Raw genomic sequence first — 72,089 nt, forward strand, 5'->3', positions numbered from 1 at the left:
TTACCAGCATTAAGGTCTAACTGCCCTTTTAAAGCCCTCATCCACTGCCAGGAGGGCTAGAACGCTAGACATACCCTACTTATTTTATAAAACCTTTTGGCTCTTTTAAAGAAGGCAGAGGGCAGTTTTTTGAGGGGCAGATTTTAAGGAACTCTACTATCTCAAATGGCTTGGTAATTTGTGCAAATTGGAACTGTAAATGGAGAAAATAAAAAAAAAAAAAATGCAGCCACCCCTCCCCTCCCCAGGTTTGGGCTGAGCCCCTGAGAATATGTTTGTCAAACTACTGTTCCAAAGGTCAAAAACAAACGGTCACACTCATATTAACCCTTTTCTTGGGCTAAAAGTAGCAAATTGTGAGAATACTCAGTCTAAAAAATCCTGGAGTGAGCATTTTAAATTCTCACTTTTTGTTTTAAACTGCCCCCAGGTTGCTAACACCCCTGAATCCCGGCAGAAAATACAGAGGACGTGACCTCACCTATCCTCAATGCTAGCTTATCTGAGACGAGATACAATCAGCTGATACTATCGGCCGTGCCTCTGTATCATCAGGTTCTACTCAGCGGTGGATTGTATCCTTTGTAACCGTGTGTCCTTCAGTTGCGTCCAATAAAGAGCTCTTTAAAATCTCTTTCTGTGTCACTTTCTCACTGCATCTCACACTCTCTAATAATAAAAATCCAGGCTGCTGCTACCGCTCATGTTCATGATCAATGTCTGTCACTAAACCAAAAGATATTTAGTTTATCAGCCTAAAAAGAGAATGTCAGGAAAGCCAGGAAATATTCATATTTTAGAAGGTGAAACCACAGAATTAGACCTAAAATATTATTTTAAAAAGTACATTTTCTGTCCGGTGATTATGATATAAATGTAATAGGTACTCATGTAGCACTTATCAAAATCAGCTGATACGAGATGCTTCATGAAATAATGACATAAATACGCAACAAAAACACTGACATTTTAAGTTAAACACAGTAAAAAAAAAAGGTTGGAGAAGATTTAAAAAAAAAAAACAAATACACTACATAGGAAGCACTACATTATGTAATTGATATAGATAATCAAATTATCTATAGCAATGATATAATGTAGTGCTTTAAAAGTACAATATTTCCCTTTGAAATGTAGCAGAGTAGATGTATAAATTAGTATAAAATGATACAGTAGTTGAGTAAATGTACTTAGTTACTTTTCACCACTGATAATCAAAACGACTGACAATCAAGATACCTTTATTAATATATCTACACATAATATGACCTATAAAAATGTCTGAATAATCTCTCCCTCCCTCTCTCTCTCTCTCTCTCTCCTGACACAGAGCTTCCTCCCTCTCTCACCCTCTGAGGTGCTTTCATAAAGGCCCTCTGCTGGGTCATAATGCCCGAGGGTTTCCTCTGTAGAGAGGCTGACAGGCTAACTACAGTCCATTATTCTCTGACACAGACTAATGAATGAAGCCTGGAGAGCGGAGCACTTTCAGCATCACGGACAGCTCCCTGACCCGAGCACAGCTCCAAAAACTCTCACCAGACGTCATGTTTTAAATATCTGATCGTAGCTTCATGAAGGGCTGATGGATACAAACGCAGCAGGGACCCGAGGACGAGGAAGTATTCAGATCCTTTACTCACAATAAAGTACCACCAAACAGTGGAAATACAAGTAAAAGCTCTTCAAACTCTAAAACTCTTTAAAGTCCCCACTAAGAACAGAACAACGGGACATTGTTCTCTTTGCATTTTTTTTGTCTTTGGGGCCACAATAACAAAAGGTCAATGTTTATTTTTTCACAGACCACATTGCTTTTTAAATATAGGCCTCTGCCAAATGGTTGAGATGGCCCTTTATGGTAATGGTAAAATGTAAAGAAAAAAAAACTTTCACTTTCATAATACTAAATAATATATTATTATATGCTGCTATAATGCTTAAGATGCCAGCATATTTCAATTTGTAACCACGGAATAAGTAGTATTTCCAGTGCTAGTATTATTTCCATATTTCCATGTATTGTGTGTGTATATATATATATATATATATATATATATATATATATATATATATAGATAGATAGATAGATAGATAGATAGATAGATAGATAGATAGATAGATAGGTAGAGAAGATGCATTTATTTAGTAGTGAGTAGTCTATTTTTAATTCATTAGCTTAGCTGCATTATCACAAAAGGCCAAACTAACTGTTCGTGGAGCATGTTTTCAAAAAATAACTGACACTTATTAGGCTTTTTTTAACATATAAAGTTACATAAATCTGTTCGGTAAAACCTCTGAAACTATAACATAATGGAAAAACATGCTTTCATTTGCAATTCTTGCTCTACCAAATGATTAAGCAAGACATTAATCTTACTTTTTGTGTATTTTGTGTCTCTCCATCCATCTCAGCTGCATCCTTCCATTTACACAGTACATGCAGGACACTTGCACAACAGTATTTTTACATGCAGTTTCAATACTTTTATTAATCAGCAAATATTCTAAGCACTTCTCCCACCACTGCCATTTGCTTTACCTCTATTCAGGGCCCTATAGATGCCGGGAAACACCTTACCGTTTCTTTTCTGTCTCAAACAATATTTATATTTGGGGTGAATCAACAGTCTGCCAAGTAAATATTTGCCATGCACTGAGGAAGCTGTGATGCATGAAGATGGAGAGTCTCTCCATTTTCAAAGCAATTCAAAACCGAAGGCTGCCGAGCTTCGAGAGCGCGTTGCCGAACCCGGTGACCCCAATTCATCACAGCTATGAAGCTGCACACCTGTGCTGCTGTAACTCATCATGTGTTTATTCAGACATAAACCGAGATGCACAAAGCTTCGTTTAGTCAGACAGGAAGTGCAGCAGCCAACATCTCCACCGACATCAGCGTCAAGTATTTATATAACACCTTTCTTAACAAGGTTAAAATGAGCAGCGCAGAGTGAAAACAAACATTACAAGTGTGAGGAAGATATCAGACAGCACAGTCGGCAATAAAAATCACAGCGGAGAATACATAAAACACATCACAGCCCTTGAGAAAAGTCAGCTAAAGCATCTACATGAGCAGTCATGGTCCCCAGAGGATGAATCCTACTGACTCTCAGTAACTGTCGAGTGTCATATCTTTACAACTATTCAATTCATTGGCATGAAGTTTGGTATAAATATTCATGTTCTCATTTTAACTCTAGTGTACTCAGTCCAATTGAAGAATCACTGCAGGAGCTTTTTGCACTGTCTCCCTGTATGTATATGTGTGTGTGTGTATGTGTGTGTGTGTGTGTGTGTGTGTTATTATTTCTCTATGTAACAATTTTACATTTAAAATTATTCTAATTATAAATATAGTTTTCTAGACATTTTCCCCCTTTTTGATCATTTCTAATTAAACTAATCTTGCCAGGCTGGTCATTGCTTTTTTTTCTCCCTATCTTTTCAAAAGAAATCAAACGAATTTGCTCAGGTTTCAAGGGGTCAGTTAATTTGTGAACGCAGTAAAAGAAAACTAATGTCGATCCAGGTTTCCAAAGGTAAGATACTCTCCCATTTTGTTCTACAAAATGAAATATGTCAGTAAATACTCCACTCATAAATTTTGAAGCTTTAAAAAAGCTTAAAAAATGTGGTTGCCAACAAGTGGCTAAATGAGACTACAGAGGTTGTCAGGGACATTAAATGTCATCACACCAAACATAGAGACTCAGGGCATTTTTATATTAAGTATGATTGATATGTACAGAGCCCGACTGCTCCGACTCTCAAGTTTCACATTAATAATGTTCTGTACCTGAGTACACTTGCGTCATCATGTAATCTATTTTTGTTGTGCTACAGTATACAAAAGGCCGTCACAGACGGACACTGCTGCCCTGGGGACCGTCATAAGCGGGGATCAGCTGAGCAGCGAGGGGAGGCTGTGCTCCTGAACGGAGGAGGAGCCACTGCAGTCAATGCAGAGCTCTCTGCCTCCTGCCAAAGCTCTAACTGCAGGTCGAAGGTGGCAGCAAATCCAGATCTGGGTCTGTCTGTGGCAGACTGTGTTCCCATCTGATATCGAGAAATCATTAACTTGAGACTCTTTCACAACTGATTACAACACTCGAGAAGCAGCAAATAGCAGTCCACGTCTGTTTTTGGTACACTTTTGATGATGAAAGCCCCCTCAGTTAGTGGTGGTGACATTGTCTACGTTTACATGCACTTCATTATGACCCTGTTATTCCAAATATGACAACATTTGATGACAATCATGTCAATGGCATATTTTAAACCTAAAAGACTCAGATATGAACAGGTTTTTGGATATGCACAAATATCGCAGCACCGATTATTTCAAGAAGGTGAAGGAATGAAAGAGAGAAGTCTGCCAACAATTCTGCCACTCTACGAAACTATGAAAAAAAATCCTGCTTTGAAGCAAAGAAGCAAAATGAAAAGCGGCTCTAGCTGTTCTACTTTTCAATATTTTGACTTGATAAACGACATGTTCGGGGACGTTAGTTGGAGTATGAAGAGCTGCAAATCAACGGGGCTATTAGTTCATTAGACATGTAAACAGCTTAGTAGGAGTATTGTCTTTTGGGGAATAAGAGTAAAAACCAGACTTTTTTGTGCATGTAAACATACTCATGTATTCAAGTCATGGGACCATGGTGCAGTTCAGTTTGTAGCTAATGTTAGCTTTTTACTTCTGGTGATTGCATTCACGCTTCAAAAATCCTATAAGTGTTGTTCATTTGTGAAGATTATCTTGCTGAACAAAACTAGTATCATAAACGATTGTTTACCACAGAGCTTATTTTCGGCAATAATTCAAAATTTCATCGGCTTTTTTATGAGGAAACTACGGGAATGCAAACTTGCCTCAGGCTATATTGACCTTTATGGAGGCCAAGGAGCCAGAGAGCCCAAAACAGAAAATCTAAATTTTAAATTACTGAGTATAAAATTCTCCGTAAAGGAGATGCGGTTTGCAGACAGTTATAAGACAGGAGATAATGATAAAAATACATCTTTTGAATGAATAAAATATTGAATAAATAAATAAGCTTCATTTTCCATCTTTAACAATTCATATATTAAATAAACGAACAAAGTTGCCAAGGAAAAGCAAACAGAACAGTAGAGAGAAGCTCCAGGAGTTCCTGTTTCTGAGCTAACGATAACCTGGCCAGGTACAGAAGCCAACTTCAGCTCTGCAAATACTCATAGTTACCAAGCTCCTGGCCTCCACAAATGCTACATAACACGCCAAACTAATATGGTGAACATGATAAACAAACTATCACTGGTCTTTGGCTGCAGCATCCCCCTATCTCCGACACTGTGCAAACTAGGAGACCAGAATAAAACTGACACATCACAAAAACTAATTTCAACACCCTTACTGCCGAACCCTAACTATCACCAAGAAAATTCTTCTGCCAAACTTGGAAAACAAAAAACAACTCAACAGCTCACTAACTTAAAGTATAAAGTATACAGAACTTCTTGAATCTCTTCAATTGCCAGTAAGCTAATGCCAACAAGTTCATGTTTGAATCCGAGTGGACGTTTGTGCCAAATTTGAGGAAACATCCTTAAGGCCATCTTCAGATATTGTGTTCAAGAAAATGAGACAGATACAAGGTCACAGTGACCTTGACCTTTTGTTTGTGTCAAATTTGAATAAATAACTTCCAAGTGTTGTTTATATATTGCTTTCACAAGAATGAGATAAATGCATGGTCACTGTGACCTTTAACCTTTGACCACCAAAATCTAATCAGCTCATCCTTGAGTCTGCGCAAACATTTGTGTCACATTTTAAGGAATTCCTTCAACGTGTTCTTGAGATATCATGTACACAAAAATGAGACAGGTGAGGGCACAGTAACCTCGAACTTTGACCTATGACCACAAACATCTAATCAGTGGGACGCTTTGAGGAGGAGCTGCATTGTCTGTAACCTTTGGTTTGCTTTCATTTAAAACTGAAGAACTTCTGGCAACTCGTAATTTAGTTGAAAAATCAGTTGGAAATTACTTTTCTCTCTGCAAACAATATTCACTTTCAGGGTCTATAGCGGCATAAAGTACAATCAAAGTGAGATTTAATGCAGAAATCATTTATCACGCTTCATTTCACCCTCTCAGCATCCACACCCCACATAACATCCATATTGTGCAGCTCTGGCGAGCATCGTATTGATCATGGTGCTGAGTCACAAAGCAAAGCTCCCCGTCCTCCAGTGGAGCTCCTCCTGACCTTCACCTGTGTGATGCCTGCAGGCGCTGCACTGACTGAGGGAATCACATCATGTACACTCTCGGCTGAAATGAGATTCCTCGGGAAAGTGGCTGTGAGAGGGCGAGGGGCTCAGTGATCCAGCAGGACCTTCGCATCGAGCTGCTGCTTCTCCAAATGAAGAAGAGCTGGTCGGGGACACCTTGAAATACTTTGCTCAACAAAAAGATATGTCTTACAGAAGCCTCACTGCAGTCCATCTGCAACTGATACAGTGGTTTATAGAGATGCTGACTTCCACAGCACTCACTATATAGAGATGCACACAACACCCCTACTTGGTTAAAATGAACCCTTTCAGACTTGAATATACATCAGTTTTCTTGTGCTGTATTCAGACGCCTTTTACAAGCTGTTTAAACCCTTTGAAACCTGAGCAAATTCGGTCTTCCGAAAACATGGGGTAAAGGAAGTGAGCAACTTGCCAAGAAATGTTTCAGTAATTGCACAAAATCGTAAAAGGTGATAAGAGAAAGACCTGTTTAGAGGGGAATATTTTTTAAAAAAAAAAAGGAAAAATGTCCAGAAAAACAATATTCATTATTATCATAATAATATATTTAAAATTATGTCAGAAAAAAATATACCTATATACATTTTCAGCTCTTTTTGGGGTTAGGTTATTTTATTTTATTTTATTTATTTATTTCATTTTATCCAATTTTTACTGCTTCTTTTCAGGTAATTTTACTGTAACTTCTTTACTAATGTCTTGCTAATTTTTGAGACATATCTCGATGAGTTGCTCATTGCCATCATGTCATGTTTTTGCAAGAAACAAAACCAATTGGGTCAGCTTTCAAAGGGCTAATCCAATTGGAGAAAAAAAATATAGGAGATGTACTAGAAGAACTGGAAAACTATTCATACAACAGATGTGGAGATAATATGAAGGAAGTTAAATATTAAAATCACATCATTAACTTGAATCTTTAAGTCATAAATGTGTAAAAATGTGTTCAGATATTTTCGCTGAGTAAAAATAGTGTAGTAAGGCTTAATATGTAAAATTAATCGGTGTTGGTTGGTTGGAACTGAGATAATGTTTTTATTTTTATGTTAACTTAAAACAATGTTGACTTTAAGTGCCCCCCTCCCACTACCACTTAAAACAGGTCAAATCCCATTTCATTGGAGAGTTGTGTGCAACATATTGATTCACTCAGCCACCCCCCTCTGTTAATCATGACATTATTGCTGCAGCACCAGAGCTTACCAGTAGCATCACACAGCTAACGTTATCCAACGATTATTCACAGGTTTAACAACAGTTAAGTTGTTCCGGTGTCATCGTGAAACTACAGTTTTTCTCAATTTCTAAGACACAACAAATAAAACTGGGACCCGCTATCAGCTTCTTAGCACAACAGAAGTCTTGCAAATGTGTTGACACGTTTTCATTGGTTTTACACATTTTCATCTTTTTTCACAACAGTTAACACAGATCTCACAGAGAGACCCCAAAACACTCTTGGATTTCTTGTGTTTAACAAAAGGAAAACATCAGCTCACAGTTAGAAATTATCTACACAATTATGAATCTCTAAAGCACCTGCGTAACACTGTTATCAGCACTCATCCTCCAGCTCAGTCCTCATCCATCTGTAAAAGATGACACCTCTGTGTTGCTGTTTTGCGAGCATGGATCAAAGAGGTGTATGAACTAACTAATTAAATATATGCAAAAAAAAACTTTCTCTTTTGTTATTCTATTCAATTGGGGCATCTCAAAAGGGTGTAAAAAAATTGCAGGTGCAGATTGCAGTAGGAGGCGAAATTTGCCAATTTTTGAAATGTGTATATGAATATTTCTGCATCCCGGGGTCCCTTAACTGTGTCTGAATTACATTAATTAACACATTTTAAACCCTGGATTTGGAAATGATGATAGATGAAGAGTAAATGTATTTCTTAACAATCTGATGCATTGCAGTTAGTCAGTCAGTGATTTTATTTTTCTCCAATCATTCATTTTCTGTCCTTGCTTTGTTTTAAGGTAAAAAGAAGAATATAGCTAGCACAGCATTATCTGAAATTAAATTTATCTCTGTATTTTGAAATAACTGACTTTGCCTTTTGTGCTTTGTAATCATATTGAGAGTATGCAAAACAGAGCATGGCCTGGATGAGTCTATTACACTGGATTTGGAAATGGTTGTCAGAGACTCCCTCTCTGTGGCTAATGGCCAAGAGTTTATCTGAAATTGCCCGTGTATTAGAGCTAAGGATGGGTGGGTGGTGGCGCTGGAGTGGGTGTGCTGGAGGGACTTGATATGGAAACTTTTGTCTCCCTGTACAGAATTCCTCATAGCTGTCCAGAGTTAAAATTGAGTACCACAATATTGTAAATAAGCACAAAACTTGAGTAGATGTTTAAAACTTCATTTAAGTGACCCTTGAAAAGCCTGAACACCCACATCTGGGATTTGAATATAAAAAAAATTAAACCAGAATTTAACCTGTAGTCCAAAACTGATTGCTGCACTAAAAAAAAAACTAAAAACTACAAACACACAAAGAGTTGCCTGAGATCAGATCCAGAAGAGGGCTGCCTGTTGCTGCAGATAATGAGCTGGTGCTTGTTGAAACAGTCGGACACATTTCGACAACAACGCTCTTACATACATCGAGGACACTTGAAAATGTCATTCAGGAAACATTCCAAAGGTTAACAATCACTGAATGCAAATTTTGACAATTTGCAGTGAGTTAGACGACTATTAGTATAAGAGAAAAACAAATGACTTTTTATTACTACACATAACAGCTAAAACCTACCTGAGGGAAAAAAATCATGATATGTATATTTTAATGTGGCTGATCTAAGAGGGATTATAAAGAGTTTATTTATTTAAGAAGGAGGAGAATTTTCTAAGCGCATTAAGAAACACTTCATCCTTCAATTTATCACAAAGATTTAATATCAAGTGGATACACTGTTTTCACTGGACAGAAAGGGGATGAAAAACTGTATCTGAAAAGTAACTAAGTAACTGAAGATCACTGTATGCTAGTCTGATGCAGTTTTCTGCTCTTTTGATTCCTAATCAAGACAATCTGTACGGATTGCTTTACCGTGACAATACAGACTTCAAAACTGTTTTGAAATGCAAACCAATGGAACTTAAAGCATGTGATTACAAAAATTAAATTACTTGTGATTAACTACCTGAATGCTGCGATTAATCACAGTTTTTAAAATGAATCATTTGACAGCCCTAATAAAGGGCCAGATAGAGCCAACGGTGTGGGACACACCACAAAACCAGGATGACAGAAGCTCTCCATCAGCCCAACCTTGACCAACGCCCAATAGCTGGCTTGGTGCATCAGGGCACTAAAGTAGCATTAAAATTTAAGCACTCAAATAAAGTACTAAGACCTCAAATTAGTACTTAAGTGCAGCATTTGAGTAAATGTACTTAGAAACAATCCAACACTGCAACAAAACCCACTCATAAAAAAACCCTGCTCCACGGCGCTACTAGTGGTCAAGAACTTCTCGTGTCTCATACACTGCTTAGAACACAGTCTCAGAGAAAAGCTTTCTTTACGTATATTTATAAAATACCTAGTTTTATGTAAACATGTAAAACGAGCTGCCACACCAGCGCCCACATATTGTGATTTGCGTCATTATCCCCTCTCCGGCCATCAGTGCACGTCAGCTGCCACAGACGAGCCTCCCACAGTGAGCAGTGGAGGAGGTCTGATGATGAGGCGCGATCTGTCTGAAGAGCAAGCGCGGCCCTGTCAGAGCTGCAGAGTGTCAAAACCTCAGCTCCAATTAGATCTCTCATCCCATCCACATCTGAACTCCGCCTATAGGAAGGCCTCAGAGAGACACGAGGAAACACCAGGAGGAGTTTTCACTCCAAAAACACGATGCCACACATGATGGAGCGCACGTGAACACAGGTGAACCACTTATGAATCAACGCCATTAAAGAGGAGACAAAGACGCACGGTGGTCCTGCAGGAGAGGGTGTTTTTGTTTCATATGTCTCACTTTTACAGATCAGAGAAGACTAAAAAAAAAAAAAAAAAGATTGTGCAAATAATAAAAAGGCTTTTGATGCATAAATCAGAGGGATTTAACGGGAGCTCAGAGGGAACACAAAGTACAACAGCAAAAATAGTAAGAAAACAGACTGAGATCAAACTGATGACAGAATTAACTGCATCATCTTTCTTCTCAGCTCGTTTTGATTTGGAACTTTCTGTTTCCTCAGCGGGCTCTATGAAATACTTTTGATTTTCAGGAAGAAGAGAAAAAAGACTTTATGTTTTCATTTCTCATTTTTCCAGATGGTGAGTTGTAACAGAAGACTCAAAGTCATCACGAAAACACACACTACAGATAATAACTGAATATCGTTATAAACAGTATTGGCACATTAGTGAGGATGAAATCAGTGACTTTTTTATTTCCATTCTGTCTGCATGGCTCACCAAGATACATTTAATTTTTGATGACCTTTCTAACATCACATAGAATTAAATTTAATACCCGTTTCATGTGACTCACATCACTGAAAGAAATACATTCATCTATAATTCACTCTGACCTCCATTAATGCGTTGCCTAGGACCCAGACAAATCTTGAATCTCGTATTTTACTTGCTCTGGCAGATGTGTCTGGTCCCCTTCCACTTTGGACAGATTTCCAGCGGCCTGACATGTGCCGGATCACTCTCAACCGTTTATTTAATATGGAGTGTGTTTGAGATGAAGTCAAAGTGCTGTTGAGGCATTTTCAGAAACACACCAAGAAAGCTCTCTGATGAAGCCACTAGATCTGAACTGGATGGCATATTTTCACTACAAGAATAATACAATCAATTTCTCGTCCAAATATAGCACTTCTGGCTCTAAAAAAACTAAGTTGGTGCAGCCAAAATGCTGAACTTGAGGCTTCAAAATGGAAGTCGACAATCCAATGGATAAAGTCCATGGATGTATTATGGGAAGTCTGGATACAGCCATGGGGGCGGGGCCCCATTCATTCTTATGAGAGCTGCTCATTGGTGCATGAAGCAAAAAAAAAGCTTTTATTCTGAGCGTAGAATCAGTGTAGAATACGCAGATCTACTGGTCCAACCCAATATGCTATCATCCACTAAAACCAAGGACAATGCAGCATAAATAAGTCAACTGTTTCTTTCATCTTTGCCGCACTTTTGACATTAAGGCAGGAGGGATAATTCTTCAGCAGCGCCGTGTTCCACCTGCAACTCGGTTTTGTTCCACATGTTTTAGTCATTAAGAGGATATTCATCGGCATATATACTTTGTATCTATGTTTTACATACAGTGCATGTTAGCAGGAGAAACTAATGTACTCCATGCAGTGCACCATGGCTATGTCAGAAATAGACAAGGCGTGTATTTTTATTAGCTTCTGGGACACTTGTGAAACATGCTACAACATGTCTGCTGGAATTACAAGATAATGGTCGCAATCAGCCCAGGCAGCACCCAGGGGGAGCTGCACTCAACCCTGACCTAGTCTGACTTTACGATTTGTTCTGACAAGGTCAGGCCATTAATGCCATCACCGTAACTCTCAAGTACAAATAGTGCTGAAAATCAAATTGCTGATCACGTTTTGAGCTGTAGGTTGTAACAATGACAATTATCAGTGTCACCTGTCCATTGAAGAAGAAAGTTATCTTTGAAATGAAATGCAGAGTTGTGTTTGTCTGTGTGAGGGAAGAACAAAACATTAATAATATGGATCTTTGGCAATTTGGGCAAAACAGCAGAATACATTTACATATCCAAAATAAACACAACCGCAGCTCTACCTGGCAGTTTTAAACGCAGGGACTAAATATAGTTTTTTGTTTCCTGTCCCATCTGCTTTAATCTGCTTTAAATGACTGCAGCATTTAGGTGTGCATTTTAAATAAAGTTTGATGTACTTAATTTGCAACAAAGAGCCAGTAAACCAAGCTTGGTGCTGGTAACGGGCACGTAATTAGGACTTAAGGACTTAAAAATAAGGGGTCTGAATACTAAAATCAGATTAAGCGTGAGCTGAAATGAGCTACAGACATGACATAGTATAGGGCCTTTTGGGACTGAGAAACACAGTCTCTGAAGAAACACAGTGCTTGTTCCTTTAATTTTGGCAATTGAGCTGCTCTGTCTGTGAGTCCAGAAAGGACTTGAACCTGGGATTGCGTTTTCCGACTCTATTTTCTTATGTATGTGCATTTAACCCAACAATAGAACCAAACAAATCAGATGTTTACCATTAGATTTCATGCTGATTCAGAGCTGATTGTAGACTTTGCAAACAGCGGTTGAGAAAATAATCCCCCCACTAGCTCCGTTTAGTAGTTGCTCTTAAGCCTTCAATCAGATCATGTGATCTTCAACTGCAAAAAAAAACAAGAAAAGAAACTACACATCTGCTGACAAAGATCATTTTAGGTCACTGAGTAACCTTTTCTCATCCAATGGATGTGTGATTTACCAGCACCGGGTCCACTCCCCCGAACCACTGCTCACTCTCTGGAAATATCTTGCGCAATCCCTGCAAATGATTTAAGTTGCACTCCAGGAAATATACTTTCTCTGCATTCCTAAATCATTTACAGTATATTGTTTGTAAAAATGGTGTGCAAAATAAACCTCATCTACATCCGCTGGCATGTTGCTTGATAAACTTTTCTGCTCAGGGAGCAGAAAAGGACACTTCCATATTTAAGAAAAGTTTGCCTTGCTTTAACCATATGTTGATGACATAAATTTAGCATCAAAAAATGTATCTATTACATAATACTTGAGTCCATAACAGACTGCTCAGCTCTCAGGATTGCCTAAAAAGGCCATAGGTCATCTGCAACATGTACAAAAAAAAAAAAAAAAAAAAAAACTCTAACCAGATTTGACTGGAGTGAAAAAGCAGTGATTGCATATTTCCCCAGAGTGACTGACTCTTTCCTGATACTGAAGTCTCGAGTTATTTAAAGGTTGTAGATCCAGATTAGTTCCTCAACTTCCTGCTTCCTTTGGACCCAACTGCATGGCGATCAAATTTATAGATATATGTTTCTAACATCAGTGCTGCTTTGGAACAAGAACCTGAAAGAGTCTCCCCAGGAATTGGGGAGGACTTCAGGAAAAAGATTTAAAGCAGATGCTTCACAAACTTATTGGTGATGTAAGCGTACTGCTGTATGAGGATTCATTCATCTGGCGAAGTATGCTCCAGTGATTCAGAGTAAACACGCAGCTGGAGTATCAGTGTTGCTGATGTGCCCCACAGGAACCAAAGTATTCCAAACAAAGGGGAGTTGGTGATGGAACGAAGTGCTTACACCTTCAGCTGTTTTAGAAATATCACACATAAGTTCCCAATGTGCAGTACGAAACTTTGCACACACACAGACACCATAAACTTTTTAAAAATATGAGGGAAATAGTGTAAAAAAAAGTGTATATTTTCTGTCTTGCCAAGAGTTTGATGAAAAAACTGATACCACTCTATCTGGACAAGTAATATGAAGCTACAGCCAGCAGCTGGTTAGCTTAGCATAGCATAGAGACTGGAAATAGGGAAATGGGGGGAAAAAAAAAAACAAGAAAAAGAATCTAATTACTTTTTTAAATGTTACACTGACTCTGTTACTGCATTGCCTGTTTCTCGCCTCAAATGTTTTCAGAAGCATGTTTTAGTGTGCTGTTTAGCTGAAAAATAAAACAGTTGATCCAGTTGGCGGGCAGCGCTTGGTACTTTCGGTGACTATTTCCATCATGGCACCAGGGCCAAGAAGTACTATGAAGTTTAATGAATTACTGTTGGCAGGGAGAAGTAGGTATAGTAATAACATTACAACTTTTCATGAGTGTAAGGCATGCTATATATACAGTATGTCTTGAGTAACAGGCTAAACACTAGTCCCAGCTGACTCTTTATGAACTTTTTTGGATGGATGGATGGATGGATGGATGGATGGATGGATGGATGGATGGATTGCAATGTTTTGCTGTGTATGTGAATGACATCAGCTAACAGGAAATGATCAAGGACCCTGTCAATGCAGTTCCAGTGAAATAGTCTATAGTTCCTCTGTTCGTCCAAGACAACAGCAGACAATAGTTGCTTTATGGTGGACTGAGCTGAACTAAGAATTAGACGCCCCTCCTTCATTTTTTATCTGTCTCTCAGCTCCCTTTGAGAACTCTGTTCTCCCTATGATCTGTCTGCAGATTTCCTAAAAAGCTCGTCCAAACTGATCCTTTTCTGGAAAAATACACTTATGTGTCTCAGGTAAATGGCAGAAAAAGCCATTTACAATATATGAATCATAGTGTTTTATAACCACAGTAATGTTGTTCAACGCATTACTAACAACCTCTGAATTTGACTTCTGACGGCTCTTCTGCCAGCTTTACACCTCTATTAAAGCTTTCCACTGTGGACAGAATCGCGCAAAACACATTTAAGCACCAGCCCGAACGGGAACATGTACCCGTCAGATTTCAGATGTGAACTCTTCACAACATTGTGACTTCAAACAAACATCACAGAAAGGACTGAGGTGTAAAGACACTGAGGAGCTGATCCAAGACTACAGACCAAAGCCGAGGATAAGTAGTAATGGTAGGAAGTGAAAATATATTTTTAAGGAATCAGTGCTTTTCAAGTCTGAAGACTACTTCTATTTATGTTTCATGCACCATCTTTCTTTTGACCACAATGCTGACGGAGCAAAAACCCAGAACAAACAGCAGCTTCCAGCGACAACACATGACGAAATAGACTACACTTCTACCAAAATCTAAAAAAGAGAAAAGTCACATGATGAAGTTCTTGCTGTGCTTCTTGAAAAATACTGAGATCTATGTTTTTAAAAGCCCATTTTTTAACCTTCAAAAGCACATTGAAGCACATACTTTTTTGAAAATGTATATTAGCTCACCAACATTAACAACCGGTATGTTCATTTGTCATGTGTAATGATAATCTTTGATGTCATCATCAGGGGCGGATTATCCCCTTCCTTACAAAGGAGCAAGATACACACAGTTAATAGTTGTTTTGCCTTTTCGTTGTTGTTGTTGTTGTTGTTTTGAATCTCCTTGCCATTTTTTGATTTTGGGTCTCTGGTGTAATTTTTATAATATATTAAAGGTAATTTTATGTCTTCTTTGGTCATTTGGCGTCTATATGTAATTGTTTTACCTCTTTTTCTGTGATTGTTTTGCATTTTTTGTAGTTGTTGGGAATCTTTTTGTTATTTTATAGTTGTTTTGTTGTTTTTCAACAATAACAACAATAACTCATCTTGTAGCTATAGTGCCCCTTTAAATTCATTAATCCACATTGAAAGGGGTTAGGTATTCAATTCATTTTAAAAGTTTTTATCAACAAGTATTGCTTTTCATTTTTCTGTACTGTCCTGCACACCCTAATAATGATTAAAACGGAAAGTAATTTGTACTGAGTAATTTATCTACCCAGTACTTGTTTTACTTCTACTTAAGTAGGTTTGTGAAACAGTAATGTTCACTTTAACTTTAGTCAAAGTTATTGTACTCGGAATATAATTTTCCTTAGTACTCTGCTGACTGATGTAAAATCAAAGTGGAAGAAGAAGGAAAAAATGAGTGTGTTTCACAACCGATTCTGAAGAACTGACGAACAATTCTTTATAGCATTTCCCCAAAACGACTTTCATTATTCCCACCTCTTCTCCAGTTACACCCACGCACAGCCCCTCCAGATAGGGAGCGCCTGTCATAAGGACGTCCTCCAACTCTTCGCAAACGCACAAACACGCAGGAACTGACAGCGGCTCCAAGTGAACTTTCTCTGCGGGATTCCCTGCGCAGCGCTGGACCTCTGTGAGCCTCTGCAAACACTTCACACTGCATCGCTGCTGCTGATCGCGACCTAAATCACAACACGATGGGAAAAGCGAACGTGTGTCTGAAACGGAGTTACATCACCGTCACAAGTCTGATATTGGTAAGTGCTGTTGTTTTGCTGCTGTCCGACACAGAAACGGGGGGGGGGGGGGGGGTAAATGCAGGTTATTCCAAGCATTATCCGTCAAATTACACACAAACTGCCTGTATCACATGCTTAAATCTGACAGTCGATTACTTTAAGTCAGTTGTTTTCAGTGCAACTTCGTAAAGAAACGTGATGTCTTGTTTTTGCCTTAATTGTTGGTATTAAAGAGGCAGATAAAGTCTTTTAGAAAGGAGAGGATGATGGAAGTATGTACATGATGATGTTGTTGGCTAAGTATAAAAACAAATCCCTCCAAGACATGATAAGCAAAAATTATCATTAATAATGCTTCTGCCGTTGTGCAATACTGTAGCTCCTGGGTCTTCAACAGGTGGTCCGGGACCCCTAGGGGGTCCTTAAAGTTAGCCTACAAATCATTGTGATCATTAAAATATGTCTGAAACAGTAACATGCAGTAAGGTGAGTAACAAGGCACTGACATATGAACGCCAGACAAAACCTATTCAAGTTTTTCTTCTGTCACTTTATGCAGACATGCGCTTGCGTGCACACACACACACACACACACACACACAAGTCAATATCAAGCAAGTTCTCAATGGCAATGACACAGGGTTCACAAAGCCTACAGTACAGGAGTGCAGACAAAATCAGTGGTTCTGAAATGCAACTTATGCTTCTCAGCAACAGTAACCTATGTTCAGTATCAGAATGCAACCATATCTTTAATTATGGTACAGAGACTAACCATTTCTGTCATGCACTTAGTTAGCGACAATAAAAAGTTAATTCGATATGAAGCCAAGCATGAATGTGCACTAACTCACCAATTTGTAGATCAAAGCTACTTTTAGGTAACATCCGCCTGTCGATTTTTCCCGTGAAAACATCACATGGATGTGTTTGTTTTTTGTTTTAAAACGTTTGCATGAAGTACTGAGACAATAATACAACACATAAAATGCACTTTTTCAACCTGCTCAAAAGGGATTGCAGCTCCTATCATGTCACTGAAAAGCTGTTTCTGCCTCAAAATGACTTGAATTCATTCATAGTGATTATATTTGAAAGATTATAGCCCACCCAGTCCCTTTTACTTGTTTAACTGCCTTTAAAGGGCCAGACTACACATGAAATGTGCATTTTAAACCTGCCAAAAAGTGAATGCAGCTCTGATCTTGTCACTGGATGAATAAAACCATGAAGTGATTTGTGCGCATGTTTAAAAAAACAAATAAACATCCATGTCACCTCCCGGGCTCCGTAAAATGCACGTCCTTTCTCGATTATTTTCATATTCAGTGGCGCAAAATCCTACATTTATCATTGTAACGTCTAAACTGTTGAATTAATAAACAAAGATAGAAATCACAAGAATAAAGTTTTATTACAAATAGAAGTTTACTATGAAATAATAATGGTTTAGAAAATGTGATTTACAAGAGAGACAGGGCAGGCACTGCCTACCTTGCTGACCCTGACTGCATGTCACTGGTCTGAAAATACACATTAACTTGAATCCAACAAGTTTTGACTTTCGCAACAATTGATCTTTGTCAAAGTGAAGTTTACCCCCTCATGGGGAAAGCAAATAGTGATTTGGCCCTCTGGCTGACAACCTTCACCCACCCAGTTTATTATGCCACACAATTTTAAATGTACGTAGCAGGGTGTCCCTGTTCTGTCTCTTTTTCAGCTAAAACGGCCTTGGCCTGAAAACGCTGAAGACTGCTGCTGTAGCCAATAAAACCCACCCTGATCGTATGTGTCTATGGATATAAAAACATATATAATTATGTTTTCAGTACTCTCCTTCATCCTCCTTATCTCCGTCCTCATTTGACATGTACTAGATGGGAACTGGATTGGGTACATGTTCGGCTTGTTGACATGTCCCGTCACGTATATTTTAACTGTCGCTGTTGTTTTGTGTGGCAGGTGGTTGCCTCCCTGTTGCTAAGTGTTGATGGATTTATAATAAATTTTAACTTTTTTACAAGCTGTGCAAAAAACAGTTTTTGTGATTGCAACAGTTTTTCTGTGGTAAGTTTTTTAAGGTAGTTACTTCCTGGCCAACATTTGTGTGTTCCACATGGATCACACATACAAATACGTAATAATTTACATTGCTTAACGACCAATTCTTGGCTTTTTGCACCTCCTACTGTGGTGAAAGCAATTTAGGTGTTTTAAGTAAAGCCTCAACTTGTCTGAAACCTGAAAACATGAAACTTTCAAATTTTTGAAAATGCAAAAAAGGTACATATCATTCCTGTTTTTTTTTTTCATGAATAGACTTAATATTTCACCAATCTGAAGTTGTGTTTTAAATCATCTTTATCCTCTCTAGTTATCTAGTCCAGATTTTACTTGTCTAAGTATAGTGGCTTTCGATCTGGACCTGGTCTAATGTGGTTTACATATGAAAAATGCAGTAAAATCTCACTTTTTGCATTTTCACAAATAGAAAAAAAGTTTCAAAAATTTGAAAGTGGGTTTAAGACAGCATCAGTCGTCACGCAATGTAAATGACTTTTTTCTTAACTCTCCCTCATACTGCTGAAACGGAGGCTAACTTCAGTGTTGTTGTTCCATAATGGCCTCATGTCAATGGCCCACAGGGCCACCAAAGTGGGCCTCACAGGGGGACTATAGGGCTACCTGGGTAACAAGTGGGTATGGGTTCAAAATGGTTATTTTATCTGGAACCCAGGGGTTAACCCACACATGTGGGTAACTGGCATGGGGCCATTATGGAACCCATGGACAGTCTCACATAAAGTCCATTATCAGCCCATTTACTATCCACGTGGGTTTGGGCTGTGAAAACTATTTTCAGGCTTTTTTTTAAACTACCAAATGAACTGATGTTGGAATGTAAACTGCTTCAAATCCCACTCCAACTTCTCATTTGGACTTGGTGGCTTTTCTGTTAACTTGGCACCTCTACTCATCACCCTAAAAGTGATAAATAACAAAGTGTGTTGCTTCTGTTGCAGATCGTCTGTGCACTGCTGTTGGCTGTCACTCTCTTTAGCCATGGATACATTCACGGAAATGAAAAGGTAACACATGTATTTATATTACTGTATTTTAGAAACTTGGTGTATTTTATATGCCACTGGCCACTCAGAGGAAAAATTGGCAGCTCACAACAGTCCATTCTTTCACTCTGAGAAATAAACTGGCGTTTTACTTGGAAATGACTCAATTCTGATCTGTTTCTCTAAAACCCCCTTATTAGAAATGAGGGGCAAAAGAATAAATCAGCCAGTTTTTAAGGCTTAACCTCTGAGCAGCTCATATGGTTCTCAGAGGTTTCTTAACTCTTAGACAAAATAAAATAGACTTGAGACTTGTTCTTGTTTTCTCCCCAGAACTGATACAGAAAGACAAATAAAGATTTGTGCAGTGGGAGAGGAAAAAGAGCATTTTAATATCTTAAATTAGAACTGGACTGAGATAAGAGAAGAGGCAATTTCTCAGGAGCTGAAACCAAAAAGTATTTCTCATTCTTCCTCAAAAAAATACCTTTCCGTCTTTCACCCCAAAATGGCTACCAAACCAGCTGGCAGTTACTGTTCACTGCTGTGGTGTGTTATTTATGCTAATGTTAGCTGCTGTTTGCTGTCGAATAAGAGGCTGTTGCCACGTAGCGCCTTTATCGTTCCAAGGGTGTGTGCTGTGCAACCGTAGACTGTGTGCTACTAGGTTAGCTGCTAAAGAGTCTGTAGCTGCACAGCAGCTCTGTCCTTGGCCTAGAGTGTGTGTGTACTTTGTAGAGTGGTTGTTGTGGTGCACACGGGAAAATGGGGCTCCCCAGAAAGCCACTATGTAATTCGATCCCTGTGCGTATGTGTGTGTTGCGCTGGAACTGACATCACGGCAGTGTCAAAAGGCGTCCCTATGATGACCAGCTACTCTGAGGCGGTACTATCTTCTGATCGGAAAACTACCTGCAGAAAAGTACCAGATACCAAAGGCGAGTAGAGTAGAGCTGGTACCATGTCGTGGAAATGCACCATTAATATAGTAAGTTAAGGGGGCTAACCCAAATGCGCTACAATATTTTTTGCCAACACTAGATATCAAACAAAGTCAAAGACTGTATCATATTAACTTGCTATGAGCTGTAATTTCACCACTTCTTCGTCGTACAGTGCGGTCTTTCTCTCCCTCTGTGCCGCTGCAGCTTGCCTGCGGCAAAGAGTAGCATGAAAGTCAGCACTCAATCTGCAGCAAAATTGGGGACCAAAACGTCCCCAGAAGTTCACTGCACAGAAAAAAAAAAACGATTTCTCAACTCAAAGCAATCTCAGTTGACTGAGGGTCTCCAACTATTGATGTGAATGTCCCAACTTTCAGAGGGTAGCCCTGGTACTTTGTGTTGCTAATAAGTCTGTTGCTGCCAGAAAGTGGTAGTTGTGCTCTGTTTTTACTGTCTTCAAATAAAAATGTTTGAACTTCATTTAAATACCAAATTCATTCAGAATTATTATTTCGCAGTAATCTGAGTGGAAACTGCCATGGTCGTCCTCAGGAACTGAAGGCAACAATCCAGTCACTTCGGCAGCATGCATGCACGCTGATACAGGGCATTGAACACAGGCATTTTTGTTGCTGTTCACCAGACCCGCTTCTCTGTTTTTCTCCACAGCTAGATGTACCGCTCACAAACCTTAGTGGCACATACATTTTTTCCATCATAACTCTGACTGCAACCATCTTTGGTCTGTATGGTGCCTGCAAAGAGAAGAAGTGGGCACTTATAGTGGTGGGTAAAGACAAAAACTTTTTTTTGTTGTTATAATTACAAGTAATACTTGAAAAAATTGCATATATATATATGATTGTTATGTGTGTCTTTGTGTGTGTGTCTCAGTTTGCAGTTATAATGATCCTGAGCAGTCTGGCCATTGTTGCAAATATAATTATGGACCTAGCTATGCGACCAAAGGTATTACAAAGCTGACTTTGATATGTGTTTGAAATGTGTACTTTTGTGACATGTTTGTGACCCAGTACAAATTTCCATATAGAAAGACAAAATAAGATATCAGGGTGCATCCAAACGGCACACCAGCTAACACTAATACAAAAAATAGACTTCTGCAGACCTTAAGGGTGCTGCCGGACAGGAGCAAAGATTAGGAGACAGTTTGCTCAACCCTACCTAACTGTTTCTATGCCTGTCAGGCCTTCCATCCTGTCATGTCACTTATGCAGGTTACAGTTGTAAAGGTGACTGATTTATCCTTTAGAAGTCATAGTTGGCCAAGGCAATGGCCAAGGCATTATATTTTCTGGTTGTCCGTCTGTCCGAATCTCGTGGATGCCATGTTGAGTGAACTTGCTCAAATTTGGCACAAACATCAAGTTGGACTTAAGGATGAACTGATCATAATTTGGTGGTCAAAGGTCAAGGTTTTTGTAATTTGAAGAACATAAAATTGATATCAATAAACATCAGGAAGCTATTTAAAATATAAAGTGTAAGCACTTCAAAGCGAGCAAGAATGCAAATTTCCGTCCGTAGAGCATAATAACAACTAGATATAGGACCCTAAGATGGCGCCTATTAAGTCTGATGGAATTGCTCACCTCGTGGATATGCCAAAAAAAGTCTCTAGTTACTAGGTTTTTCTGCAAGTTTCCCCTCAGATCACTGACTTTACACTGTGATGATATCAAGGTTTTTTAGTCACTTTTCTTGGCTCCATGAAATTTTATAAATAAAACAACCTCTATGGATCAAAAATTCATAATAGAAAGAGTCATATTTGACCATGTTTGCATTAGGAGGTGTCAGTAGTTTTACAGACATCTGGTGGTCTATGGGGAAAATGCATCTTGGATTGCAGGGAGTTTTTTTACTGCAATACTGCAAGTTGCCACAGGGAAAAACTGGTGGTATAAATTAATCTATATGTAATAGTAAATGTGACTGTATTCCAGTTTCCTGCATTATATAATTATATAAACATGATCATGCATTGTGTGTGTGTGTATATAATATATATATATATATATATATAAATAAGGTATTTGTGACACAGACAGAATATATCAATACTGACTGTATTTCACTTAAAGGCCACTGTTGTCAGTAATGACAAGCATTTTCCAAAAATTACTTCATTGCTTAGTTACAAAATGTGGTGGTATTTGCTTTGACTTGAGTTACAAAACATGTCTGAAGGTGGTTTCTGGTTTGGCTTTAAGTCAATCGCAAATGTACCTCCAAACAAAATGCAATAACATTTTCAATTTGCTGGTTAACTCCATGTTTTTATTATTTTGTTTTGTTTTGCAGATGCTTAAAACAGTGAAGATGCAATTCCGAAATATGCTGTCACCAAGGAATGCTACAGATGGTTTTGCAGACACATTCAAGGATATAGAGATGAAAGTAGGTATCCTTGTGTGGGTGTGAGTTTGTAATGCATTTAAGTGCATGAATACTTTTTTTTTAAAGTGCTGATAAGCCAATGCTAAAAAACACACAGACAACACAAACCACCAACATATACAAAAACAATAAGTGAATAAGGTATTTGTGACACAGACAGAATGAGATGTCCACCGATGATATGGATGTGGACGATCAAATACAGACACATGTGCTTCCATGATAAAATGAGCAACTTTGACTCGCTGTTGAGCCGTGTATAGGACAGTGAACAAAAAACAAACAGAAAAAGGCAACAGAGGAAAATACTGACTTTCAAGTGCATTGCAGTAATCTGCCTTCCTTCCATCTACCCTCTCAGTTTCAGTGTTGTGGAGTGGATCAGGGCTACCACGACTGGGGCTACAACATCTCAGAGTCCTGCGTGTGCACTGATGAGACAACTAATCCATGTGTGAGTGGGAAAGCTATTCCAATTCCTGCAACAAGACCCACTAATAGTACTGATTGGTAAAACTTAAGAAAACTGTATGTCATTGTGGCTCCATTTAAGTTTAAAATGATAATTCAGATTTTTTGAAGTGGGGTTGTATAAAGTACATATCCATTCACACTTTATATTACATACAGCAGATGTCAGTTGACATGACTTTACTTTGAAGAAGCAGGCTGGAGTTCGATATGGAAGCTAAACAATCTACTGCTGTAGATCAGCAACAAAAAGTCATTTTAGCCACCTAAAATAAGTCCCACCAAAAAAACAGAACAAAAAAAAAACCAATAACAGTTCAAGTGTACACTATATTTAGATATTTTTACTGCTTTACCGTTCCATCAGACAGTGATTTACAAAGAGGAAATTAATTTGTTGTATCACTCACTTCAAAGCCAGACTGCATTGGGGAAAAACCCTGATGTACCATCACTGAACAGGAGCAGCTGGTCTATCACTGCCTCGATCAGTTAGTTTGTTTGTGTTACTGTGTGACTTTGGTGTTTAAAAGGGTTAGCTCAGATTCACCAAAATATTTTTTGTCAATGGACTCTGGGAGCTTTGACAAGCACATAGATGGGAAATTTAAACCGTTTATGGCCTCTCCGTTAGAATGGACTATGTGATGGAAAGTCAAAGCAGTGAAAATATTCTCAATATAACATACATGTGGAATGACACTAGTCTTTTTAGGTGGCTAAAATCTGTTTTGTTGCAGACCTCAAACACAGCAGTTCATTGCTTAGCTTGTATGTCAGACTTACCACGTCCAAACTGGGGGCGTACTGACTGACAATTACTGTATGTTATACACTGAATAAAAACTCCACACAACCCCACTTCAAAAAGTCAGAAGTATCCCTTTAACATGCTGAGAAAGTTAAAAAAAAAAAAAAAAAAAAAAAGGCATGTTAATAAATTAATTGTATACTTAGTCATGACATCGAGTACACATGTTAATGTTGCCCTCTGGATGAATCCTAACCATAGTGATCCCTGGTTTATGTCTGTGTATTCTAGGTGGAAGCTCCAAGAAACAGCAGTCTGTATGAGCACAGAGTCAATGACCAGCCCATCATGATTTATGAAGAGGTAATAAAAGCATTATAATTAAAACGTTAATTTTTTTTTAACTGCTAGTGCTTAAATTGATGTCACTGTGAAATCTGCCTCATAGCTCCAATATAAGAAAAAGCTTTCTTACACTTTTACTTGGTGAATATATTATATATACACTCACCTGAACTAACTAAAATAGAGTTTTACCTGCCTGGCGCTAATAACTAACTTTTCTAACTAATTAATAACTAATAAATTAATAAAAGCTTACTACCATCAATCAGACATTTACTGTCATCTGCCATGTTTCCGCATACATGCCATCAAGTTGGCAACTCATGCAACAAAATTTTCACAGACTTTTCGAGATGTGCTGAATTGAGGGGGCATTCACATGAATTTTCCCAGCCTGGAACGGATCTTTTAGATTTTTCCAACACCACATTCTGCATGCGGCTGTATTTACAAAGCCGTCTAATATGAGGAGAGGGTAATAATTGTAATAATTGTAACATTTTCAAAACTGTCTTTCTGTTGTTTAAAACTGTGATTTCCAGCCCTGTTAGGCTTTTAAGTAGAAACTATGTATTCCTAAAAAGTTACAATAATTAATCCACTCTTCTGTTTCAGGCATGCTTTCCATACATGATAGCTGATTTGTTGAAGATCCTGGACATTGTAAGGGCCGTAAATGTGTTAGTCGCATTAGTCTGGGTAAGTACTGTCAGTCTGTGTATGTCTATTATGATTGTACCCCCCTTTCTAATGTCACTATCACTTGTTCTTTGTTTATCCACATGTACTTTTACAGCTCGCTCTACATAAATGAGCCGAGCTTCCCAGTGTGCACTAATGGTTAACACAATGGTCATTCTTAAAGCAATGCCTCCAGTTTTTGTCCTTGTAGTTGAATCATTTCATTTTAAAACCATGGAGAAATTGCAGAACGCCTAGACCAGTTAAGGTCCACTTGAGGCATATGTATGAAATATTAAATCAACCACCAACCACATTATCTAGGTGTGTTAGTCCGACTTCAAGAAATTCTACTTAGTAAGATTTAGTCGGACTAACATGATTTTCAAAGTCTGGTGTAAGTCACAAAAACACAATAATTCTACTTTTTCTAACATGATGTAAATGTGCTGACTGAGAAGTTTGCTTGCCCAGTTGCCATGACAATGTAGATGTTAAAAATTCCATTTTTTCAAGGACTTAAATAACTTTTCTTCCTTTTCAAGGCTTAATAGTGCAGGTTCAAGGTTTATTCTTAATCTGGAAAACAGAAACTAAAGAAGCAACATCATCTCAAGGTCCATTTTGTCGTGCAGCTTTTGATTACCTCAGTTTTTGTTTCCTTAAGAGACAAGGTGAAAATTGTAGGGGTGGGGAGTGCGGCTGAATCTTATGGTTCACTTTTTTCAAAAACAACGGCCTCCCATGCTTAGTGAACATTTTCAATGGACCATCTCCTTGACTTGAAACACATGAACCACCGTGATAATACGTCAAAGTAAAACTCGGTTTAATTGGTATTACTTACGCAGTTGTAAAAACTCAAGGCACATTTAGAAATTATAGCAAGACATTTTGACACTAAGGGCATGATTTTGCCCTGGGCTTTGCCTGATAGGTGTATCAGAGAGGGTAAATCTGCTCATGAATAGAAAAAGCACAGGTGTTACCAATGACATTAATGATGGCTTTGTAGCTAAATGAAGTTCAGCCATTATTCTTCCTATTATTTACAAGAGCTTTTCCTGCAGTGATAGGTAAACGACTACTCAGATGTTAGTATGTTTGGTAAATTGGGTAAGATTTCAATGATTGGATTTGGATATTCATATATTATTCACATGTTTATTTATCAAAGCACTTTGTTAAGGTAGTGTTTCAAATTCAGATTCTATTATTATGAAGATTCAGTGTTTCCCACAGAATTCAAATCTATTTGTCTGTTTTGATATTGGTGGTGGTAGAGGTGACAGCAAATGCTGATCTCTGCCCAACGATCACCTTTTAGTGTTGTTTGACACGACACTCTGGGTTCACTCTCCTCTCAGCGAGCTTTCAGTTCAGCGTCTACCCAGTTAGCAAACACTAACACAGCAGCAGTGGCAAACATCTGACACTGAGCCATTAAATATTCTCAACAAACTTACACAAGACCGAAATAGCATGAATCCATCGGAAACCTGTCAATAGCAGTTGGGTACTGTTAACCGTGTGATGCTAACAGTTTGTCCTGATACTGTGTGTGTGTGTGTGTGGACAGACTTTCATTAACTGTCTGTCTACATCCTGATGGCAGTAATATTACTCTCAGAATAAAGAGAAAGGGCAAGTAAGGACTGACTGAATCAATACACTGTGCGTGCAAAAAGAGAAGGATTAATAATTGGTAGCCACCCACTCCCACCTCTGACAGAATCTTTGAATATTTAATATTCATTATTACCAAAGCTCCAGACCCCCCAAAATGCTGTTCAGGATGGCCTTAAAACAGAGGTCTATCTGTCATTTGCTTTGTCTTTTTCACCCCCATCAGTCTCCTTCTAAAATGGATGCTCTATTGTAAACAATGTATTTACGTACATAGCACAAAACAACAAAAGATAACTGGGAAGTAAAAAAAAAACATCTCTGTTTTTCTGTTCTTTAGATATCGTCAGTGGTGCTGTGTATTACCATCTTGTGTCAGCTGGGGAGAAAGAAAGACAGTCCTGCAGTGGTCTACAGTCAAGAGGCAAAAGCAGGCAACTACACCATTCTGTTAGACCCGTCTGAGAAGGCCTGATGCTTTGGTGTATTACAAGTCGCTTCCAAAAAGTGACATTGCATAAAAAATGTGAACATATTGATTTCTTTCTTCCTGTTGGGATACTTTTTTCCCCCACAGAACTTCATTCATTTCTGTCTTCCCTGAAGATAAATGTTTTACAATGGGGAAAACTGTTGGTGATGGATACAGATAAGGCGCATGCTGTGGAAGACAGTTTTAATACTGAGTCTGAGATCTTCACTGTTCTGCAACATAAGGGAGGTCTATATGTCCAGCACATCTTTTCCAATGTCTTTAAGGGGTGTCAAATAGTTTAAGTGTGTTAAATAATGAATACATTGAAACTTTATGGAGGTATCCACATCCCAGATTGGAAGCTTAAGTAAGTACATTTGATCCAAGATGTAAGTACTTGATAGAGAATGCATATTTTAAATATGAATTAAAGAAAATATTCCAAATGAGTTGGTTAAAAATATTTAGTTTTAAAGAGAGAGAAAAATACTGATGAAGACACGACTGCAGAAATATTTACGTTAAGAATGTATTCGAGCTTTAATAAGAATGTCAGCATTTTGTGGTTTTATAGCTTTCTATAATCATCTGTACCATATTCTGTCAAACTTTATGTACATTTTATTTTTTTTAGCATTATTTCAATGTTTTTAATGACATTTTAAATAAATAAGCTACTGGAGCACTTGCATGCTTTCTTGTGGTACAGTTTTATGTACAACCCTGACTCAAAACTGTTGTGCACTGTGTAAAATGAAAATAACAACAGAATGCAATGATATGTAAATCTTTTTCTACCTTTTTTTTTCCTTCTCATAAATATGCGCTTATTCTGAATTTGATGCCTGCAATTCATTCCAAAAAAGTTGGGTCAGAAGCGTGTTTACTACTGTGTTACATCACCTTTTGTTTTCACAACAGTAAGTGCTTGGAAACTAATTGTGGAAGTTAAATTCTTTACCATATTTTCTTGATATAAGACTTAAGCTGTTCATCAGTTCAGGGTCTCCACTGTATTTTGCGCTTCATTTGCCACACATTTTCAGTGGGAGACAGGTCTGGACTGCAGGCAGGCCAGTACCCAAAGTTTTATTTACTACAAAGCCATGCTGTTGTAGCGTGCAAAATGTGGCTCACTGTCTTGCCGGAATAAGCAGGACTTCTCCTAAAAAGACATTGTCTGGATGGCAGCATATGTTGCACCAAAACCTGTATGGAACATTTATGGTGCCTTCACAGATGTAAAAGGCCCAAATGCACTGAATGTGTCTGCAATTGCAATTTAGTACATTTAGTACACCTATTGTTTTAAATGCCCTAATACAAAAATGTTTTTAAGGCACTTCAAACAGCTCTGACTCTTTTCTCAATTTTGAAGTATCAAATGAGGACACAGAAACCAATGTGGACGTGGGTGAACAATTTGAGGCATTCACCTGTCAGGTGATGTTAGCTTCATTAGCTTAGCTAAAAAACTTTATGAACAATTGTTCAAATGTGATTCTGCAATTCTAAATGATAACAATTACCACGGCCAACAGCCAAACCACTTTACACCTCTGTGTTGTCACATGTCAGATACTTAAAAAAAGAAAAAGCTTAGACCGTTAGTTATGTTAGCATACACACACACACACACACACACACACACACACACAAATTTTACATGTTTCAAAGACTACAAGACTACAATCTTTAAAATGTCCATTCTCAAGTGACAAATTCATTTAATGAGATTGTAGGAGACAACATAGACATTAAGAAAATGTTTTGGATGAACATTTTGATGATGAGGAGGAGGAGGAGAGAACATTATTCACTCATTATTTCCCCGCCCATATTTTTTCCCAGATGGTCTGGAAGTTTGAATCAGTGATTTGCTGCTTGCACGCCTACTTTTCTAACCTTGGAGGCTGGGCTGTTAATGACAGCACAAAGTTACAGCAGCAGGAGGAGGAGGAGGACGAGAGGGAGGAGAAATGATTTCTTTCCATGAGAAGGAGCAACAGTGGAGGGATTGTAGAGATGACAGAATGATGCTGAAGATGAAAAAGTAAAGCATGTAAAAATATTCCCTGAACAAATTCAGCACCAGTGTTTTTTGATCCACGGCACAAATGTTCACGTAAATGTAGTACAGCAGTTTGTTGTGAGGATTTGATCTTCCTTCAGTCAAGACATCAAAAGCCAGATGGTTAACTTGGTGTGAAGTGGGTTTGAAATGACTCGATATGAACAGAAGCCCTCAGCTTATGAAAGGAAATATCTCCCAGCATGCTTGAGACCTAGGGGTACTTCAACCATGACATGATTAATAACCCTGCACTTAAAATAGGCTTCAAAAATAATTACAGGAGATGGATGGGGGCTGGGTAGTTTCTGAATCATAATAACTTTAATTAGAGAGTACAAAGAAGGATTTGTGTTGGTGGGATAAGTGCAGGGACACAGCAACAATAAAGGCAAAGTGCTGCTGGGAGTCGAGCTCTGACACCTCCAGGAGTCACTGGGGAAAAGAAACTCTAAAGGTACACTGAGTGACTTCAAAAAGTCAATTTCCACCATATCAATTCATCACTGTTCCCTCAGTGCAATCGTGTTTGATGTTGCTGACTCCTCAAAGTACTTAATATGAAGCAGATGTACATTATCTTAGAGCTGAGCTTGATTTTTCTGTGACTTTTCTAAATCAAACATCAGCCCACAAAGAACTGAACTGGGCTGAAAGGAAGGGTAAAGTAAAGGTGTCGGAGTAAAGAACAAACCCACATCCAAAGAGCTGCTGAAAAACTGATTAAAACTAGTTCAAATTACACTTTTCACTGGAAACAATAAATGTGAATTGACCAAACATGACTCTTTCATTAGACTAAAGGGCAGTACAATCCTGCACACTGTCAGCTCTACATTTATTGAAAAAGCAAAGCTTCAGGCAGAGAACTTTGTAAGAAATTAACCTCACAGTGTGAGACAATAATATTTTTTATATTCGAGCTGCAGGCTGCAGCAGGCAATTGAGTTAAAGCTAAGACAAATCACAATGCCTGAGAAAAAATCCAGTCAATAATTCATAAATATTTACATAAAATGGAACAAACAGTCCTTCACAAGATTCCCAAAATACAACAGACCTGCAAATACTGAATGTGAAATAGAACTTATTTATTGCATCTTAAAGCATCTTAAATGGGGAATGAGGGTATGTCAAAAACAACCAAAGTGTGCTTTAAAACTATTAATTATTTTCACAGCTGGCATCTTAAAGAAAAACAAGACAATAAAAAACAGCGATGCTATATTAGCCGATAGGGGCCTCTGGGCAAAAGCTAGTTCTTGGCCGCTGCAGAGACTGAAATTGGGTGCAGGACCAACTTTAGACCCTTACAATTCAGGTTATTTTATTACTTTAGTGATAGATTCATTTAAAAAAGTACCCTGAACAAATATATGAATGCAAATCTTGTGTTTTTTCTTCAATAGCTCTCTCTCTCTCTCTTTCTCTTTAGATATATATATACACACACACACACACACACACACACACACACACACACACACACACACGTGCGCACACACACACACACACACACACATATATATTTATTCTGTTGCTGTCAAAACAATATCCCAATTCTGGATCAATAAATTCATAAATAGAAGGTAGAAGGAAGGTAGATTTATGAGTCATTTTTTACACAAAGAAAAAACAGAGTTACATTTGTCCTCGATCCTGTTACATCTTTGGAGTTGAAGGATGAGTTGATTAAATCACCAGCTACTATGACAAATTCTATCTAATTGCTTGGGCATGTTGCTATTAATGGCATCATCCAATTCCTGCAGTGCATTTTTTTAATTTGCATCAGAGTCTTGTGTCCTGTCGGTTCCCACAAGGTCCGCCTATCCGTCCCTAGCTCCGGCATATGAAGATATGTGCAGAGCAGTCTCTGATTTCCAATTGCTGAGTGAGCCTCAATCACATCTCATCTACTTTATTCTCCTGCGACCAGACATTAGCCAGAAGAAGGCTTGATAGAGGAACAGCTCTCGGTCCAAGGGGGGTCAGCCTCGCCCTGATGCCGGCTGTCCTCCCTCTCTTCTTCAGGCGCTTTCGCTTTCATTTCTCCCATGTGGTCTGACTGGCCACTCAGCATGGCATTGGTAGAGATCCTCTCATGGGCTGCTGCATTCAGGCCAAACCCCACACAACTCTTCACGATCCTGATAATGCTTCCCTATCATGGAAAAGTTGTGCTTCAGCAGAAGGGCCCATGGTGTCAAAAAAAAAAATATAAGGAAAAGGTAGCAAAGATTTGAGGAGCTACTGGCTGCTACATCTACATGCTCTGCTGTCATCATAGCAAATAAATTCTGCCTTTCCCTCCATCTGTCCCACTATCCATCTGTCCGTCTATTTGTCCATCTATCTATCTTGTATTTCTACCAGGGAGGAAGAAAGTTTTGATTGCATTTTGAGTAAAAAATTAAACGGCATGTTGGGTGCAATACCACATTGAGCTAGATCAGATGTCTTCCTGAAGCTGTATCTAGAGATAATTTTAATGTTTTTTGCAGTTTATTTTACTGCAGCACTCACATTGTTTATCTTGCGTCCGTCTTCTACACAGATGTGGAAGGTAAATTTTAAATGAGCTCAGCAGGTGATTTCAGTCCTGCTTGACTACATCCTGCCCTATTACATTTGTATTGGAACAAATAAAAAACAGCATTTTTATTATCATCTACATCCATCTGGATCATTTAAGAGACATTGTTCAATGCTGCTGAGTTGTGAGTGTAACAGACAAGGTGTTTATGTGGTTGCCTAGCAACATCTCCGCCGGGTAAGCACCAATAACAGGCCTAAGATTTTAAAAAATTACTTTTTTGCTTATTCAAAGAGAAAAAACTCAACTCACTTCAATGTCAGAATGTCAGAGCACTATGTACACGTTAGACTTGAAAAAAAAAATTTTCAGTGACTATGCACGTGGAAAAATTACTCACAACCTGTTACAGTGCTGATGCTTGTGTGGGTTTGAGGGTCACTAATGTGAAACATACTGTATGAGTAATGACAGTAATATTCATCAAAATTATTATCATCTAAATGTAATAATAATAATAATAAAAGTTATTAATAATAGTTTTTTGTAATTAGGGTTCCAATCTTCATGGACAAAATTTCAAACCTTATCTATGACTTTTGAAGACCCCTCAATAATAATAATAAAAAAAAATTCTTGCCAAAATTGTGGGGCGTTTTTCAAATATTTCAGTTTCAAACACTATGCTAACATAATTTCAGCAAGCTGGCATGCACATAGAGAGAATAAGGGGAGAAAGTAAACAAGCACACCTCATGATAAACAAAATGATGTCACACACTGACATATATTTGAGCAACGTTATCTCGAAAGCTACAGAAAATAAATTTGGCGTTGTTACATTATGTGGAAGGTTATCCACGGAAGATTACTGTAATAATTTTACTTTACACAACAAAATTCCATGATCAGAGATACTTGAGGCTTCAGGAAAGACTCTCCTCCTATAACTTAGCTCTGATCCTTTTACTAAATATTTCAAACAACAAACATAATCCATAGTTATTATCTAAAAACTTTTTCTCCAGCATCCAGAGGAGTGAAAAAAAACAATAACACGAGGAAGCTACACAGAAGGCTAATTAGCTCCCTGGTTACCCCTCGCTAGCTCTACAGTGATTCATAGACATATTGTACGGCGTGCTGTAAGGCTCACAGCACTGTGCAGCAGGCTGGCTGCTGGGTTCGAAGTGTAATTAGGAGCCAAACACGCAGAGACACCCGTGGAGTCACTGACTGTCACACACAAACGTGCACACAATATGTGCACTGACAGCGAAGCAAAAATTCAATTAAAATTTAAGTTCTTTTCACAGTTTACAAACCAAACATGTGGATCTATACTTCTTTGTTTTGAAGGTTTTATCAGCTCATATTTAATGTGAAGAACTTTACGGCCATCTTGATGTCTAAAACAGCTTTATGATAATAATTTTTGATGTATTGCTGCCAATCTTACACTCACCCACATCAGCAGCAGTGCTGAATAACATTCTGAATGTCTTAAAACCAAAACCTATGAAGTTTGAAAATATTTCCTTAAATTTTTCTATAATATTTCACCACATTTCCACAACTTCTTTCTAGCAGTACCAAGCATTTGAATGAAGGAGGCTCAAATCTACACAGAGTGGGAAAATACAAGTAATCCTATCTAATGGACATCCATCTGCATATTTTTTCTTTTTTTTTTGCAAGAGTCCAACCCAAAGCATGCTTCAGTTTTCTGGGAAACTCTACAGTACGTCTCTGTGTTGAAGGTCATTAAAGAAATCGGTGGGAAAAAGCACTTTAATTTTAATGTAAAAACGGTGGAATGGTGTAAGAGACTGACTCAAAGCAGACGTACAGTCACTGTTATAAATGTCACTTTCATACATATTCATGTCAGCATTAACATGCAGCTCAACACACACACAAACCCAGTCTATTAGACACACACTGTTGCGCAGTCACACACATGGAGAGGAAAACACTAAAACAAACAAACAGCATTGCGCATACAAATCCCCCTACGTGGTTACATGTAGAGCTTTAAGTTGATTAATCCATTAGTTGATCAACAGAAATGATCTTCGACAACTTTGATAATAAATAACACTAATTTTTCAATCAAAAAGGTAAAATATTCTCCCGTTTCAGCTTCCTTACCGTGACAGCTGCTTTTCTTGGTCTTATTTGATTTTAAAACTGAATATTTTTAGGTTTTGGACTGTTGTTAGAGCTAAACAAAGAAATTAAAAATCTCATGTTTGGACTTTGGCAAATTTTGATTTCCATTTAGTACAGTGTGTTATGAAAACTTAAAGCAGATCAAATGAAACATGTACAGTGTGTAAAAACATGATCACTATGTGAGAGAAAACTGGGAATAAAATAATTTATTTAAAACTGTACTCAGACTGATACTGGATTTTAGAAGATAATAATGATGTTAATACTTAGTAGTTGAAAAGTCTTTGGATGATTTTGCACATCTCATGTTATATTTAGTAAAAGTCTTCAGACTTTCATACAGGAGACTGGATTTTCTCCTTTACATTAACCTGTACCACGATGTCTCTCTAACCTTAACCTACTGTCGTTACCATGTATAGATATGTGTGAAAGTGACACTTTTAAAAAGCTGGTGTTAAACTTAAAAATAAATGAGAATAGGCCAGGATTTTGCTGAATTGTGCAGTATTGACTTGTGTGGCCATGGGGTTGTGCATGGCTGCAAAAATCTCACTGAATCATTCCTGAACACAATACAATACTCTGATATACTTAGCATAAATGTTAAAATGGTTAGGTGCGAGTGACCTTGACCTTTGACCACCAACATGTCATCAGTTCATTGTTGAGTCCTAGTGAATGTTTGTGCCAATTTTGAAAACATTCACACAAGATGTTCTTGAGATATGATGTTCACAAGGATGAGACAGATGAGGTCATGGTGGCCTTGACCTTTGATCACCAAAATATAAAAAGCTCATCTTTGAGTTCAAGTGAACATTTGAGCCAAATTTGAAGGAATTCCTTCAAAGCATTTTTGAGATATCGTATGCAGAAGAATGGGATGTACAGATGGACAGACAATCCAAAAGCATAAAGCCTCAAGCCACAGCTATCGCCGGTGCAAAGGCATTTCATCATTGTCCAAAAATGGACTTCATAAGTGAGAATATGAGCATATGAGCATACAACAGTCTGTGAATGAAGCCCATGCTTCCTCTGTGCAGAACGACTCTGAAGTTAAAACTGATGGACTATGTGGTCTCCAGAGGACAACTTAGAACTCCCACAAAGTCGCAGGTCAGAGGTGGAAATGAAGTTTAAAGTGGACACAAAGCCACAGCTCCTTCCATCCAGCTGTACCTCTCAGCCACAGAAAAACTACATCCTAATGATTTCCCTTCACTTTTCAAAGCCCAACGTGAACTTCAAATGTCTTTTTTTTTCTTCCTCTCACAGCTGCGTTCCACTCTGCTGCGGGCCAGGGGGATGACCTGCGGAGGAGGCCAGAGATTTAGCCCAGATTTCATAGTTCAGACGTTCATCAGAAGAGCCGGCACTGCCCCGCTGCCCGACTGCAGACGCTGCCTCCTCAGCCCGGGACACATCAAGAATACTAAGAGGCTCCTTCACTGAGTCAAGAGGCTGAAAGTAGCTGGGAATGTTTTTTACACATTGTTTGGCATGTGTGGTGGAAATCTTCCAAATGAATTGAACTGAAAAACTATCCAAAGTATCAAACAGCATTTGACTTCATATAGTATGAGTGAGTATTTTTAATTTCCTGATCTTGTGCAAATGAAATCATCAAAAAATTGCAAAGAGTAGACATCCACATATTATTTGTTGTTTTTGGGAGTTTTCTGTATGGGAAAGTTTTGAGAAGTACTTCCTGGATGTACACTGCCTTACTCCAAATAAGGACTCACTCCTGAATATAAAAGGTCAGTCTCAGGTATCTCTTTATATAAACCTTGATAAAGAGCTGCAAAGATCGAAACCAGTTGATTTTTTATTGTTTTATTAACAACTCATGTAATTAATAAAGGTTTTTAAATAAAAACTTGCGCTGCTGTATGACTGCCACAAGTTTGCTTTTTTTGCATATTATTACAACTTGGCTGTTATGAAAGAACTACTTGGATATTGTACTTTTGTAAAAGTCAAGATATACTTGATATACTATCAAATTTATTATACACACTGGTCAAATTAAGAATAACATGTATTATACTAATGGTTTATAATTATTGATGCATAAAAGTGTTCATCACTCTAATGTTGCAGCTAGTATAGTTGGAGCTCATTTTAATAATTTTTAATTTTTTATAATTAACTTATCATTTATATACTGCTGAGTACCCTGTGCCCCATGTACAGTGGCCTCTGCCACCGGTGTATAAATGTGTGTGTGAACGAGTGAATGTGACTCAAAGTGTGAAAGTACTTTAAGTGGTTGAACAACTAGTAAAGCGCTATACAAGTGCAGGTTCATTTAGTGGTGGATGGTGTGAGACCCAGGTATGACTCCTGCCGAGCTTCAGACCATTGTGTTTTAGCAACCCATGTGTTTTTCCTGCAAGTTTTTAGGCACCAAATGCTGGTGTTTTGCTGTAAACCATCACTGTCCCCAGTGGTGTTAAAGGCATGAAAAGAGGTTGTTTATAACTGAGACATTGCTACTTTTCCTGCCAGGATTGTGCTTCCCAAACTGAGCATTCTGAGGCAAAACATTATCATTTTCTAACAATAACCAACCTAAGTATCATACCTATCTGCTAACAAGCAAATGTAACAGATCGGTGATTTGCAGAAACTTACAATGCCTACACTTTTCCTGATGATGGGGTTGTTTTAACAACTGAAAAATTATAAAACCTATTCTTTGATGCTTCAACTTATCTCTAACTGCAAGCCCTCTGAGAATGAAGAAATGTGTTGTTTGATGTAGATTACGTGACACTGAAGACAAACTTTTGTTGCTCATTATATGAGGCTTTAAAGGCGACTCTTTTTAGTAAAATGTGCTTGATTTCTGATGTTATCCTGTCAATGAATATTTCAAAAGAACCCCGAGCGGTGTCTAACAAAGACGGGGGGTGTAAGCAAAACAACAAACACCTGAAAGAGCTCTATGGTTCTAAACTGGATAAAAGCCATTTTACAGCCTTGAGTTGGGTTGATTTACCTCAGGGCTTTTATGGATCTGCAAACACTTAATCAGACCAATGAGGACAATCAAGCCTTTATACCAATCAGACATCGGCCACAATAATTAAAACCAATAAAACTCAGGCTAAGGAACTCATTCCAAATAGTACTCACTACCTCTGAGACCAACCTCCTGTCTGCTTTACTGGCTGCTGACAGCAGCGAGGTCCACCAGGGGAAGCTGGAAACTCGGCGCAGACGTGACAGTTCTGCACTCATTAGGATCAACACCGAAGCTACGCTCTGATTGACTGCAATTTCCTGGTTGCTGACTGCATGCAGGTTGTCCCTCTGTGGCAGCTCAGTGGGTATTTGTGTCAATCAGCCCCCACTGAGATCAGTCCCGCCCTGCCAATGACAGGCTGTACAGACTGGTAGGCTGTGACGGGCTTAATGCAGGTCCACAGCACACGGTGGTCCAGATGGATGCACTACAGGTAAACAAGACACTGTCAATAACCTCTATGAGACAACAGCATGACTACTGACATTGTGTACTCTTCAAAGAAGATGTGTTGAACTCTTGTGTCACTCTTCAGCTTTGAAGGGTACAAACACTAAACTCTCAAGTGTTTCCCATCAATCTGAATTGATTTCTCTCAGACAGGCCAGGGTTCACTGGGGTTCTATGTAAAACATCAAGGTTCTATATAGCACCATAAGAGTTCTATATCCTCTACCAAAGAGCCATCTCTCTAAAAAAAGGTTCTTTAAAGTTTCTGTGGGATAACAAAAGAAAGTTTTTATATAAAAAAAACATCTTAAATGAAAATTTACCATGTTCCCAACTGACAAATCAAAATTTTCGATGAGAACCACTCTACATGGACAGTTTGAAACGGTTTTGCTACCAGCGGAGTTTCTTTGTTGGGGTCAGATGTGTCTGTCAAGTCTTCCACAAATTATACTCTATTTAAGATATGTAAGTAGCCTTTTACTTTTTTTAAATCCAAATTTTAGCCATGTTGTAGAAATAACACCACCAGGTAAGTTACAGGCTAGTCAAACTTAAAGGAGAGACAGCTAACGTTAGCTTAGCTATGTAAACATACATATTCAACAAAAACTTCTGAAAATGAGGTAGTGGTGTGCTTGAGGTGTTCTTTAAAAAAAAAAAATCATCACATTTTGCCACTCTGCAGTGGACTTCTGCGTCTATATATTACGCTCTAGGTATCCTTTTGCATCTGCTGTTAACGTTCTGGGATGCTGCTACCATGATGTCAACACAAGCACATGTGCAATGATGCTGAAAGTGCAACAAAAGCACACAGCAACCAACGCTAGTTCACCAACGCCCTCCATGAAAGTCCAGGGTTTGCAGGATCCATCAACCACTTCTCCCGCCTGCCCTATAAGGACCTTCGTGGTCCTTACATGACGTAGTTACCGGCAGCGTTTCAAACTGACACCATCGTGCGGCATATCATGCAAATGTGACAAGTTCTGTCCGGCCATGTATTCAACTGACCTGGACAATGGACACATCATGCTGCCGCGGCAGGTGCTATCCAATCGTCCGCTGGCATTTAGCAACACTGCAACCGTTCCAGTTCCCCCCCGTGTTCTCAGCTGAGCCATCCAGCGGCATATCACATAGATACAACAGGTGGCTTTTGGCTTTGGTATCTTAAGCACTGGAAAAGCGAATGATGACAGGCTGGTACATCCTACAAATCCATGATATAATTATCACGACAGGCCTTATTGTTGATATGAAAGTATCGCAGCTACTTTATCTTGAGGTATGTTTGTTTCATCCACATCAAATATATTAGCTCGGAAGACAAACAGTCTGTAGCTGTAAACTGAGGCTGAAACATTCTTAGCACACCGACAAACAAAACTCTTGGATGGGTAAAAAATAGACAAACAACTTGTTGGGAGCACAACTTATGTCTAAAAAAAAAAAAAAATTTGAATCCTGAATTGAAGTCATCGTATCAACAAGCAGCTGCCCTGCTTAAGAGTCCTGGATCAAGATAGACTGTACACCTGCAGCAGCACCATATTAAACTAAAAACACAGACACAGGAAGATGTTACCCCTCTAATTTTGCACTCATTTTCTTACAACAGGCTTTTCCCTCCTCTCCTCTAAATAGGGTAAATCTCAATTTGGATAATTTGTTCCAATTACCAGCGAATCAATGAGCAAAAACAAAAAAAAAAAGCATGATGAAGCTTAAGGGAGCTTCTAATCCAAATCTCTAATTGAAGGCTGACATTTTTCAAAGGGAAATACAACAGCAGCCTTGTGTTTGTAAGGATGTTACACTCTCCATACACACATATACTGTACACACACTGAGACAAAAACACACTCAAACTGCTGTTGCCTTGGAGATGAAGACACTCTTTCTGTGTGTCTCCTCTGCAGTTTGGATTGAAAAGGACATGCAACATGTCATTCAGTGTGATGAAACTGGATGATGAAACCTTCAGCAGGTCAAATTCACTGTGGAGCCTAATTAAGATGTGTTTAAGGAGTGCTGAAAACTCCTCACCATTAAAAGACAGTCAGTTCTTCAGCACCATGCACTGTATCGGAGGAACTAATGTTAAAAATATTGAGGTGCACTACATAAACAACACTTTACCCTCCGGCTCTGGGTCCTCATGTGGTCAAGTTTATTAATTCTTTTAAAAGTGGAATTTAGCATTAAAATTCTATAACCCAGATTAAAAAAAACGGAGAGAAAATGTTTTTGATTGCAAATGGAAGAAATGGATGATCTATGACACAGTAGAAAAACCTTTTGGACTGACTGATGTATGAACTTCAAGTATTATGGTTGGATATGAAAAGGGCATCCTTGAAAAGCTCAGTGTTCACATGTAAAAGTGAAAGGTTGCACCTGTTTACCTTCACTCTAGATTGTGTTAGACATTTAATTGTAACAAAATGCTGAAGGGCAGTTGTGAAATGTTTTATGTTAATCTTCTTGCCACCTGGATTCAAAGTTAAAATAAATCCTCCCCCTGTGGAATGAAAGACTTGGCCACTGGGTTCTTGAAACCGAATTAAAAGCCCAATTATAAACTTGACATCTGTGGCAAAGAGGAAATGAGCATTCTTCTGTGCTGATAAATGGACATTTTTCAGACTTCTGTGTGTAAGACTCTTTGCTTCACTTCCTGGCTTTCATGAGGCTTTTTTCCTTTCAGAAGCACAGATATGAATTACTTTTCTATGTTTCATTATTCACGTTACACACATGAAACAGCTCTTCCATAATGAGGTACTGCATACATGAGGACCACCCCACTGTTGCCATGAGAGCACATTATGATTCAAATGATGAGGAGAAAGAGGAGATCCCAGTGCTGTGACAGACACAGAACAACTGCAGCGATCTGTTATGGTTCCCTGTAATTCTGGAGATTAATGCTGTCAAAGAAAACCTGCAGCTAATAATTTATTTTTAAAATCCTCTCAGTGGGAGATGATAAAATACATAGATACAGATTGATCTAAGAGTGTAATAAGTAAGATCTGTGCGAGCCAGAGGCCCAAACAATTCACTACAGATTTAGCAGATTAATCTCAACCAGCGATCCAACACGTTCTTACTGCCGACTCATTAAATACTGGCACTTGGTCAAAGTCGTATGAACATGTGGAAACATAGCGTTCACTGCCCATCCTCTGATCTTCACAGGTTAACAAACGTTAGCCTAGGCTGCTTTCCACTGTGCACCAGCCATGTGGGTGGAAGCTAGCCAGTGGCACCGCTAATTTGCAATTATTGCCAGGAACACCGTCCTAGTGGCAGGACGAGGTGGACAGGTTGACCACCCTCCTGTCTTACCCTAGGTCGCCCCTCGAGTAAGTGACTTGAGTGACTTTAGCACTCTTAACTATGACAGCACCAGATTAGAGGGTGGGTAATGAATACTATGTTTCCAAATATTAATGCTGCTAACCGTGCTAACACTACTAACACTGCTTACTGTGTGCAGCTTAAAATTAAGCCAATTACTCACCAGGCAACTTAGGGTAAAACTGAAGGGTGGGCACAATGTTTCCACAGCAACACTGTTGGGTTGGGACACAGTTACGAGTGGTAAATACCAAATAACCGGCGCCACTAGATAGCTCCCACCTGGTGTGCAGTCCAGAGAAGCCAAGGCTAACTAACCAGTGAAGATTAGATGGTGGGTAATAAACACTGTGTTTCCAAATGTTCATGCTGCTGACCAACTGTCTGTCTCCCACCAGAAACCAGTGCTGTGCTGTGCGGTAAACTAGCACGCGGTTTCTTGTTAGTGTTAGTATAGCAGGAGAAACATGTTCCTATGTACTCGCATGGCGTTTTTTTGTGACCTGTTTTTTCAGAACCCTAATGGTGTCTAGTCAAGAATTTCACTTGTTGCCGAGCACAACTCATGGGGTTCGTATGGAAGTCATCTTAAATTTATGCCCAAGCCTATGGCAAAAATCACAGATTTTCATTACTCCTAAACCAGACAACATATGAAGATGAACCAATTTTTCATTAAATTCCAGGAAGACACCAGGAATCAAATGGAAATGTAATTGACATCGTGTAACCACTCTTTAATGATTCAAAAAACTGGCACATTTTTAGGCTCATAAGTATATCACTTCTGCTATTTTGCTTTACAGTGGTTTTCTGCAATTGCCAAATTAAGCTAGTTTATTCTCTTACATCAAGAGTAGCAAAACAAACTTAAAGACTGACGTGTCGCCGGTCAAAAATATTCTCTGTGGTTAATTGGATAACTGCTAACTGTTGACTTCCCCTCTGTACTCATCGAACTATGACGCTCTGGGTATCCCTTCAGCGTCAGTTTTAGATGCTCAAGGACAGCGTGTCAATTTATGTCCCTTAACTACATACAGCATCCTATCAAAATAAACTAAGAATGTAGGTAAAAAACATTGTCTCTTTATTAGGTTTAGGCAACAAAAGTATCTGATTAGTTTAAGAAAAAATGTCATGGTGTGCCTTAAGATTTTAAGTTTGTGACTTACTTTGCCTACATTGTTTTTGTATTTCTTTTTCTTCTTCGTTTGTGACAAATAAGTTTTGAGTTTTGGCACCTCATTTCCCATCATGCTGAGAAGTATACTGATGCCATGGAGGGTTTTTTTTGTTTGTTTTTTGTTTTTTTGGTTTGTTTGGGTTTTTTTTGTTTGGTTTTTGGTTAGCCGTGGATAGTTCCAGTCAAGACTGACTGGAATCATCTGGGTAGGCAGTATTGCCAGATTTGATCGATGAAAAGTAGCTAAATTAGAATTTTAAAACTGTAGATTATCTTAAAAGAAATTATTTTTCCAATACTTTACTTTGTAGAACTTTAAAAAAACAAAAATTGGAGGAGAAATTCCTTGAAGTAGGGGCAAGAAAAACCTTGAAACTGGCATTAGAGGAAAGCAGTGTGCAGCAGCACTTTGAGGTGACATGCGGAGGTGGTGGGTGAGCTCCTGAGTTTGACTGATGTGTAAATCAATACATCCAGACATAGAAACTTCTGTTGGACTTAAAAATATACTATGTTTCTTCCCCCTAAATGAGATACCATCAGAAAGGTTCTCAAATCTAGCTTACTTGTGCATGAAGAGGTTGTTGTTGATCGACCAAGAATTGTTGTTTTTGATCATTTGGATCTGTCAGTATTTTGCCTGAAAGATGTCATCAGCCAATGTTAGTTTAATGCATTATTATTATTATTATTATTATTATTATTATTATTTCTAGGCTTCTGTTTGGAGATCATGCTTTTTCTTTCTTAAAGATATTGTCCTCTTTTACTATATGCACAGTTTCTACAGCTTAAGACAAGGTAGATTTCAGACTTATTAGGACTTTTTAATGCCACACAGAACTAAGTTCAAGACCAATTTTCTAATAACCAAAATTAATAAAGACCTGTTTTTTGCCCAGTGAAAATGTTAGACTATCAACATCAAATGTTGGAAAAAATATTTTTTTTAGAGTGGAACACATGGAAGATAATCAACATATTATATTATCATACAAATATCTATTTGGTTTATTTAGTTTACAAACATGTGAGATTCCACTGCTTGGATTCCCCTCATGAAAAGTTTAAGAAGAGAAATTTATCATATTATTTAACAAAAAAATAGATGTTACCAATTATTTTGAGAGTTTACAGTGCAACATTAGAAAAAAAGGTTCATAAAACCCTACTTCCCATGTCTGAGCATTTATAAGACTTACCAAGATGAATTTAAGTCAATTCAATACTAATTAAGGCTTTATTTTTTAGATTCTTTTCAAGGATCCAATAGAACTCTGTATATATAATGAAGATGACCTTACGTATGTCAATGAGAAATATATTTCTTATGGTCTCTAAAAATTCCCCCACCCCAGACTACATGCCCGTAAAGGCTAGGCTACAGGCTTAGTCCCAAGTTTACCCTGTAAGACACTTTTGATGCCTTATTTTAATCCTTTGCGATGTGAAAACATCAAGTTCTTAAAAAATTCTAAGGCATAAGTACTGCTCATACTGTAGGTCAAAGTGGCCAAAATCACCAAACTTTAAACACTAGACTGATTCATGTAAGAATTTGTGTTGTGTATGTTTTATGATTATAATAACGTATACATTTCATGACCTCTTTGGGCTACTTTTCTTCATTTGCATACAGTATTTTGGTGTATCTAGAGCTCTTTTCTAAGCCTTTGAATTGGCTTGCAATTGAAAAAAAAATGTTTGCAAAGATAAAATGTATTTTACCAACAGAAAAACTAAAAACTTGAATTACAAAAAACTGAATACCGCTCAATGCTTTGCTCTATTACAAACCTCAGTAAGTAATACAGAGTTCAGTACAAAGCCTGTTACTACAAGCAAGACCTTGAGGGGACTCTGCAGGTACTTACACTCCCAACTTCAGAATGCCAAGAAAGGGCTAATTTATGTTCAACATTGAGTAGGTATACAAAGATGGATGGAGGCTTCTGGTGTTCATTTTTTCTCACAGTCTGTATTTGTGCACGTTTTCTGAAAGTTTACGGGTACGAACGAAATGGAGCAGAACTACCTGAGATCGTGGGGGCAGTATGATATAGTTCAAAGGAGATACGACCGTAGGAGACAATGAAGACTTTTAAAAAAGGGAAAAATGGAACAAATCATTAAAAGGCACATTTTTATAACCTTTCCACCAGTTTCTGATTTGTTGTGTGAAACCTTTGACTCTAGTGCCATCCATGGCTGTATCTATGCTAACAAAAAGGTCACATAGGGAGTAAGAGGTCACTGACAATACAAAGTTTAGCGGACGTATTGTATCTATCCTCTCATGTAAAGGGAGCATAAGTAAGACTTATGTGTTATAACATTAAAGGAAATTGACTCCAGTTTTTGTTACTCTAAATGCACATGCACAAAAAAACACCAAAACAGAACATTAAACAAATAAATGAAAATACTGGTCCCCGGTGGCCTTTGACTTAATCCTGCCAGAAATTTATTTCCTGCAGGTGAAAACTCTAATTCTTGCTCTTTTAAAAGACTGCTGAGTTAGATTTTTACCATCTGATATTCATACAACGCTACCATAATGATCAATGAGTTGAAGGATAGGAGCTGATATCACACTTCCCAACACAGATAGGGTCTGACAAATGACTTACTCATCAAGTTATTCCTGTGCACAGGCATTAGGAAAAAACTTGGTTGAGAAAACAAACTTGAGCAGATTTGTGTTGTTTTGACAGAGATTTGTGTGCTAATGGGAGTTTAACACAGGAGGTATTGACCGATTCTCAGAGAGGCCCTGTTGTTCAAACACCTCAATTAGCTGACAGCTTGTGAGCAGAGAAATGTCAAAGTATAATGGATTCTGTAATAAGCTCTTTAGGATCTGAAGTGAGAAAGATTTATCATAATTGAGGAGGTGCTTTTCAAAATGTTGGATCTGGAAGGATGGAGTCTGTCTGGGGAGTGAATGGGGGTTCAGTTGGGGTTTTGGCAGCAACAGGGTGTTACTTATGTTTTTTTTGATAGGTGGAGCTCTGTGTGTGTATATATACACATATTCATCTCATCTTTACCTGAGAACCACAAAAAAATGTACAGTACTGAACATTGATGAAAGGCTAGCTGTTACCCATGAATCCTTATGCAATCAAGTGGGCTACCAAATGCTAAATCACAGCGTGGCACCTGAGTATAACAGCGAGGTGAACTATTTAGTTAACATTTCCCTTCTACTGAAACATGTTGGCAAATTAGATGGACAAGTGTACTTATATTGCATGAGCCACAATGGATCGTTTTGTAACTTCAGCGAGAGACTGTGACACGCCGTCCATCTCAGAAACCACCAGCGAAAGCGCAGTAGGCGAGGCAAATGCACCTAGCCATGCTACAACTGACTTAGCAGATACAGGCAAATGCAAAGGAAAGAAGATCCAAAAATACTCAAAATATTGTCTATGTACATCAGTTTTATACAACACATGTAGTAGGGGGTCCCTGCTCCATCTCTCTTCAAGCTAAGGGTTCCTCAGCCTGAAAAACATTGAGGATGCTAGCCCTAACGAGTATTTGGGGCAACAAGAGGGTGTGTGCAATACCGAGTCAAAATAAATTTCGAGCCTTTCAGGGGACTTGTTGACAATATCAATATCAAGAATATAGACCAGACTGAACTCACAAGCATGTGCTTCCTGCTGTCATCTGAAGAAAGTAACACTACATTGTCTTCTGCAGCATTTAAATTGTTTGTGTAATCTCTAACAATGTTTAATTTAACTGTAAGTATTGTCAATTTGAACCGGCTCTGAATAAACTGATAAATAAACAGATGTCTGGAGCACTACATCATTTTTAGGGAAATTACACTGTCGGGCTGCAGTCATCGTGAATTATTTACTAGCTTCCACTGCTACACTGATAAAGAGAAGACAGTAAGAAAGAGTAGACGCTAAACAAGCCGGCTGCATTCAGACAGGTCAGACTCTGCAGGACAAAGACCTCGTTCAGGGATTTGAATTTCTTCAGTATTTTTTCATTTTTTCAGAGTCAGAGAAATACCTTTTCCTTAAAAATATGATCCCCTGCTGTTGTCATGAATCTGTAATCTTCCGTCAAAAAATAATGCTGATTTTATTACACTATCTTGTCAGTAGGAGGAGTTCAATATTTTGCTTAAAGGTATAATATGTAGTGTTTTCTGAAAAAATAATGTATGTACTTATACAGTAGTAATCCCTTTCAAAAATCAATTACGACCACAAAGTGTGGTGGTGTATTTATCTACGGAGATTGTGCCCTCTGCTTGTATTTTTCTATATAATTCTTATTTTGCTGTGTTTTGGATGTTCCTAGTGACAGGGCGCAAGTAAGGTGGAGACTACATCAAAAGGGAGCAGCCAGGTGCCAGACTATAAGCAGGATGCATCAAAAAGGAAGCTACAAGGACATAGCCCCGAAAAACCCGAAATATAGTAATGGGTAAGCTTTCACTTTCACTGGTAATACTATTTACAAATAGTGCTGTTTCCCACACATATGAGTGTGGCAGCAGCTGACGACAGGGGAGCAAACGCAGCACAGGCTGAGCTCTCCATGAGGTCTTTTTTCCTTAGCAGCAGTTTATCTCTGATCTGATCTGATGAGATTGATGGATGGGAGGAGCAGCTGTTTGTAAGTGAAGGCAAACTTTTAGTCCTAGCGAAATGGACTGTTACTTTTTACTTTAAACGCGACTGATGTTGTGCTGTTCCATCTATGCCTAGATTACACTCTGACCGTGTGGTGCTACCAACTGGTAGTGGTTAATGGTATATATACGTATATTCCAATAGTGCACCTAGTAAACAGTAAACCTAAAAAATAGGAAATCTATTTGTGGTGGCAGATGTTGTAATAATAGTAGCCCAATACAAATAAATGAATGTGTGGGGAAACCCTGGACTTGACGCTTCCGGTCAACTGTTGGATGTTAGCGTTAGCAAACAGTTTAACAGATACTACAGCCTTTCTGCCTTTAAGCGTAAAGGATTCATTCACTATGAGCGCCAAAAAAAACAAACAGCTCTCCATTTCAAATATTACGAATATTTGTACATTGCACTGGTACTTGCAAAATGTGACTAAATAGTAGCAGTAGTAGTAGCAGTAGTAGTAGCAGTAGTAGTAGCTTTGCAAATATACATGCCTCACGTGCTCACACTACCACCACTACCACTCATTAAGATAGACTGTTTTACTTGATGATTAATTCTCTGTAAGCTATAAACAAACTAACAGCTCTCCAGTTCTTATAGTACTGGTATTTGCAAATTGCAGTAGTGATCCATGGTGGCAAAATGTGACAAAATATTCATGGCCTGGAATCTTGCAAATGCCTTGCTTTAATTGTTTGTCTACGAGACAGAGAGAGCCTTGGGAGAGAGCAAGGGAACCCAAATGCCGGTGACTTATAAAAGTAACGTGACAATTTATACTCGCAATAGGGTTTTATACTCAATGACATCTACAGCCATCATAAGAAACATTTTGCACCACAACATATTGCCAACAACATTTGCAGAAAAGGATACTTCACTGCAAATCTCCAGGTCTGCTCATATGACATCAGAGGATGTTGCTAAGTACTGCCTGATCAAGCTGTTAACTCATCGTGGTCACACATGCAACCAAAGTAACTTTCATAAGACTCTTTTTTCAGTGGCTGCATATTAAATGTAAACATAGAGATAAATGTACACAACACAAAGTAATTGGCCTGTAGTACGTTACTGCTAATGATAAATGATATAAACATGCTTTGGTTTGTCAGTGTTTAAATCAAAAGTTTCAGGAAATAAGAGCCAGCCAGTAGTGGTGTTCAGCTTTCACTCAGCCTGCAGTCCCACAGAGCCAGGACTGTGAGAGAGACAGCGCACCAATGTAACCCATTAAAAAACACAACATTTTCTCACATTTACTCTTTCTTTTTCTAAGTGATTAATATGTGGCTGCAAATGCTTAGATGCCAGAATAATAACAATTCTCCAACTCAGAGATTCAGATTCAGAGACCCAGATTCACGCTGCTGCACTACCAGTCCAGTGCCTCAAACTTGCATACACGAGCTGAGACCTGACCTGAGATCTGATCGTAGCCTCTGCTCACAGCTGCAGTTTTAAATGCCGAGCTTTGCATGGAAATGCCCGAACACCCACTTCTGTGGTGTACGTTCTTTTTATAAATGAGGGCCAAGTTGTCCAGAAGAGCAACTCTGATGGGAATTTTTCACAGCTTCCAGACTCAGAAACTTGCCAAATAATCAGAAAAAAAACACTGAGATATTAATAGGCAATAATAGCGATACTTACTAAATCATTAACAGTTCATTGAAAACATTATGTTAAACACTAAAAAGTTGCCTCAGGAAATTAAATTAAGTATTTTAAACAAACAAAGGTGTTCTGATTATGCGATCATAATGTCATTCTGTCCCCTAAGTCCTCATATCTTTAAATAAGAAAAAACAAAAACTACTGAATAAACACATTGATGTCCCCACTTCTGTATTTCCAAACTAAACAGATGAGCTATGGTGCCACTGCCAACCTCGTTTAGTGGTTTCATGACCTCTGACCCCCCCTCCAGGGGAAACGGTCCCACTTGGTGTCACAGTGCTCTACGAATACTCTTGTGCTCCTCTTCTCAAGCAGCTGTTTACGCTTCTCAAAGTCTAATTTATGTATCTGCGAACATTGTTGTTGCTCCATCAGCCTCCAGGGTCACTGCCGACAATGTCAGGGAATACTAATAGCATGCAAATCCTTTTAATTATACATTGTTTATTCCTCTTTCCCTCAAGCTATAGTTTGATTGCAGAGTCCGTGTCCTCCTTTAGTTGGATGAGGAGCAGCCTGAGAGGTGCAGTGAAGCCTGGGTCAGGCCAGAGTGGACCGCTCATGCTGAATCCAAACACGATGAATCTGTGTTCAGTGCTGTGGGTGTTTTAAGCAGGGCAGCTGTTGTGTTATAAAACTGGTTTTCCTGCTTAGATCTGTTATTTATGGGTTTATGTTTTATGATGTTTTATGAGTTTTCACTGTTGAAATCCAACAGTCTACCACTATAATAGATTTTATGCCAATCAAACTTGTCAATTCCACTTAAGACGGTTGAAGCTCAAAATGCACATCCTCTGATAGTTAGGAAATTAATAGCTGCCTATATTGCGATCCCACAATACATGATTACATTTTAAAATAATCTGACCTGGAGGTAACCTGCATCAGTGGAGAAAAAAAAACTTTCTTCAAAGCCACTAGTTGCAGGATTTGACAATCTCTGACTTTCCCTTGAAGTAATAGTATTGGAATAGACAACCCACAGAATCCGAGGCACAGACAGTAAGCATGAAAGGCTGAAAGTAACAGATTGCGCCAGCTTTCACTGGGGCAGCTTGTTTCTCTACATACAAAAAAATATTCAAGAATACTTTGAAAGAACACATTCAAAGTTGACATTTTCTCATAATTCTATACAGCAGATGCATATTTCAAAATTAAAATACTCTAAATATAGCTTTGACCACCAAATGTTCCAGTTTTTATGAAAAAGACATTCAGTTCATGGTTGCTGCCAGCACTACGTTCATAAGGACCTTCATCATCATCAGACATCCTGACAAAAGCTCACTAGTCAAATTTTACACCTCTATAAAACTTGGTTCTAAGGGTGACAAAAGCCAAAAGGGCAATTTATAGCACAATAGCATTTAATACCTGAACCATGATTGAAGAAAATCTTTCTTTGCTTCAAGTTATTACAAAATCCTTTGATACTTTCATTTCAAAGCCAAAAGAGGCCCTCATTCTTGTGTCTAAGTGAAAGTTTGTGCAAAAAGTTTGGGAAACAGCCTCAAGGCCATCCTCAGATATTGCGTTCACAAGAATGAGGCAGATGCAAGGTCACAGTAACCTTGACTTTTGAACACCAAATTCGATTCAGCTCATTGTTGAGTCCCAGTGAATGCTTCTGCCAAATTTGAAGAAATTCCCTGAAGGTTTTCTTGATATCGCGTTTACAAGAATAAGACAGACAAGATCCCAGTGACCTTGACGTTTGACCTATGACCACCAAATTCTGATCAGTCTATCCTTGAGTGAAAGGATAGTCCAATTCCCTCGAGGCGTTTTTGAGATATTGCGTTCACAAGAATGGGCTCTAATAAAATCTAAATCTACTAATGTCTTGCAATTTACGGAACACTTTGAACCAAACCAACCAACCAACCAACCAAGAAATCAAATCAATTTCCTCGGGTTAAAAGGTTTAAATACTAGTACTAATACTAAAAAGGTGTCTGAATGCAGCACAAGAAAAGTGATGTCAATCAGGTTTCAAAGGGATAACCTGTATCTGTATGATAATCTTGCCAGAAAAGATATACAAGGCAAATTAAAATACTAGGTGCACTAATGTCAACATGCACACACTTTTAAATACATGCAAATAATACAGGACCGCCATGAAGTATTCCTTTGCAGGCTCACTACTGGTTAAAATCTCCACAAGGTCCCTTTAAAGGATGGACATTAACCCTAAGGGCATTGTAGACAAGGTGTCACAGCACGCTAAAGCAAGGTACTTAAACTGAATTACTGCTCCGTGTCAGACAGAGTATTGGGACTGTGTTTGTAGGCAGGAGGCTCAGAGGAATAACAAGCCTGCTCAGCAAATCTTCTCAGTGAAAAACAAAGGTTAAACAAGCAGCCAGAGATGAGGCATTCATCCTCTGCTGACTCAGACTGTCTGTGTTACTGCTGACCTTGGTCGCTGCAGGGGAAAAGGCCGCTGCACACATCTCACCTGGAGAAATGACATTAAGTTGCAATACTCCTGGTCAATACCTGCTGGCAGTCTTTGGGCAATTTTGATGGATATTAACCTTTTAAATTGGCATTATGGATGTAAACTGGATCAACTTGTCACCTGAAGCATTTTCCCCAATTTGGTTTTCATGTTAAAACCGCAGTTTAAAGCTCAGCTTGTGCCACTGCACACAACATTGAGTTCAGGTCAGCACATTCAGGAAGGTCTACGCTCCCATTTAACCACTCAAATGTAAAACTATTAAGGCAACAGAGGATGGAGTTAATTTTTTTTTCCACCTTAAAGAAAGTGAACTTAGAACCTGGCCTTATTTATCTATTTTTTAATGGTTAATTACAGTTGTGGGTAAATGAAAACAGTACGCAAGTTTAAGTGTTGTTACTTTATAATTATATTGACTCCAGCAGAAGTAAAAGTAATGTACTACTTGACGAAGCATAAAAGACTATCTTGTAAAAAACTACTTCAGTCCTCAAAAGAGAGGCTTGGACACAGTCACTGCATTGTGTGTGTGTGTGTGTGTGTGTGTGTGTGTGTGTGTGTGTGTGTGTACAGGCTCATCTTATTGCTCGCTGTTGGACAATCAATTAGAGCTCAGCTAAATAGCTTATGAACATTATGTATCCAAACATCTCTAAATGTGACAGTAAAAGTAGCTAGAAGTAGCCTGCAGTAATCTCCAACACAGCTACTCATAGATGTTCAATTATTTTTTTAAAAATTACCCAAGTGCATGTAACGAAGTAAATGTAATGCATAACTGCATCACTACCACTTGTTAATTATCCATAGTTGTGTTTTTAAACTAAAACTTCATTTGTGGTGAAGAATCACAGGAAAACAGCGATCTATTAGGAGGTTTTAGGCGTTCTCTTAGCTTATACAGGGTCATGGGGGTGCCCTTCTTTTCCAGGTGAAATAGAGTGGTGTGGAGGACTTGTTCTATGGCGTCTTCTGAAGATCAGCTGGGAGGGAAGGCAAACTGTGGTGGGTCCAGTGTGCTTGTCAGGAGCAGATGTAATCCTTAACCAGTTGTTCAAAGAAATTCACAAGGTGAGTGCCATAGAACAGTAGTGATGGAGGCAGGATGGTTTTGGGGGACAGAAAAATGATAGTGGACTGCTTAAAGCACGCGGGATACTGATATTATATTGAATATTATTGAAAACACCAACGGTTGGTCAGCACATAGTTTGAAATGGACAGATGGTGGATTATTTGACATGTTATTGATAAAAAGATAAAATAAATCCAACAAGCATGATCACAATTATCTTTAATAAAAATAATTAAACAATTTGTTGCAGACCTAGTTGATTTATGCCACTTTCATTCTTAACAGTATCTGTCAAGCATTAACTAAAAGCCCTGTGACTGTAATCTGAACGCTAACAATGCTGCTATTGACAAGGACACCCTTTATAAGGCATGGATAAAGTGGAAGTTACTCCTCATATTAATATTCTCTTGCTGAGCATAAAACTTTGACAGGCTCACATATTAACTCACACTGTTTACAAGGAAAAGAAACAAGCTCCTAGTGTTGCATCAGAGTCACTTTGCAGTGAAGCTACAAGTAATTTAAACCTGCGAGACAGACTCAGTCTGGCAGGGATTTCCTAATTCATTAGAACTCTAAATTGAGTGACTAACTGAGCTTTCAGTAGGTCCCTGCTTTACATTCATATTGTCTCAGAAAAGTGTGGAGGAGCTGCAGGATCGTGATGTGCACAAGACTAGAAAATTAAGTTCTACAGGATCAGGTTTAGCAATTATTGCCAATCAAACAGAAACTTATGAAAGTATGAAAAATATCAACGCCACATTCAGACACTCATTTATTTTATCAGCACACTGCGGTATGACTGGAATAATAATAGTACATTTGGTATTAATATCATGATCAGATGAAACCTTACATCTCTCAAAAGTTCAGCTCATTTTGCCAGTGTGACTACACATTTGTGAAATAAAATTATGGGTTTTGCTTTGATTTTCATGTATTAATACGGCAACGCACTGGTGTGTAACAAGCTTAACAGCTTCAGGTAGCTGCTAATTTTCCTACTTTTGTTTCCTCTCATTTTTTATGCATGCCTGAACTAACAGGCACATAAAGTAGAACAGAAAAAGTATGATCCAAACTATGTGAAATATTGTGCCAGCAATCTGGATGGGGGGTGGAGGTGTGATCGAGCTATCAATTTTGATTCTCCTCCAAGGGCCCGTTCACAGTAGCACAAGGGGGAATACTGATGCATTTCCAAGCATGATAAGGTACATAATTACTCCAGCATGTTCTGGTTCAACCATCAGTTAGATTTGCCTAGAAAAACTCCCAAGGGAGATGACCAGTAGACCACCAGGGTCCAGCATCAATCCATTTTACCCTCACTCCTGAAAAAGACCCAGAGATAATTAAACTCACAACATCTCACTCCTAACACCAACAGAGCAATCAACTATTCTTGCAAAGAAGCAAGGGCTTTGAGGTGTTGCTGACTCTCTTCATGTTGGGCTGCAACTTGCTCCAGTACATGCTGGTCTGGTCTAATGAAACCAATAGAACCACATGATCTGCAAAGAGCAGAGGTGCACCTCTACGGTTCCCAAAGCTCAGATCCAAGATTCAGAATCCACCCTGGTCTTGGAAAACTAGGCCAGATTTTTACCCTTGGAGAGTTACTGGAGAGGTTGTTTTGTGGACTTTGTTTCCAATAATGGATGTTGCTATTGTTGCATCACCCACTGGTTTGTAGACTCCTGAACTGAAGCCTCAATTTTGGTATTACAGCTGTCACCATCTTGGTTTTTTGGAGCCAGAAGGGACCATTTTTTTGGGCAAGAGGTTGACACTGTGGAGGAGCAAAGGGTGGATCTGACTGAGAAGCCGAGGAAACTATCAGCAGACAGCCTATCACTCAAAGCAGCCCCACCCTTAAAAATGTTTAACTTTAAACCCTAATTAAATGTAGACTGGTGAGTTATATAAAAATTCACCCAAGGCACAGTTAGCTAAAGTGATCCAAATTATTTTTGTACCAGGTTGTAAACATGTTTATTTCTGCTGTAAAGTAAGGCATTTTAACATGGGGGTCTATGAGGTCTGACAGCCTCAGTTAGCCATTAGAGGAACTGCTGTTTTTGCCACTTCTGCGTTGGCTTCATTCAGGAGATTTAGCCCTAGAGGTCACTGGGTTGCTACTGGCAATTTAGTTGTTCTACAACCAGAGTGAGAGCTTTGTCTGTATTCCCTGAATGCATTCGATTCAATGTGAGAATTATAAAGCCGAAATGTGATTTAAAAAGGCTCTGAAAATAAGCCAACAAGCACAGCTTGATGCAAATTTGTTAAACGTTGTAGTGATTCTTTAACACCTCTGCAGACACTTCATAACACAACAAGAGAAAGGCCTAATGATTGGGTCAATAACTTCAATGAGACCGCTTAAAAGACATTTTACAGCAATAAAAGTCCCTCTTGCATCCTCTAAAGCTCTCTGACAGTTTGACACGATCTTTCAAAATGTCAGAAAGACTACTTGAACTACACTTAAATTCTGCTCTCCCACCTTCTCTCTTTATGAGCCGTGTGTGGTCAGATGACTGTGGCTGAGGCCAGATGACTATATTTAGAGGGATTTAGACATTCAAAAACAAGAATAGCTCATTGACATCAGCCCCCCCCCGTATAATGTGGGGTTGGTGATGACAGTTCTGAGCAGATAATTAGTAATTTGTTATGCTGCATTGGAAATAGAGAGGAGGGAACTTAATTAAAGAAGGCTGTAACGTTTGATTACTGTGCCAATGCACTAGTAGGGCGATATAAGCTGCTTACTGTGGTTTATACCTATTAGTACACACCTAATCAACAGGATATTTAAGATATTATTTTAAAGAATAATGTTTTCACATTGCAGCCAACACACTCTGAGTCAGGAGAAAAATCCAAAAAACACTGTAGTTTATTTTGAGTCAATCCCACATACACCGTCCACCAAATGTAAATTAATCCTGCGCTGAAAATAGTCCCCATCAAATTCACTATTTCCTGCCCTTTGTTTGACAGAAAACTGCAGTGATGAGCTGTTCTGAGACATTTTTAAACATCTAACTTTGAATTGGAGTTTTCGGAGAGTCTTAAAAGTAGCCAAACAAAGTTCCCCCAATTTCTACAGTGTAATCACACGTTATACGTCCCAACTGTCACCAGAAATCTGAAACTTTGCTTGGCTGATGTAAGAATGTATATATGTATTTTAAAAAACAACTCTGTCAGCACCACTAAATCAATTCCTGCACAAATACTACAAAATTAATCCGTTTATTTTTTACATTATATTTAAGGCATTGAGCCAGTTCTCTGTCTGAGAATTATAAAGCAGCTTGTGTTCAGTGTAAAGCACATTTTGACATATATTGATTGACACACTGCTTGCTGTGATGGTCAAGATTCTGATGATCTTATTCTCTTTTCTAAAATCAGCGAACTCCAGCTTACTCAACAAGTCACTAAACTCACAGCTGTAGTACAAGGTGCTACCCTCTGTGGCTGCCCTTCCCGTCAGGTGAAAAGTCATCGATACAGAAAGACGAAAGATATAATGAAAGTTCACTCATGGTGATTGCATGAAGGCATGAATCCGAGGAGAAAACAGCTTTTATCGCTGCTAGAGTTTAGCTTACCATCTGTTCAGTATTTCACAGAGCTGCGTTGCAAGAGGGAAGTAATGAAAATTTCACTCTCGTGTGAAGTCTGACAGAAGTTAGATCAAACCAACCAGTAACACAAGAAAATGAGTCCTCACCGATCACTCTGCTCCCATGCCCTATTAAGGAATTCTCACAGGCGTGGACATGCAAAGCAAAGGCCAATATTACCCTAGATATATTGAAACTGAACTGCTTTTTTTGTTGTTTTTTTTTAAATCGTAACATTTCCTTCTGGGTTAAGATATTGACAGATTTGTGCTGTTGAAAATAATTTTGCATCAGAAAAAAAAAAAAAAAAAAAAACGAGCTCCCTGAGAGCATCTGAAAGCTTAATTAGAGTCACTGTTACATAGAGAGCAAATTAATAACAATGTAAAGGCATCACATAAGAAAATCATCGTATTAATATATTCCTCTTACTGAATATTAAAAATAAAGCATTCAGAAAAATATACTGTAGAGGGTGAATTACAAAATAATCCTACAATAATAAGAAACACAAAAAAAGTGTAAAACTGCAATAAGAATAAAATGTGCAGTTAATATTAATGAGATTTTACTGATAAAACATTCATATTCAAATATATTTTTACTTTTGCAAATGTATATCTGGTACAGTGTTTTCATTTTAATATTTTAAGAATTATTATGCCAAGGAATCAAATATGGTTGCAACAGTATGAGATTTCAATGGCACGATAATTGCCTCAGAAGCTATCGTAGTTTCACAGTATCACAGTATTGCAATGATATTGCACAATTAGTTTTATCAGTTACAAAGACCCTTAAATTACTTTAAAAATAATGTTGTTTTTTTCAGTTGAACAAACATTTTGTTTTATTGAAACTTCAAACAATTTTTAGTAGAAATGTCTGATGAGGAAGAAAGGAAATGTGCACCTGCAAGTGACAATCTCCATCCATTTGCATTTTTTTAATCCCCAATAACGTGTATAAGCGAGGGTACATGGTATGATAACCGTCAGTTTTTACATCATGGTATACCATGAAACCCTTTCATCAAGTTGACAGTTATTACCAGTTAATGAAAAGGGTGGATGTAGTTTCAACCATGTAAAATGTTGTCTTGTACAGTACTTACTTCAAGCAAGCGGGAAGAAAGTAAAAGTCAAGAGTACATCCAACTACTTTTTCAGATAATTTTTCAGAGATTCAGATTCAAATTTCATGTTAAATGACAAAAATGCTGAGCACTCTCTGGTTCCAGCCTCTTAAATGTAAGGATTTGGTGTCTTTGTCTGTTTTAAATAGTTCTAAATTAAATAATTTTGAGTTTTGGACTGTTGCTTGGACCAAAAGGAAAAAACTGAAGATGTCATTTTGGATTCTGGGAAATTGTGAGGGTTTTTGTTCACATGCCTAACTTCTTAAACACTACCTAACAGATCAATAAAATAAGATTCCTCCACTTATTCCATAAATCTCAAACAGTGAAGCTCAGGTTTGTCCATCAGTATAAACATTTAGTTAAGGTGCACAGTGGAATCAAGACTATAATGGAAATAGTCTGCTGTTTTTTCACTTTTTTTTTTTTTTTTTTGCTTGCTGGTGTGTGTTGAAAATGTCCAGACTGGTGATGAGGTCATTAGGTGGGGAAGCTTAACAACAAACATGAACCTCTGCGGTATTCAAAGCACCATTTCTCAGCTGGCTGCAATGCTGACTGTGCGCATCCATAACTGCTTGTGTTCTTGATAAATGAATGTCATTAATGAGTAGCGGAGAGCACCTGGTAGTGACGGTCACAATTAGCCTCTGGAAAGCCCGAGGAGGCAGAAAGCAGGAAGCCCTGGAGGACAGACGCTGGCTGTCAAATTAGTCTGAATTAAAGATAAAATCATCCATTTATTGCTGTGTCTAACCAGGCAGGATGGATTCACACTTGTAAATATGAGTCAGAGCCACAAAGCTTCCTATTTCAACACTAAGATTTAACAAGAAAGAAAAAAATCCTCAGTAAAGTTTTGACTTCACAATTAGTGTTAATGTTTTGTCAGTGTGATATTAAGATGACAAAAACACAGGCATGCGTGTGGCTGTCCTCTATCTTCATGAGGTCACATTATTACTAACAAGAGGAACTGTTAATGTGTGCAGTTTCACTGATTTTCCGCATAAATCCTGACGCCACCCTGATACCGCTCAGTATTATTGCAGCAGTGTACTAAAAAAAGCTCTCATTTTGTATATTGAGATTGATAGATGCTCTCTCTTCCCCCTCTGTGTATTTCCGCTGATATGCTGAGAAGTAATGTGTCAACTGAACGTGGCCGAAATGTAAATAATGCTGTCATCTCCCAGTGATGCAAAAACCTGCAAAATTAAGATGAATGAGCAGAAGTCGTCCTCAATTTACAGCCAAACCAGATTAGATTCATCACCCTGACTGCGTGCTCATGGAGCAACTGAGCCAATGAGATGGGGCAAGGACTGTTTGTACTTGCATGATATGACAGCAGGTTATTTGGGGTTCTGGAGCACTAACAGAAGGGTAAGTGGAACATGTTTTCTAACTAGAAGAACATAAACAAGTCTGTAGTGGTTTGGGTTAAATATAAAGAACTATTAGGTCCTCACAAAAAAGGAAAAAAAAAAAACATTTGAAGTTTTCCAGCTCAGAACCATTATTTCTAACACAACAGGAATGACAGCTAAAATGGCTAAATTAAAACAACAGAGGCTTCCATACTCATATTTTCTAATTTTCAATGGCACTTACTAAGCACTGAAGTCAGAATGTGTCAAGTGCTATATCTAAGATTGAGATATGATAGCATTTCAATGAATTAAAATCATTTAAAATCCTTTGGAATCACATCTTTCAACATTTTTGGAACTTCAATTATAAAAAAAAATACAACTCACAGATGTTGGCTGGAAAGGCAAAAACACTTCTGAGCAGCAGCCAAACTAATATTCACAGTCTGTAGCTAAAACCTGAGCAGAAGATGATAAGATTAATGATTAAATGTGTCTGACACAATAAAACATATTTTCAATGTTATTGCTAATGCAGAATCAAATATTTCCTGCTGCTTCACATTAAAAACCTTCCCACCAGCAACCCAGCGGGAGCCCTCTATGGTGAAGGAGCAACAGGAAATGCAGTTGTTGCTGAGTGAGCGAGAGAGTTAGTTAAAAGGCTGTTCTTCAGGAACAATAACAGCATATGGATGTATTTGGAAAAACTACTATTATCATGTAGTGGTTGTCGGCCTCCACAAACCACCCAAGTTGTAGACTCATATGTAACCATGACAGTTGATAAAGCTTCAAATATGGATGTTGATAAAAAAAAAAAGCTACAGATTCTAAAACATGGATGCTTCACTCACATCCTTCCCTCAGCAGGACAGAAGACCAATACAAACAGCACAGTTTCAAGATTAGTGTCACCAGTTCAGTATCTTACCAAATGTCTGCCCCTCTGTTCCTGAGATACAACATTGAGTAATGGTCAGAGGAGTGTTTCTGCGGAACATTATGATGTCACAGTGAAGCTGACATTTTCGTTAAATCCAAATGAAAGTTTGTGCTGAATCTGTAGAAATTCTCCAAGGTGTTTCTGACTTCACGAGAATGGGACGGACGTTGGACATACAGACGGACGGATGGATGGAAAGCCTTCAGCCTGGGCTATTACTGGCATGGAGGCATGAAAACGCAGCAGTTAACTGTTAGAGGACCCTAATAAGCTTATACTGGGATTGCTGCAAACCAGCACACCAAAAGAAAAACAACTTCTTTTACCTCACAATCCTCAGTGGATAAACAGCAGTACTATCACAGCATCGCTGAGTTAGAAATGGCAGGCAGTGCCGGACCTAGAACATCTGGCGCCTTAGCCCCCCAAAATTATTACTGCAATTCTAATTATTATTATCTTTTATATTTACAGTATTTATTACAAACAAGTACAAGAGATAATGACAAATCACCACAAGCAAAACAACTTACTTAAGAAACAATAATGATATACAAAAAAACTGTTGCAAATATCTTCTTTTTATCGTACTGCCTCAGATGGCTTTGGCCGTTTCACTTCTCTGACGCTCCCCACGTTCACTCGGTTACATAATACCCATCAATGCTCTCGCATGTTCTGACTGTGGTGATCAATCACCAATGAGCACATTATGGTGGCCTGCATTGCCAGGACCAGATGTGTTTCCAGACCAACCATTAGCATAAGATCTTTAGATCATTTTAACCTTATGTTTGGTTTTCATGAAAGTTGTGTATAGGATTCTCAGGGATGGAAATTAGCACCAGTCATCAGCCAAATGCTGGTAAAATATGCAAGCGGCTGCTAGATTTGCTTCATCTACCAGTAAAAATCGCCTTCTATTGAATGGCTGGTAGATTGTTTGAATCAACTAGCCATGATGGCAGGTTGAAATAAAGTGTATTTCCAACCCCATCCTCCACTGTTTGCATGTTCTGTGCCCATCCTACTTACAGCCAAAGTCTAATGTGTGAATTCTCATGAAAAGTATTACTTTAACCCGTAAAAAAAAAAAAAAAACATTCTGCTTTCTATGCCACTAACTATATTATACCATCTGGCTTTTGTCCAATCAGAGGGTCATTTTTGAGGTCGTTCACAACCGGCATCCTCTCATTTCCACAAGCCTTTGCCAGACCAGTTATGAATATCTTTTTGAGAGTCTAATTTGGTGTGCTAACTGCTCTGCAGCAATAAAATAATTATCTGCCGTTACAGTTGATTTCTGAAACAGCTGTCAAATAAGGCCAATGATCTGGAACATCAGACACTAAGCATCTGGGAGAGCATCAAAGTTCAATTAGTTCTCATATCAATCAAGGTCAAAAAGGCCTCAATAGTCATCGCCATCAGCCCAAATGGCTCAAAAATCTCCAAGTCCTTAATGATAAAACAGAAAGTCTTGATATTCCCTTGTCAACTCCCTTTAAACCTCTTTTGAATTCAGAATACGCAGACATGGAGAGGTGGAATCTTCTTCTCTTGCTCAAAGCATTGTGACAAATGTTTCTTTAAATCAATTCTCCCACAAGTTCAAGAGAACATAATTCTCTTTCCACCGTTTTCATCTCAATATATCATGTCGATGTCAAGGCAGTTCGGTTTTTGTCGTCTCACTTTTAGACTCTTCTGTCATCCATAAAAATACACAGAGGATGAAGTGAATGCTGTTAAACATATTTTTGGTATTTGAAAAAACTGCACATGATCACACTACACATTTTTAAACAGACTACGTTAGCTCTAACAACACAGGGCGACTGTCAGGACCAGCCATCAAAAATTCTTTAACAGCAGCGACTGAACATATGGAAAATATATTTTCATATCAATCAAGGTCATGCAGATTTAAGGGCTCATAAATCATCTGCTCCTGATGGAAGAGTGTGGATATGCCTTACTGAGGCATTATTTACACAATCTGCTAGGATTTTTCTCTGCAGGATTTGCACACTAAGCCACTTCGCACTCTGGTTGATTTATGTTCTCTTACCTTATTTCAAGCTTTTCATGCTTTTCATAATGGCCACAATAATTCATGGGTGAGCGCTCCAATCTGAAGCTGGAATCTCATCTAATCTACTCAAAAACTACTACCTTCAAGATAAGTATACACATAGTATGGCAATTTGTATGGTAAGCTTTGTTTTTAATTGTTAATTGCAATTTTTTTTTATGTTTAGGCTTGTGTTGTATTTTTCTGTCAAAAAATACTGGTACGAGAGCAGTCTTTTTTTTTTAATTTTTTAGAACCAGGATAGATAAATTCAATTGTTCTTCCTCTCCATCACTGTAAGTCTGTTCCTTGTCTTTCAGACATAACCGTTCTTTACATCAATGCCCTGCTGCCTTTTCTTGTGCACACTTTGTCATATGTTGATTCAGCTTAGGAAGATATTGGGAGTGCTTGCTTTTATGCAGTGGATCTCCCTGCGGAGGAATTGTTGTCACATAAAAGTGAGAGATTCATAAATCGAGATCTGGATCTAAGTACTATTAACTGTGCAGCCCCTATGGCACAGAGGAAGAAGATATAGCAGGCTTTAGATGCACAAACAAAACTTGTTGGTCTGGTCTTTTCATGGGATTTTATGGTAGGTAAAGTATAGAATATGACCAAACATAAAGATGCCTGTAAGGACTTATTTTGTTAATAAATTAAATATAATTAATGATGGGGCGGGTAGTTTATTTTTTGCTGTCAACATTAGATTTCTGCACCTCATCTTGGCTGTTTTCAGGCTTTAGAAAATCAACCCCCTGACAGGAGACCAACCACAGGTCATTTCAGAGAAGAGGCTTCGGGGTCCCTCCCTAGACAATGAGATCATGGCATAGAAGCCACCAAATCTGTCAACCCTAGTCTGGATGATTTATTGTTTGGGCAAAAGTCTGTGAAAACACAACTTGTATGCTGCTAAATTACCTTGTTGCTTGACTAACCTTTGTGCTACTGTTGTCCTGTTGCTCATATCTGCCTTTGCTTATGCCTGTTTCTGCAGACCTGAAATGAAATATAATTTAAGATGTTCTGTGCTGTTGGTTTATGCTTTGTTAAACTGTAATTTATTTTACTTTTATTGTTGCCCATGTGTATAGCATATGTCTGTCTTTGTTTTCACTATAATTTATACTCTTTTTATCCTGATTATTGTTCTTAAGCTCATTTCTTTATTTTAGGCTGCCAAACTTACACCTGCCCAGGCACTACAGATGAAAACTAGCCTCCTAGCTTATTCTTGCTTATATTCAATCATATTAATATGCACCATCCCCAAGAAATAAACACAATAAATAAATAAATTCACTGTTCTGCAAATGCAGATGCGCATTCACGTCCCTTCAGTGAAAGGCTGATTCAAAAGCGGAGATTCCTGCAGAAAAAGCTGCTATTCCACCACTGAAAACAACTGCCTACACTGCGAAGTATCCCAAAAAAAAAAGAAGACAGACTCATCAGAGAGAGTCTAAAAAAAGATTCTGGCAATAAACGCAATAGAACACATCAATACTGGCAAAGCATTTCAGAGAAGGAAGGAAAGTGTTTCTAATATCCCTTTTCCACCCAAACTAGCGTGTGTACGCAGGTTTTTAAAACACGGGTAAACCCTTTAAGTAAAGACAATCAAGTTCTGCCAACCGGGGCCAAAAGCTCACTGGTGCAGCTTCACATTTATGTGGCTAACGTTAGCTTGAGCCTTGAATCACAGTGTGTAGTGTCCTCACACGGACCCCCAGTCAGCGACTGCAGTAACTCGAATCAAGCCAGCACAAACACCGGCTCCAGGGCACCGGACAGCCCAGACTCACCACCCAATCAGCAAACTTTCTGTTGCTGTCTTTACACAGGTTAATCCCAGTGCTGCTGCTGGCGTCCAGCCCGCTGTGAGTGCTAGGGCGTTGGCGATAGCTGAATTTGAGCTGCTACAGTTAACGGAGGGTTAGTTATTGGAGCTGCTGCTCGCGCTCCTCAGAGGCTGAGAGTAAGGCAGGGGGTCCATGGGGTGGCCAACTAGCTCATTCTTGTCTCATTTGTGGTAAAGGGAGACAGAGAACAGCACAAGGACTGGTTGAGTGAAATGCAGTACACGTAACTGTACATGAAAGACTAAATAAATCAATGATAGACGCAGTTACTGTGTGAAGCATGTGCATATACTTGTGGTCATCTGGTGGGAGGGGTTTAGGACAGAGAGGAGAGAGCTGCTGGAGGACGGCGTATGTTTTACATCCTGTCGGGATTAATTGCTTTTTCCAGATTTCTGCTACCCCAGCTGTAATGTAATAGTAGGCAGATTTTTATAACCTACATGATCCAAATGTAAATCTCTACTGATGAAACAGCTTATCCACATATGCTAAGACTCGCAGTTGGGTTCTCTGCTGATGACGCAACTTGCCATTTTCTGCAGCTGTCAGTCCCACCGAGGCACATTAACCACCAGCGCACGTATGAGCAGTCCATTTTGATTTTTTTTAAAGCGCAGCCTATCCCCGCTGTTCTCACAACAGGATATGAAAGATGAGGAGATCACAGACAGAGTCGGGCAGAAACCCAAAGCAGACACAATAGCAGTGATGGCTATCTGCGCAGCCGGGGCCCGTGAGCCTCTGGTAATTCGTGACGTCGCAGGAAACTTATTTAGCTGCGCTCATGCCCGAGCCATTATTGCAGACACCAAATAAGCAGCGGGGAGGAGAACATCACTGCAGATGGAGGTACTCGCTCTCTTGAGGAGAGGGTAAGAACCAGAACAGGGAATGATGAAAGGCTAACGGAGCATTAGGAAACAGATGCAGGCAGAGAATGCATTAGCAGTGGACTGCTGTAGTTTCTACTTCAATAACCCATACTTGTACAAGCTGGGGCCTAATATCCACTGGAGATGGGAGGAAATGTCCACCTCACTTTTTTTAAATCCTTTTTTTCATCACCCTGCGTCTTGTTTGAACTACGTGCCTATTTCTCTTAATATTGCCATCTGACAGTCCAGCTGCCAAAACACAGGGAGAAAAGAGGAGTTAATAAAAATGTCGATAAACTAATTTCATTCAGCTGTAATTACTGCTGTGAGCTCACAGCAATAAGCTGAATGAGCAGCAGCGAATTACTTCTGTACATCCGGTTTGCCCTTTAGGCTACATAGAGGTAGACTGCCAGTACTACAGTACTTTAGGTATTTCACCACTGGAAAGTTTTTTTTCTTACAACTGGGCTGTCTGTTATGCAGAAAGACACAAATATTCTTGAAACTGGTGCTATATGACCAGAGAAAACTAAAAAGGACTGTGGCATTCACTTTTGCTGAAGAGAGAAGAAGTTGTAGAAATCCTGCAACTACAAGAATGCATTGCACCAAACAGAACAATAAACGCTCCTGCTGGTGGATGACTATTTGACACAATGACGTACGGCTGATGATAAACAATCTCGACTAGCAGTTAAACAGTTCCTATAGTCAGTAGAGCAGAACGGTGTGCACTGCAGGATTACATTGGACGTCACGGAAAGGCTGGCAAACAGGTAAACAAGAGACAGCAGAGTGGACAGAAAACTTTATGGTGGTTACTTTTCTTAATATATCTATTCAGTTTATTCAGTCTCTTTTTCAAACTCGGTGCAGACTAACTTGAATCGATGTTTGAGTGCTGCTTGGACAGACTCGGATGGTATTTTGTGTCAGCACATCACTGCATCTCACCAGTTAAGGGGCTAAAATTAGTGCGTCACCCAGGTGTTGTGTTTCCTTCTACTGATTCGAGCCGGAGGCAATGAACACCTACTGCAGTCATTTGACCCTGGTGTGAACACTTTTCCATTATTTTAAAAAGCCAGATGTTAGGGGGTGTGAGTGTTTTTTGTGCAGTGGAAAAGGGGCTTAAATGTGATGTGTGAAGTAGAGTTAGTGTATTAATTTGCATTTGTAATTTTTTTTATTGGAAAATATTATGAAATATTAATGGACGACCAGCAACCTATTTTATCATAATGAGTGAGATGCCAGATTGATAAAAATGCAGGAGATAGCTCTTCAAAGAAAAAAAACAAAAAGGGTCATCAAAAATAAAAAATAAAAATAAAAAAGTTTCTTTTTTACTCTTGGCTTTATGTGTCCCCACACTTCTGAGACTAAAGGTACACTTGTAAAAACTGAGCTTGCTCTTTTCATGCCTCAATTTAAACTGAACTTAATACATGGTTTATTGTAGTTGGTAAATAAAAAAAAAATCCACATGCTTTGACCTATAAACTATATCAAAGCCAAAGTGTATATAATGCAGTGCTATATAAAATGTCCTGTGCCATACTATGGGAAATTAAAATTTTAAACATAAAAGGGGAGCCAAGCACTGTTCACAAATTTCCAAGTACAACACACAATGGAACCCACTACTTATTTTTTAAAAAAGCATAAATCATGTATTTAGTTTAAATTACACAACACCCAAAAGTATCCAGATGCTACTTAAAACAGTAGAAAAGTTAACAGTTTAAAACTATAATAAACAGAAAACTGTGCGACCGGAACGGCATGTTAGCATTAATTTGGTGTAGATGTTGTACTTTTTTGTTTGTCTTTACTTTTGATGGTAAATAGTTTTATATTGTGAAAAATTGAGGTGTTATAAATCTGAGCTTCAGCCAGCCTCTTTTTCATTCTGTCAAGCGCCTTTCATGTTGTGTTATCGCATTGTAATGTTTTGTTTCTATTATTTCTGTTTTCCTACTCTTTACTGTATCACATACAATACAAATTGGTGTACAATTATCAGCCCTATCCCCTGGAAAATTTACTAAATTACATTCATAATTACCTTGTGGTGACATTATTATTATTGCCAGGACTATTTTCATAAACATTTCTTCAAGGTGATGAAACACTACATTTATGTATCATGCTGAATTTGCAGGGTTGTTGGAGTCAAATTAGTTGTAGAATAACGTAATTTCTATGAGACAAGACTGCAGGACTGTGTTGTAATGAATTAGGATTTAAAACTGTTTCATCACATCGTTCTGTAGAGTTTTAACACTTTTCCACAACCGTTAACAAGCTGTAGGTTTGGTTTTGTCACACCTGCGTAGTATTTTAAGACCTTCACTGAACCTTTGCAGGAAATACAAAAGCAGACATCCCTTATTGGCTCAACACCAGAGCTTCTAACATCCAAGGTGAAGTAAAATGTAGGCATCCCTTAAATAAAGGCCTTCGCAGGCACTCTTTTATGATCCATTATGGACAGGGATTATCATTAGTACATCATTGGTACATAACTAGAACCATTAGTCTTTTTGTGGCTTGCAGTGATAGCTTTAGTATCCACATTTTTAAAAAGGCAATTCCATGTCAAACAAATCACTACAACATTGACTGGATAAAACTTCGTTTTAAAATGGTTCTGCTGACATTCCAAAGACATATGTTTTTACTCAATTACAGATGCATTAAAAGCTGGAATTAATATGTAAACAGCTGCTGGAAAATATTATTTTTCCCATTCAGTTGTACAGTTATGCATTTCATAGCACTTAGCTGAATGAACAAATTCAAACAAAACGAACCAAACGTTAAACGTTTCCTACATTTTTTGGCAGCTACTGCACACTAAATCCAACTAAGTTGGTAAAAAGAATAAAATCCTCATAAAACATGTATTATTTCAAGCAGTTATTTGCTGACTGCCTGTTTATCAATTATTTTTTTAAAGTAAACAAGAACATAAGCCTTCATGTCCCTTTTTGACAAAATCTCTTCAAATTCTCAGTTTTAGTATGTTTTATTTTTCCCAGCCCGGATTTTCTGGGCTTCATGTGAAATATAAGTGGATAATAAGTCTGATGTGTGCCGTCATTGGAGAGCAGTCACTGACTACTGCGTTTAATTGCTCAGTACCTGAACTACTGCTGTACAGAATAATCCGAGACCAAGACCTGTTGTTTCAAACCGTTTGGGTCACATGGGAGAGTGGAAAGCCAACTTCTGAATACACCTGCTGCTTCCTGCTCTTATCGGTCCGGGGAGGTGAGGAAACCTCCTATCCTCCACATGCCGAAGCTAAACAAGGGGAACTCATCGGACAATAGAAAGACACGCTGTTCCAAGTGACTGAGGAAGCCTGTCTGTTTTAACACCACCTCCACCGTGCAAGGTACCTCTGATTTCTGCAGGAGCTCCTCCAAGATCCAAAACAGGTAACACGAGTTCTGATGCTCGTCTACAGGAAATATGTCGAGCCCTAAGCTCTCCTGCCCCTAAAAAAAAGAACATCAACATTAGGGCTGCATCATTGATAAGTCAAAAGACTGTGATTGACGTGGGTCATTTTTGAGCAATAACAAAGGGTTACCTAAATTTTATTAGAGATGTAAGTTTCAGTTCATTTTGCCTTCGATAGGCTGATACCCATGAACCGGTAACCAATTCATTAACATTCATTGTGACTAGACTAGCTACCAGACCCAAGTGGTGCACAGTGCAGTAAACTGAAGAGTAGACAAAAAATAACCTGAAGACTTACATATGTAACTGGTCAAAAATATTAACTGCAGTTAACTGATTAACGATTGACCAATTGCTACCTGATTAATGCTTAACCACTGACATTCCTAATTGAGATCCAAGTCAGGTAAAGGTTGAAAAAACGGTCTGTAGAATCAATGTGCATTTAGATGAAGATGTAAATTGTTGCGTCTGAATACTTAGTATCTTAATATATAGCATATGGTATATATACTGTATATATAACATAAAGCAGGATTAATACAAATCAGACATCTAGTATGGACAGTGTAAAAAACGCAGCAGATGGCTCGGACCTGTAGCCATCCCTTGTCAGCTCTTCAGTTGGAGGTCGTTCACAATGCAATCAAACACACATTTAATGTTAATTTGTAAAACTAAAGTAGTTTTCATTTATCATGTCTCTTTCTGCTCTTTTTCCAAAAGTAAAAGCATCTTGTCGTTCACAATGCAATCAAACACACATTTAATGTTAATTTGTAAAACTAAAGTAGTTTTCATTTATCATGTCTCTTTCTGCTCTTTTTTCCAAAAGTAAAAGCATCTTGTTGGAGCAACTCAAAAAAGGCATCAAGTTCTCTGTTGAAACTGGACTAAATATTGCTGGCAGGTGTTGTACATTATCACCTTTATTCTAATGGCATGTGAAGACTATATCTTTAACATGCATTATAACCAGTTCTATAGGATGTCCTGGGCACATTTCTTGACAAAAGAAAGTTGAAATCCTTATGATTTGGTGATTTGTCTCTGAGCTGATTCAGGAGCGCCCCGAGCAAACCAAAAGGTCTCCTTTGTCAACTTGACAGCCTCCTCCATATCTGGTATTGACTAACAGAACCTTAGCTTGCAGTACTTGCAAACTTAGGGCCACATCTCGAAGCATCAGCTTCCACAGCATCAGCTTTGAACACTTTGACACTGAATATGTCAGAGGTTCTTACCAAATTCTAAAGGTCCACTACCCCAAATACCATCTATACATGTGGAACATACTGCGGCCAAGATGGAGACGTTAAATGCATCTTTAAACTGCATGCCGAGCTGTTTCTGATCAGTGTAATCCGAGGAAGCAACAGCCGTTAGAAACCAGCAGAAAATGTAAATCACAACAAAAATCATCCAGCACTGGAGTAATTCTTCAGGGATGAAGGATTATACACACTGTTGCAACATGCTGCAAATACTTGCTCAAGCTATTTAGCAACATATGACATGATGTTTGCAGAGCACACACTGAGTTTACAGCATGCACTACACAAACCACTCCAAACCAAATGTTAATTATTCAAATAAAGAGAAGCTACTCCTTTTATTCCAGGCTGCAGTGTGCATGTGTGTATGCGAACTTCATTTTTTTGCATGTGAAAGTTTCTGTTTGTGCACCTCTCTCTCTGTGTGTGTGTGTGTGTTTGTGTGTGTGTGTGTTTGTATGAGATATGTCACAGAGAAAAACAACCGCCAGATGGCTGTCAGGTATTCCTCCAGGCCTAAGCTCTCAGAGAGCTGACAGAATGTGACAACAACACCACTGAACCCCTTAAAACACACACACGCACACACACACACCACTTAGACCCCATCAGCATTGGGGCACTTAGCACTTTGCTCTAGAGAGCTACAACTCCATATTCTCTTTATCTCACTGTTCCCTTTTTAAATGTTGCCCTCTTGAAAATCTTTCTGCAGCTTCACCACCAGTTTAAGGCAGAATTCTTCTCACGATCAATTACTAAAAAGTGTCATTAACAACATTTTACTGGCTCTATTTACAAATATAAGAAGTGTGTGTATGTATGTGTTGCTGTGTTACTTGACGCACCTGGATTAGCTTCTCCAGAAACCTCAATGAACCACAGAGGTGCATTTCAAACATTGGGGAGCTTTGACACATAAAAACAACTTAAATGCTGATGTGGAGCTGGCTTAAGATTTGGTAGACGTTAGTCACGGTGCTGTTTGGTGATGCAAAATAGCCACCATCAGCCACCCACTATCATTTAATATTTTTATTATTCAAGTGGAAACAGACAACGTCCCCCATTAGCATTTCCAAGTGGTGTTATTGTTGGCACCGCTGTTGCAAAATCAACCGGATGGCTTTGTGTTTTCCTCAGAAAGACCACACAGGACAAAAGCGTGACTTATTCCTTTTCTTTGAGTTTATCATGGAAACATGAAAGCAGAATAAAACAGTGCCAGGCTGCCAGTCTGACTGGATCACCAGACAGGCTTCAGTGTCATAAGTGAATTACTACCCTGTCGCAACAGAATAGTATAGTCAAAGCAAAGCTTACAGGGAACAAATCTACTTAAATGCCGATGGTGTCAATACTGTATCGTCATTACTTTGTGCAATCAATTTTTACTTCATAATAATATGTTAAAGCAAACCCAAATTACCGCCTCACAGTTGCATGTATGACCACCAAAATCAAATAATTTAATTACTGATCGATGACCTTGACCTTTGCCCACCAAAATGTAATTAGATCATTGTTAAGTCCATGTGGACATTTTTGTTGAATCTCAAGAAATTCCCTCACGGTGCTCTGGAGAGATCATCTTCACAAGAAAGGGACAGACAGACAACGCGAAAACATGCCGTCAGCCGGGGCTGTTGCCAGCGCAGAGGTATAAATATCTTATTCTATTGCATCTATTCTTCTGCTGACGGTTTATTATTGGACTGAATGAGAGTAATGTGAAATGGTTAATCAAGGTGATGAACCCACGGAGAAATCTGCGATTTGACTTGGCTCTATGGTGCTTTTTAATATTTGTTTTGGTTGTACACCCACCAGCTTCACTGTTGTGCTTCAGTCTCAGCGCTGTAATAAAGCCACTGTACACGACCTGCTCAACAGCAAACAGCCCACAGACACAGACACGGACACGGACACAAGTTGATAACCATAGTGAAGCGTTTAGAAGCTACGGAGACATATATTTTCCTCAGGAGTTGGAGGAAACCAAAAACAGTGCTTAAAGACAGAGTATGTTTGACTTACACTCATCAGGTGGACCACCAAATCATCATGTTGTTACACTCATTTTATCTCATCAGGTGTTTGTTACGTCACACAGGAAGAGAATACATTGATGAATCTTTTCTTGCATCTTAAACTGAGTAACGTTGGACAAATACACTCGATATTAATGGCTATCTCTGTACAGTCGGCAGCACTCATTAGCTGCCAAACACAAGATCAGATCTGTGCTTTGTGCTTTCATTTTTTCAATATCTGTAGAGTGATTCACAGGTTCTGTCTTTAATTAATACGACCTCATACATTTAAGACATACTTACTGTATATACAGTAATAAAAAGATAAGATATAGATGATTCATCAACTTTTACTGCTATGCTTTCAAACATTACTAATATAAATATATCTTCAGCAGCACTGAAAGACATCAGGCTCCAATCATGTTAGATTTGTGTTTGAATTTTGAATTCAGAGGCTGTAGTGTTTGAACTGTATGTACGCATATTTGGTGAAATGTTGCCATTGAGAAATGGTGCCAGGCAGCTTGACACAAAGGCCTCAGATATTCACACTGTCTGCTGCAGCAACTGTCAACACGATAGAAAGGACATATTTCATCTGAATGAGCGAGAGAGACTGCAGCGTACGTGGTTCGGTGAATCATTGTTAAAGGAATATTACATCCACAGACTGACCATGTGTATACTCATACCTCTTATTTGTTGAATTTGTGAAGAAAACTTTTTCTCGCATGCCTCTACAATGAACCAAGAATCAAAAAAGTAAGAAATTTATGACGAACTGAAGTAAAACAGGTCGATTTTATCAACAGCAAAACTATATTAAAAAAATGTGTTGGCAAACTCTCACACAACTCATGCAGTATAATCCAGGTCTCATTCATTCAGTTTTATGCATAGTGCTTACTTAAATGCATGCATCTTTGCTAAAACCTTACAATTTGGATTCTTTACTCATCATCAAGTATGCAAGAAAAACAAAGTTTTCGGGAGAGTAATTGATATACAATGATCATTTTGTGGGTGAAGTCTTTCTGTAAAAAGATGATTATCTGAACATTGTCTACGAACGGTCTGGATGTTCGGACGTGGGGTCTCTTCTTAAACTTGGTACATTTAAATGATTTCTTGTTAACCTGCAAAAACTCCACCGTTATTGCTGGATGATCCATTTAATACCTACAAACTGAAAAGACATGAAATGAAATGAAGCTGCAAGTTTGGGAATTAAAGGATTTACTATGTTGAGAATGTCATGATTTATTTTAAACATGGTTTTGGTTTAATTGACTAAGCAGTGCATATCCTATTTGAAGGCTTTGCTATTAATTAATATGCAGATTTTAAACCAGAAAATCAACAGAAGCTTTGCACACACTGAAAGGGTTTCAGTTTCCAGGTCTCATAAGAAATTAGAGGCAGTTTAAAATATTTTCAGCTGTCTGGTTCTTGCTGAAGGCAATCACCTCACTGCTGCTAATGATAATATTCATGATCGCTTAATCAATCGTTACTTCGATTAATGGACAATAACAAACGCTGATCAAACTTTCCCACAGCCCAAGAAGCTGACTTTAAATGTCTTATTTGGTTTGA

The 72,089-nt window shown here is 38.4% G+C and overlaps 2 protein-coding genes across 2 annotated transcripts in view; one reads left to right on the forward strand and one right to left on the reverse strand.

The window, feature by feature from the left end:
* The first annotated feature begins 16,068 nt into the window (after positions 1 to 16,068).
* Positions 16,069 to 27,841, forward strand: LOC121955964 (tetraspanin-8-like). The gene is made up of 9 exons (XM_042504063.1): positions 16,069 to 16,287; positions 19,296 to 19,361; positions 20,954 to 21,070; positions 21,179 to 21,253; positions 22,610 to 22,705; positions 23,067 to 23,159; positions 24,219 to 24,290; positions 24,888 to 24,971; positions 26,920 to 27,841. Exons 1-9 carry the CDS (start codon positions 16,228 to 16,230, stop codon positions 27,052 to 27,054), a joined length of 798 nt encoding a protein of 265 aa, XP_042359997.1. The 5' UTR covers positions 16,069 to 16,227; the 3' UTR covers positions 27,055 to 27,841.
* A 39,128-nt stretch (positions 27,842 to 66,969) lies between these two features.
* mei4 (meiosis-specific, MEI4 homolog (S. cerevisiae)) overlaps positions 66,970 to 72,089 on the reverse strand; it is a 69,628-nt gene continuing 64,508 nt past the window's right edge. Inside the window, exon 5 of the mRNA XM_042503858.1 lies at positions 66,970 to 67,215. Coding sequence (XP_042359792.1) covers positions 66,970 to 67,215 — 246 coding nt within the window. The remainder of the gene's footprint in view (positions 67,216 to 72,089) is intronic.

Source organism: Plectropomus leopardus, chromosome 16 (genome assembly GCF_008729295.1).
Source record: "Plectropomus leopardus isolate mb chromosome 16, YSFRI_Pleo_2.0, whole genome shotgun sequence".
In the NCBI taxonomy this organism is placed as follows: domain Eukaryota; kingdom Metazoa; phylum Chordata; class Actinopteri; order Perciformes; family Serranidae; genus Plectropomus; species Plectropomus leopardus.

What these genes read in the sequence shown, in the direction of transcription:
- LOC121955964 (XM_042504063.1), top strand. Translation starts at nt 16,228, where the DNA reads ATGGGAAAAGCGAACGTGTGTCTGAAACGGAGTTACATCACCGTCACA. An exon ending in AGAAGTGGGCACTTATAGTG is followed by an intron (nt 21,071 to 21,178) that starts GTGGGTAAAGAC and finishes TGTGTGTCTCAG; the next exon opens with TTTGCAGTTATAATGATCCT. An exon ending in TGTTAGTCGCATTAGTCTGG is followed by an intron (nt 24,972 to 26,919) that starts GTAAGTACTGTC and finishes TCTGTTCTTTAG; the next exon opens with ATATCGTCAGTGGTGCTGTG.